The 60,948-nt window shown below is 40.6% G+C and overlaps 2 protein-coding genes across 2 annotated transcripts in view; one reads left to right on the top strand and one right to left on the bottom strand.

Moving 5' to 3' along the window:
- The first annotated feature begins 6,598 nt into the window (after positions 1-6,598).
- Positions 6,599-49,445, top strand: LOC143280824 (adenylosuccinate synthetase isozyme 1 B-like). Its single transcript, XM_076585524.1, has 13 exons — positions 6,599-7,004; positions 14,894-14,996; positions 16,065-16,175; positions 17,489-17,546; positions 20,145-20,190; positions 21,762-21,823; positions 21,953-22,034; positions 28,303-28,429; positions 31,608-31,762; positions 32,790-32,914; positions 37,542-37,639; positions 42,315-42,464; positions 45,616-49,445. The coding sequence occupies exons 1-13, from the start codon at positions 6,819-6,821 to the stop codon at positions 45,666-45,668; spliced, it is 1,356 nt and encodes a 451-aa protein (XP_076441639.1). The 5' UTR covers positions 6,599-6,818; the 3' UTR covers positions 45,669-49,445.
- An 8,434-nt stretch (positions 49,446-57,879) lies between these two features.
- LOC143281557 (N-alpha-acetyltransferase 40-like) overlaps positions 57,880-60,948 on the bottom strand; it is a 16,606-nt gene continuing 13,537 nt past the window's right edge. Inside the window, exons 8-9 of the mRNA XM_076586784.1 lie at positions 59,640-59,717; positions 57,880-58,389 (exon numbers count right to left, since the gene is read on the bottom strand). Coding sequence (XP_076442899.1) covers positions 58,215-58,389; positions 59,640-59,717 — 253 coding nt within the window. The 3' untranslated portion in view covers positions 57,880-58,214. The remainder of the gene's footprint in view (positions 58,390-59,639; positions 59,718-60,948) is intronic.

The following is a 60,948-nucleotide window of genomic DNA, read 5'->3' as shown; positions in this document are numbered from 1 at the left end:
CTTGAATGATTGTTCCAGAAAGAGATCCTCACAACTTTAAATGATACCATTTCCAAGTGGAAAGTATGATCTTGCATGTTTGTACATTGAAGAAATATTTTGCAAGAACTTTCTGAAATGGTCTGCTTGATGAACTGGACATGATACTGTCATAGAAATCATCATCATCATCATCATCATCATCATCTGTTAGGCATTGGACTTCTGATCCAGTGTTCACCAGCCATCCGAGTTGAGGCCTCTTTCAGCATGCTGTGTCCCTGGGAAAGGCACCGTCATCTGTTATTCATCACTCCACCCACTGTGAGAAACATGGACTGCTGTCCAGGTTGGAAAGCCTGTTGCCAGTGCATTTCTACCCACTTTTTTTCCCTTGGATTTGGTTTGTTATCAAAGTGGATTTTTCTGCAGAATTTTGCCAGGATCCAAGTTTTTGTTCCCATGTTTTGTTTTGTTTTTTACATGCACACATGGGACGTCAGTTTATCATCTCGTCCAAATGACTACCACACAGACACCACATAAAGTTCAGTGGAGAGGAGAAGACAGGAAAATTCCCTGTTCATTTACGGGATTCAAACCTGTGCACAGTCACTTCCTACTCAGTTGGGAGCGTTACCAATAGGCCACAGCTCAACCATTGCCAAAAGGAACTGCCATGTCAGCTGGGGTTCTCAAAACACAGCGGGAGGCTGAGGACAGGGAAGCTGATGTCGATGTTCTGATAATGTCCACAGTGAGAAGGAAAGCAGAGAAAAAGAAACACTGCGGGAAAGCTCTCATTTCTTCAGCTACACAAACCTGTTCCAATGGCCCCATGCACGTTTTTTTCACACTAAACCTTGTGTGACAGGCAACACACACACACACACACTGGTATATGTGCAATTATTGACGCCCCACCCCACAGAGACACAAACTGTGACACAGACACACACACACACACACACACACACACACACACACACACACACACACACACACTGCCCCGTATTGTCAACACCACCCTGTTCACTGTTCACAGAGAATCACTAAGTTAAATGAATACACACACATACACACACACACACACACACACACACACACACATATATATATATATATACATACATACACACACACACACACACACACACACACATGTATATATATATCATTCATCATCCAATATGCCCATCGCTCAGGGTGGAGCATAGGCCATCAATGACCCCTCGCCATCACACTCTGTTCTGGGCTGTTCTGGCCATTCCAGTCCAGTTGGTCCCTTGATGCTTCAGCTCTGCCTCGGTGTCTCGCCTCCAGCTGTTGCGAGGCCGGCCTCTCTTCCTCTTTCCCTGCGAGTTCCAGGTCAGGGCTTGGCGTGTGATGCTGGACGCTGGCTTCCTGAGGGTGTGTCCGATCCAGCCCCACTTCCTCCGCAGTATCTGCTTGGCCACTGGTTCCTGTCCCGCTCGCTCCCACAGATCTTCATTTCGGATCTTCTCCTGCCATCGGATTTTGTAGATGTGACTCAGACAGGTGTTGGAGAATGTCTGAATCTTCTGCTGCATCGTCTGTGTTGTCTGCCATGTCTCGCATCCGTAGAGCAGAATTGACTTCACATTGGAGTTGAAGATGTGGAGTTTGGTTTTCATACTGATTGCTCCAGATGCCCAGATGTTCTTGAGCATGATGAAAGCTGTTCTTGCTTTGCCGATTCTGGGTGTGACATCTCAGTCCGTGCCTCCCTGTCGGTCAGCCATGCTTCCCAAGTAGACGAAAGACTCCACCTCCCTGATGGGCTCTCCACCGACTGTGACTGGTGTGTTGGCAGTGGTGTTGATCTTCATCAGCTCGGTCTTCTTGTTGATCTTGAGCCCTGTCCTGGCTGACGTGGTCTCCAGGCGAGTGGTCTTGTCCTGCATCTGGCTGTGGTTGTGTGACAGGAGCGCCAGGTCGTCAGCAAAGTCGAGATCGTCCAGCTGTGTCCAGAGTGTCCACTGTATACCGTTGTTCCTGCCTGTTGTAGTGGTCTTCATGATCCAGTCGATGACCAGGAGGAAGAGGAACGGTGACAGCAGGCACCCCTGATAAACTCCAGTCTTCACCTCAAAACTTTTGGACAGCTGGCCTGCGTGGGCAATCCTGCAGCTCATGTCCTGGTAGGTGCACCGGATGAGGGAGATGATGATCTCTGGGACTCCGTAGTGCCTCAGCAGCTTCCACAGCGTCTCCCTGTCCACACTGTTGAAGGCCTCATAATCTATGAAGTTGATGTAGAGGGGGGGGAGTTCCACTCCAGCGACTGCTCCACAATGATGCACAGGCTGGTGATCTGGTCGGCACAGGATTTGTTCCACCGGAAGCCTGCCTGCTGGTCTTGGGGCTTGGGGTCGACGGCCTCTTTCATCCTTTCCAGTAGAACCCTGTTGAGAACCTTGCCTGGCGTTGACAGGAGCATGATCCCTCGGTAGTTGCTGCAGTCCCTGAGGTCTCCTTTCTTCGGCAGCTTGATGATGATTCCTTCTTTCCACTGGGCTGGTACCTCCTCCTTCTCCCAGATCTTGCTGAAGAGGCTGTATAGCATGTTGACAGCTGTTTACATGTCTGCTTTGATGGCTTCTGCTGGTATCTCGTCCAGCCCTGCAGCCTTCCCATTTCTCAGAGTCATGATGGCCTTCTTGATCTCTGCCTTTGAGGGTTTGTCACAGCTGATGGGCAGTTATGTCTCTGCAGGTGGGATGTCTGGTGGTGCGTCAGGGGCAGGGCGGTTCAGCAGCTCCCTGAAGTGTTCTGCCCATCGTTTCAGCTGTTCCTCGGTTGTTGTCAATGGGTTCCCGTTCTTATCCTTCACTGGCTTGTCTGTCTGCTGGAACTTGCCCATCAGCTTTTTGGTCACCAGGTACAGGTCCTTCAGGCTCCCCTGTCCGGCTGCTGCCTCTGCTTGACTGGCCAGGTCGTCGATGTAGTCCCTCTTGTCCTTCTTGATGCTCCTCTTTACATCTCTGTCCGCTGCTGTGTACTCTTCCTGTGCCTTTGCCTTAGTTGCGCTTGTTCGGTTCGTGTTCAGCGAAGTTTTCTTCTCTTTCCTTGTTTCCAGCCTGTGGATGGTGTCGGCAGAGATCCATTCATTGTGCTGAGTCTTCTTCTTGCCAGGACCTCTTCACATGTGTCGTGCCAGAGCTTCTTGCTGTGTTCCCACTGTGTCTCGATGTCCATCTCACTGTCTTCTATCAGCTCTTGTAATGGCTGGAACCTGTTGGAAAGGCTGATCTGGAATGCTGCTTGTGTGTCCTTGTTTCTGAGCAGTCCAACATTGTACCTTGTCCGTGTGTTGTTGGCGTTGGTGAATCTCTTGAGGCGAAGTCTCACTGTCGTCGTAAGAAGGTGGTGGTCTGATGACACATTGGCTCCTCTCATCACTCGTACATCATGCCATAATCTCCTGAACTTACGGCTAATGCAGATGTGGTCGATCTGGTTCTCCGTGATGTGGTTCGGGGATCTCCATGTGGCCTTGTGGATGCGCTTGTGTGGGAAGATACTTCTTCCTATCATCAGCTGGTTCAGGGCGCACAGGTCTGCAAAGCGCTCACCATTCTCATTCATCTGTCCCAGTCCGTGTGTCCCCATGGTGTCCTCGTAGCCAGTGTTGTCCCTTCCGATCTTGGCGTTGAAATCTCCCATCAGTATGGTTATGTCTTTGGCTCCTCTTCTGTTTATCACTGTCTGTAGTTGTTGGTAAAAGTCCTCTTTTTTCTCTTCTTCCGCATCATTGGTGGGAGCATAGCACTGGATGATGTTCAGCCTGATGTCATTCTTCTTGGTGGTAAACTTGGCTGTGATGATGCGGTAGTTGATAGGATCCCAGCCGATGAGTGCCCCCTGTGCCTCCGGTGCCAGCATCAGGGCCACACCCTCAGTGTGTGTGTGGGGGTGGGGGTGGGGGGGGGGCTCCATCCTCTGTGTGTCCTGAATACAGCAGTTGCTCTCCAGATGAAAGTTTCATCTGTCCTGACTGTAGCCACCTTGTCTCACTCAATCCTAGCACTCCGATCTTGTAGTTTTTCATATCTCTCGCTACTTGGATGGTTCTTCCTGCTTCATACATCGTCCTGATGTTCCATGTGGCTACTCGCGTTGTTGTCCTGGGTGTCAGAAGGGGAGTCAGCCTTGCAGCTTCCTCACAGTTTCGGCTTTCACTGCACCGCGTCATAAGTCTCCGGGACGGAGACCCTTCCTTGCCCAGGTGAATGTTTTGGTTCTTTGTCGTCGATGCTTCTGTAACTGGTCTTTTTTACAGGTAGGGTAGTTAACCCTACGTAAACCCCTTTATCCTCCGGGCGAGGTGGTCCTGCTTTAGTCGCCTCTTACGACATGCATGGCAGGGCAGTGGGTCTATTGGGTCTATTCTATCAGTGCCCAACCCACAGGGCGAGTATATATATATATATATATATATGTATGTATATATGTATGTGTGTGTGATACATTAATACATATAATAAATTAGAAAAAAGCGTCTTCAGTAGAAGTTATGTTCCACGGCTATGAAACAGATATCCAAAACACAGACGCCTGGTACGTACGAATGCCGCTATTGTTCAAAGTAAGAGCAGCTGGTTCGTGGAGAAGACCGTGCTCAGGACAAAGTTTCAGCACTGAAAAGTCGGTCCGGTATAGTAGTCCGGTAAATCGTATGTTGGACTGATATCTGAAAGAAAAACTAATTAAACAAAGCAAGACAAAAACGAACAAACAAACAACAACAACAACAACAAAAATTACACACACACAAACACACACACACTGACAAAGGCCCTATGCTCGAGCAGCTCTCTTTCTATCTAACACACACACACACACACACACACACACACACACACACACACACACACACACACACACACACTGTGACTGAAAACGTGTAGATACAGTACTCACTCGACCGGTCCTTAATGGGCTTCAACTGAATCTAACACTGAAAAATTATTCGTCTTCTGCCTGTTTCAGAGATCGAACGACGGACGGGGTTCGTCCTGAGAGCCTGAAACCATGTCAGTCACCAGCCGTAATTGATTAATTTATGTACACCTGTTGGACCATAAGTAGCCTACCTAGCTGATGTAACAGCTGGGGATAATTAATGTTATTCGCTGAGGTAATGCAATACGTATGAGGTTTAAAGCGATTGATAAATATGCTTTGTGGAAAGTCCCTTAACAGGTCACGTGAATCGCCCTTTTGTTTTTGCAGCAGTATTGCATTCATGACTACTGGTTTTGCTGGTTTGTTCATCATTGACTGACCAGCCAGTGCACTGAGGACATGATTATCGTCGCGCTCTCAACGATCCACACTGGGAATCCGGCTTGATAAATCATAATTGTTGTCCGCCAGATATCAGTTTATGCCGGGCTGATGTTTCCGCAAACTTTGAATGGAGAACTTAGTCTCTCAGCTTTTAGTGTTCAGTCGGTAGCAGCGGCGAGTTTTGAGTACACACTGCCTGATCAGTGAAATCAGTACAGAACGTACCCCTACCTCATGCTTGGATTGCTAAAGTGTGTGTGTGTGTGCACGGTGTATGTGTGTCAGTGTGCCAGTATGTCAGTGTGTGCCGCCGTAACAGTGTGTGTGTGTGTGTGTGTGTGTGTGTGTGTGTGTGTGTGTGTGTGTGTGTGTGTGTGTGTGTGTGTGTGTGTGTGTGTGTGTGTGTGTGTGCCAGTGTGCCAGTCAGTGTGTGTGTGTGTGTGTGTGTGTGTGCCACGGTGACGGAGTCAGTGTGTGTGTGTGTGTGTGTGTGTGTGTGTGTGTGACGGTGTGTGTATGTGTGTGTGTACTTACTGAGCGAGAGAGACTGAGAGAGAGAGAGAGAGAGAGAGAGAGAGAGAGAGACTCGGAATGACTTTAGTGAGTGCTCCCTCCATATATCAGTGTGTATGCCGGTGACTTAGTTTTCAGTGTTTTTGTTCATCAGCTCTCTCTCTCTCTCCGGCTCTCTCAGTCTCTCCAGTCTCTCTCAGTCTCTCACACACACGCAGTACACACACCTGGCGGCAGGGTCACACACACACTGACACACACACTGACACACACATACACACCGCACACACTCAGTCAGTGACACGACACTCAGTGGGCGACACACACCAATCAGTCCTCTTCTCAGTCCCTCCCCAGAGACTGACTAGTTTTAGTTTCAGTTTCACAAGGAAATGCAGTGACGCCTCCTTGAGAAACTCGAAACTAAAACTGACCGTTACAAGTGAATTAATAATGTAAATAGTGATTCTGCGGCCTTCCTCCCGGCTGACTGCAGCACCGCGTGTCATTGCGTTCAGTTCGGGCAAAATCAGTCCATACATGCGACTGACACTGACATCTGCCAGGTAGATTTCTGACCGGCAGCATGCCCAACGCGCTTGGTCGATCAGGTTTTGAGTGCATAATATATTTGTGTACCAATTAGACTGGATTTCTTCTAAGCCTACAGAATTTTGCCAGAGGATATGACGGCTGACATCATGTAATTTATTGTGTTCTTTTTTAGACGGTGCCAAGTCACTACACCTCGGTTTGTCGACTCATCGGAATGACGTGACGCTCTCTTTTTTCTTTGTGTGTGTGTGTGTGTGTGTGTGTGTGTGTGAATAGTGGGAGAAAAGGCGAGGCCGGGAATCGAACCCAGACCTTTGCAGACACTGATAAGGTAAGCGGTTTAACCAGTCTGCTACCTTCCATTCTTCCACACAGAGAGCACGAACGATAACTCGGTTTTTTAGGTCAACCTGCGCGCCAAATATACATGTGCGCATGTGTCATAGCCTGACGACAAAATGGCGAAGAATCTGAGGGCTCAGGACGGCACAGCCTTGAATGGAGGGAAAGATATAATTCCTCGTAAAATTGCGCGATCGGAAGGAGCGGTAACTGTTGTCCTTGGTACACAATGGGGGGACGAAGGAAAGGGAAAAGTGGTGGACCTGTTGGCGACAAAAGCCGACGTTTGTTGCCGGTGTCAGGTAAGACTGACCCGACAGAGGTCAGACACTCAGCATATTAGTAGTCGGCAAGTGGTTGGACTGGTTCATTTTCGCGATGTGTATCGTTTTTACAGATCAGTGATGACTACCCTGGGATAAATTTGATAGTTAGTTACACATTTGCTTGACGGAGTTAATGTTTTTCGTAATTCAGCCATAGTGATACCGCATACTGCCAACGGCACATGGCTGCAAAGTGCAAAGTATGATGAAACACCTTACCTTAACGTCATGGAAGAGTATTATATAGTGTTACCAACCTACGTTCAGTTGTATCGTTGAACGCTGTGTAGAATTTGCGCAGTCATCATTGGTAACCACCCAAAGGGAGGAAGTGGGACGGAGTGGTGGTGGTGGTTGGAAACAATTTAACATGCCTGCATCATTACTGCTGTGCAGTAATCCGTTCCCTTTTCCACCTCACCCATTCCCGCTCCTCTTTGGAGGGTTGAAAAGGAAAAGAAAAGTTCATTTTATAGATTTTTTATTTACCGGCTGAGGATTGGTAAACAATTATTGACAGTGGTTTAAAGATAATGAAATTAAATAAAATTGTTAAGGTGTAAATTGTCTCCATCATCCAAAATCAAAGACAGTAATACTACAGTATTTGTTTCACAGTCTCAAACTGAGTGACTGACAGTCCTGTCTCTCGCTTCATCTTACAAGGCATACTGTAACACTGTATTTAGTAGTTACACAATAGTTGAATTCAAACTCAAGCCAAAGTGCACAAAGCTTGCAGTGTCATGCACTCCCAATGCGATGCACACCTACACAGAATCAGTTGATGAAAGTGTACACAAAATAGGTTTTTATAACATATGTCTGTGTTTTTGGTGCATAATTGTTCTTAACTAGACCAGAACCGACAGAAGAGGGAGAAATATTACACTGCAAAGTACACGTAGTTTCATACATGAAAATATTATTATTCAGGTATTAGCAATTTAATAATAAATAAACTATAAAGTATTGAGTTTTTGTATACATACATGTAGATGAGTATGTGACATTGATGAATATTGAATTAATTTTCAAATGTGCAAAAGGTCATAAAATATATTGTGTTAGATTTAGGTGTGCATTGTGTGTATGCACATGGTTGACAGAGTTATGTGGACTCACAAGGGCAGTTATTTCTTGCTCATGCATGTACATACATTTTTGCACTGGCATACATGGACAGTTTTTCTTTCTGTTGGTCTCACCAGTAAAACAAATTTTAGGACAACGAAAACTGACATGTATACTGAATGTTGCTGAGATAAGAAAACAGGCCTCTTTTTTTTTTTTTTTTAACTCCCAGCTTTATAAAAGATAATGGGTGGAGGGGGAGGGCATAATGATAATGTAAGAAGGCCTACTATGCTATTGGGACTAAGTGTATGGCAGTGGAAATTGCTAGAGATTTCTATGGTACACAGGCAAACCAAGAGGCAGTCATGAATGCAGTGCACCTGAGTGCTGGCAGGTTTAGGGCAACAGTTGGCAGGCTGCCCACTGTGTTCAGATCAGCACTACAGCAGCTGGCTTTGGGTGTTTGTGTGTAAGGAGAGTTGGGGGGTGAGGGGGGACTGGGAGTGGGAGAACTCTGCATTGCCATGTTGGCAGTACGCTGGGGTGGCGAAGCTGACATGAATATTTTATTGTTTTCTAGTCTCCAAACTGAATATGCTGGCTTACAGACTGCAGGTCTGTGCTCAGAGCATTTCACAGGTGTTAGTTTTGGAATGAATTTTTATAATAATTTTTTTTTAAGGGACTTATACTGCAGATAGTCATCTCTAAAGGCTTTTCCGCCATTGACGTGCATGCGTAATTGATTCTGACGGATTAAGAAAAACTAGCAACACACACACACACTTGAAAATACATGTGAATAGAAAGCAAGAGAAACAACATGCTGGAGAAAGGGGAGCTATTTTGGAAATACTTGGCTTGTTTATTAATCAGTAAAAAGATTCAGTTGTTGTCTGTGTTCTGTGTATTGAATTAAAGGCATGGTAATTACACACTATGTGACGCAGTAATTTTCAGTTGTTTTGAATTAGAAGACATAATACATACTGACTGCCATGGTAAATTTGTACTTGAAAAATAAACAGAAACAATACAATCATGCGCACCATTAAAAGGAGATTAAATATTCCAGTTGAATAAAGATCCACAAAAATAGCTGTCAGTAGAAAACACACACACATGTCTACACGCACACAGTTTTAAAACAAAGTATTGCTCATCATCATAAGACAAAAGTATTTAACATCAGTATATACAGATAAAACACCCATCAAATAATCCATATGTGTGTGTGTGTATAAATATATATATATTGGCGTGATATTTCTTTTATGTGCATGCATGTATGCATGTGTGCACATTTTACCGACACATATATTGGGTGTCCCCCAAAAAGTGAACCGCTTTTTGACAAGTATTTTCTCAGTGATAGAGAAACCAAATTCATTGAAAATTTCCACACTGTAACCTTGGGGTATCATCAACAAGTCTGCAAAATATCCAAAAGTTCGGATGCAGATTATGCGAGTATTGTTAAATTCAAAATAGCATGTCAAAAAATCTAATATCAGAGTTGTGCAATGTGACCTTCATCATGTTCATGCCATCTGCCAGGTGTTGGCATCTGTCAATCAATGTCAGTCTAAAAATAGCCTGTCTGGGTGTGAAGTCTATTGATTTTATTTATTTATTATTTTTAAATTGTCTGTATCCAAAATCAGTTCTTTCCAAAGTTTCAGTTTGGAAGGATCAGCCATGCCTTTGAGTGAAAGTGATAAGGTTACCATTGAAAACTGTTTCAAGGAGAAAGGCTGGGCTGGAAGAAGGATTGTAAAGGAATTTCCAGGCAAGGGGTGGAGTCATGTCATTGTAAATAGACATCGCTAAAATATGCACTAAAGGGTCAGTAGCACGTAAAATTAACAGTGGGAGACCCAAGACTGCAATTATGTTCAGAGGAGAACAAGGACCGTGTTGAGGAACTGATGCAATCCCAGGAGAAGAACCACAAATCTCTTTGAGAAGTTGCAAGCGATTTACAAGTGAGCAAGTCTTCTGTGCAAAGAATGGCGAAAGAACAGGAGCTGAAGCCCTTCAAGAGGATACAGGTATCAAGGAGGGACCAAAATGTTAGAGGGAAAAGAAAAAACTTGCCGCCGTAACTTGAATGACCACTACTAGGCCACTGATGTGATAAGGATCATTTTCACAGATGAGAAAGACTTTACATTAGAGATAGCTAAAAATCGCCAAATGATTGCGTTTATGGGAAACAGAAACAAGTATAGACTTCTTGATTTTCAAAAAAGATAATGGTTTCAGCTGGAGTATCCTGGAAAGGAAAAACAGACATTCATTTTATTGACACTGATAGAGCCAAGGTTAATAGTGAAAGCTACATTCAGTTATTGGATGACAGTCATCTCCAGGATTGTAGGCGTCTTTGTCCTAGCAACAGTTATGTGTTTCAGCAAGATGGGGCTCCTTCACACACAAGTAGGGTAACCCAGGTCCATCTGGAGGAGGCTACACCAAAATTCATCAAGAAGGATGAATGGCCTCCACAAAGTCCTGACTGTAACCCAGTGGATTATGCCATATGGGACTCTCTGAAGAAGAAAGTTTGCCGGGGAGTGAGAGACAAATTGACCGAGCAGGCGTTAGACAGGATAATAATGTTATGGGAGGAGATATTGGTGGAAGAAATAAAAGCATTTCTGCTTGGAAGAAACAGCTTCCTTTAGTCGTGGAGGAAGATGGAGGCCACATTGAGCATAAACTGCAACAGGTGAGTTCTCCTCTGATATTGGATTTTTTTTACGTGCTGTTTTGAATTTGACAATACTCGCATAATTTGTGTCCAAACTTTTAGATATTTTGCAGACTTGTTGATGATACCCCAAGGTTACTGTGTGGAAATTTTCAATAAATTCGGTTTCTCTATCACTGAAAAAATACTTGTCAAAAAGCGGTTCACTTTTTTGGGGACACCCAATATATGTATCAGTAAAATGTGCACACATGCACACATGCATGCACATGAAAGAAATATCACGCCAATATTATTAAATCCCTCTCCATTACATCTTGAGTGATGGTCTGGATTCTAGAGATTGGGATGAGAATATATACGGAGATAATGTATAATACACTTAGCACACGTAAAAGAACCCATGGCAACAAAAGGGTTGTCCCTTGCAAAATTCTGCAGAAAAATCCAGTTGTGATAGTGGTTGGAGTGATGGACGGATGACTAATGCTGAAATGGTGACAGGAATGTGTCTTTTATATCTTTGAAATTTTTACTTATTTAACTTTTGTTTTGTTTTTGTTTCACCTCATTATCTAGCTGTAGGTTTATCTGTCTGTGTGTAGATTTCTGGTTTTGATGCTGGGCGTTTTACAGGTGTGGGTGTGTTCGTGTTTTCAAGTTTTAATTAGTTTCTGTTTGGAGTTGATAAAGTGTTCTGTTTCACTGGATGATGTGGACACGGGCTTGTTGATTTTTTAATTTTTTTTTATTGCATTTATTTATTTTTTTTACATTTTCGATATTGTGACAATTTTAAAATGTCAGTACTTATAGTTGGAGTTAGACACAGCTAGATCAAGACAGAGTGAGTTTGTGTGTATGAATAACATGAAACAAACGATTAACCAGTGTGATTGACCAGTAATTATTTCATGTTTTTATTGATATTATAACAATTTTTTTTACTCATGCCATTGCTGGTTTAAAAATGCACATGTAGTATACTATAAGTTTGTTTTTATAGTGGCTTGTGAAATGGTGTTACTCACATCGCAGTCACATTAAATTAATAATCAGTACTGTCAACAGAATGAAAATGGGTAAATAAGAGAATGTCATCCAACATGTCTTTCTTTCTCTCTCCACCACACACACACACACACACATATACACACATATGCACACACACACACGCTGGCTTGCATTTTCAGTGGATTATCTTGAAAGCTGAATAAACAACACTCTTCCAACAATGACCTTTTTAGTCCTGATCATTATCAAAGCACCTTGAACACCCTTGACAAGTGTGCTGGATGAATTGAGGGCAGTGAGGGGAGTTGGAATCACACACACACACACACACACACACACACACACACACATTTGCACTTGCACAAATAAAATGAAATATTTGCATGCACACATGTGAGCAAGCACACACACACTGACACATGCACATGCATACGTGTATAAATATTTTCTTGTTTCATCATATTATTACTTTAGAATGGAAGATGTGTATGAAACATTAAGGTGAATGTGGGTCATGGAAAGTGACCGATCTTCAGTTAATTAATATTAAATAGATATACTGCCCCCTACATTCATCAATTATGATCAGTGTCAGGCCTGGCTTCAACAGCCAAATATGATCAAATAAAGGAAAGGACAGGACCTGGAACTAAAATCTTAAAAAGCAAACAACATTGTAGTTATAGAGAAAATAAGAGAGAGAAAAAAATGACAAAGAAATAAATGAAATATATAGTTGATATAATAAGCAAATAAGTAGAAGAATAAAATTACTAGTGTGAGCTTTTGCTCATTCCCCACCCACGGCTCCTCTTTTACTCCTGAGTGTTTACCACTGTGCAGTTCTTAAGGCACCAGTTTCCAGAGTGAGACAGAATTGGATGGCAATGAATAATCCATGCTGTGTGTGTGTGTGTGTGTGTGTGTGTGTTGACAGTGACACAGTCAACAGTGTGTCAATAACAAAGGATCTGGGGGCTGGTTTGATTTTCCTTCCAGACGGGTCTATCCTTTATAATGTCAGCCGGTTATTTTGCCTCTTGAGTCCAAGGCTAAAGCATACTTTTCATTTTTTTAATTTATTTTTTTATTGTTTTTGTCATTTGTTATGAGGAAAGGGTATTGGCAGTTGGCATGCCTTATTATTCATTTTTTTGTGCTAAGGATAGGCTGGCTGTTTCTGTCTTTTACACTGAGCTTGAATGTATTGGTAGAAATTGATTTGATTTGATTAAAAAAAAAACAAAAAAACAACAACCCCCCGAAAAAGGCCATAACTAGTTATACTACTTATGTTTAACAGGTGCTGCCATTGTGTTGTTGGTTACATGCATGTTTTGTGAACAAGGTACACTTTAGGTTTAAATATGGTGGAAACAGTGTATGTACATGTTACATTAAATAGTGTGGAGATGATGTAGATAGTGGATTGCATAATTTGAAGACACACTTTGTTTATCCTGTTCAGTGCCTATAAGAAATAAGCTGATGTCCATCTCAAAGTGTTGCCATAGTGCCTGCAGGATGTCCACTGAAGTCCTGCATCTGTTTAGATTTTTCCTTCATTAGAGTTGGTACAGTGAACATAAACTGGCTCTGAGCAGTTAGTTTGATGTGTCTGGATTATATACACATACTGTTTAGATTGATGAATAAATGAACATTCATCAGGTGGACCCCTTTCTTCTCAATGATTTGCTAATTGGACCACTGTGTGTACGTGTGGAAAGAGAGTTTGCCTTGCATGCCAAAAAGGCAGCGTACACTTTGTCAAGTGAGGACAGTGGTCCCAATCAGCGGATTTACACAACTTTGCAAGTTGTGCAGATGATTATCATGTATGAGTGTAACGTTGAGAGATGGATTTATCTTGTCGTGTGATTTGTTTGAACATGAAGGAGATGACAACGACAGTGACAAAACTGACAACATTCAACACTTTCTTTTGTCCATCTATCCAGTCAGTCATTTTTTAGCGTGTGACCATGACTTACAGTGAAGGCTCAGTACTTTCACCTAAGGGGAGGCGATAGAGGAGGGGTGTAAGGTGACAGGTTGAAGGTCTGACAGAGGGCATGAAGGGGGCATGGCCCCGACTGTCAGTGAACTGTGAAACACTGTCTTTTCACAGTGTTCTGTTGCCTGGAACGACAGCAGCCAATAATTGGTGATTTTCATGAAGGCAAACCGTTGCACAGCAGACACTTTATCAGATCAGTTAAATGGAAGGAAAGGAATAACATCAAAGCTTTCTCATCTTAAAGGGGATGCTCTTAGGTGTAAGAAAAAAGCTCAACAGCTCAGTTTCTGAGAACGTGATTGACTTTCTATTTTGAATGAATCCGTTTGTTGTTGCTGGGACAGTTATTCATTTACATGACCAAATGAGGTGTGAATGTTATAAACTAATATGGGCTGTTTTGTTATTTTATTTTATTTTATTTTATTTTTGAGACATCTTGCTATTGTGCATGTCCATGAAGCTCTATGCGCTTACAGGTATAATCAGACTATAAGCTTGCTTTTTCCAGCTGTATTATTTTCTTTTTGGGTGCCATTCTGTGGATGTGGAATTAGAATTTTTTTAATGTATAAAAATTATCTTCACTTTGAAATACCTAGATGATAAATAGTACCTACCTTTGAAATAATTGGGGTAAAAGCCCTGATTTAGAATCCACATTCATCTTCCTTCACAAAAGCATTTACTTCAGTTTCATTCTATATCTCTATAGTTTTTGTGCTAGAATTTAAAAAATATTTTAATCCTTGAAATTCCCTGGCAGTGGAAGAGCACTTTTTAAAAATTTTATATACATTATTATGATTATTCTTGCAGAATTCTATGGCACTGAACAGGTTAAACAGTGTGGAAAGAATGCATTTTTTGTTGGTGTTGTGCATGTTTATGATATGCACTGTATTTTTTAATAGGGTGGGAAACAATCAAGGTGGTGGCATGCATATTTAGAAGATGCAGTTAATGTTAAAACAGGGTGGTAGCAATGTAATTTGTGTAATGATTGTTAATGTTTAGAAGATGCAGTTTATGTTTTAATAGGGTGGAAATAATGCTGGCCACTCAGTCCATGTGGATGGGAAACAGTATGCTTTCCATCTTCTGCCCAGTGGCATTGTGAACCCTGACTGCATTGCTGTTATTGGTGAGTCCCTCCCCCCTCTGGTTTGTGGTGTTGTAACTGGCGGTGTTAAATAATGTAACGTGTTGGGCTACAACTTGGAAGATTTAAGGTAGCAAATACCTTAATCAGGATTTTATCCTTTATGACTTTGCGTGATCAGAGTGAGTCTGAGGATAGGAGCACTTATGTGTGTGTAGTTAACTAAATTTAAATGTTTAATAATTCATTAATTTAATGTGCTTTAACTTTAAATAATATTATGCAGTAATGTATATGCATGTGGATAAAAAGGATGCTAAGGACGTTCCTGTCTACACTAATTCCATGGACTGAGAGAAAAATTCTTTGTAGATAAATGCTTAACTCCAAGACAGCTTTGTGCTGCTAAGATCTCTTGTGCAGTCCAGCCCAGAGCTTTTGTCCCAGGAAAAATAAGTCATTTTTTGTATTTTAATGATGTGAAGAAGTAGGTTTGAAAACAAAAATGATGGAATGTGAGAAAAATGGCTGTCCACATGAAGTTAATGAAAGGCTTACCTGCCAAATACTGGTTAGTCAAGTTTCTATGATTCAAGCGCCCATACTGTGGAACTACAGACAAGTGAAACTAGGAAGAAGAAAAAAGATATTGCTGACTGTGAAGCCTCTGATTTTCTTTCATGCTGTGTTCGTGCTCAGTTCATGATGTTCTTGCCCACTTGTGTGACTGGGTGGGGGGGGATAACAGTCATGTCATGCCTGTACCAGAAGGGTCTTCACTTGGGCAGGAATTGGCATCCGAGGCAGGACAAAACTGATTTTGAACCAGTAGTGGACAGAAATAAAAGGCAAAATGGAAAGCTCACTGGGAGTGACTGTAAAATTAAGAGAAAAGAGGACCTAAAGAGTTCATTTCTGGAAATGTCACCATGTTAATACTACTGGAAACATCCATTATATTTATCAATAATAAAACTGCAATTTGGGGTTTTGCTTGTACAGGGGGCTATTTTTAAGATCTTGGCAGATCAGGAAATGGATTGCAGAGTGGAAGGAGGAACTGCCCACTGTATTGCAGGTGGTGGTGGTACAGGTATTAATTATGTGCAGGCAATGGCGTGGTGGTGCACCTGCCCCAGATGTTTCAGGAGATTGAAGCCAATGAGCACGGCCTGGGCAGCTGGAAGGAACGTCTCATACTGTCTGACAGATGCCACCTGGGTGTGTGGGTGTGCTGTCATGTGTGTGTGAGTTGGGAGTGTGTGTGAGTGTGTGTGTATGTTCGTGTATGTGTTTCTGTTCATTTGACTGTGTATCAGTGTGTGAATCGGTGTGTATTTGTGCATGAACATTTGAGTGAGTGATGCATTATTTGCATGCATACAGAACTTAGAAGTACTGCTTCTTTTGACTTATATTCTAGTTAATATTTGTGGGGTTTTTTTTCTTAGCTTAATTTGCATTTTTAAAAAGATACTGGCTCAAAATATCATTGCCATTTTTTCTCCCAATTTTTGTTTTTGTTTTTGCTCAAGTTGTTTTTGATCTTGCCACTGTAATGTTATTGCCTTGTAAAAATCTGGAATGAGAAGTGAAATCTGGAAAAATGGCAACTTTAAACTGATGTGATATGCACCTCACATACATTTTCACATGCACAGAAATGCTCTGATGTGTACACACAGTCTCAAACATAAATGCACACATTGGTTTCCCAGCATTGATTTTTTTTCTCTCTCAGACAAACACATGCACTATGTAGAAAAGACAGTGTAAAAAGATCCAGGGTTGATCAGCCTGTGAAAGAAATCCTATTTCCAGTGCAGGAAGGGAGGGAACAAAGTGATCCTTCACACCTGCAGTACCGTCCCTCCTCCCCAGTTAGAAAAGAACCTGGCTGTTGATTGTGTGTGTTTGTGAACTGAGGAACAGATCAATACAATTGTTGTTTTTCAAATGGATTTTTAAAAAAAATCCTGCATCTTAACAAACTAAGCTGTTCAGAAATTGGTTATCATGGTTTCTGATTAGATTTCTCCACAGTTAGACATTCATAGTGAAAAAGTGTACATTTATTCAAGTATACATTTGTATACATATGTATAATGATTGTCATAATTTTGTTTAAAAAAAGAAAGTGGGGATAAAGGCTGAACAGGTGGCTTTCATTGGGAAAGTAATGAGATTGAGAGGAAATTGTGGTAAACATGTATTGGTAAGATGAGAGAAAAATTCTTTATTTTGTGTACTTTCTTCCTTGGCTAATAATGTTTAATGGTTGTGTGTATATGTGAGTATGCGTGAGTGAAGGGATGCATGATGTCATGATGTGGTCAATGCGCATTGGTGACATGCTGTATGAAACGGATCAAAAACCACAAAAAAGTATCCTTGAGATGCATATAGGCCAACTTGCGTTTATCTGCAGAGTTGCACATAAACACACACACATGTGGACCTTGCATCACAGGCTAAGCGCAACGTTGGCATGAAAATGAAAACTGAAGGGTGACGTCACTGTTCATTGTTTGCAGTGTTTGATTTGCATCAGCAAGTGGATGGCCTGCAGGAGAGTGGAAGAGGACAGAAATCGTGAGTGTCCTGCTTTGTGCAGGGTCCTTTGCTTCCTGTAATTGAATGGCATTCAATTTTGTCATTATTTTTAATATGTTTATCTTCTGCATTGGAAATGAGAAAATCTTAGCGTACGGGAGCAAATCACTCACTGGCCAGAATTTTCTCCCTCTCCACCAGACCTTGAATGCTTGCCTTTTGGATGAGACAATCATCCAAGGTCCTGTATGCAGAAAGCACTTGGCACACATAAAAGAAACTTTGGGAACAAAAGAATTGCTCCTGGCAAAATTTTATAATATAATCTGTTTTTAATATATATATAGATATACGCGTGTGTGTATGCGTGTGTAACTAAAGCCTGACAGAATCATTGAATGGAATTGGAATTGAATGATGAGGGTCTAAAGGCAGCTTTCAGTCAGCTCTGCCATGGTAGGAAGCCTGCTGTTGTTGTGTTTGTGAAGCGCTTAGAGCTTGGTCTCCAATCAAAGATAGGCTGTAGATCACACATTTCATTGTAAGGGCTGGTCTCAGTGAAGCGATGACCAAGTAGTAATGTGCCTGACCAGGAAGTGAGTGTTCACAGGATTGAGTGCGGCAATGGACGGGGATTTTTACACACCTCACCAGTGGTGGTTCACAGGATTGAGTGCGGCAATGGACAGGGATTTTTACACACCTCACCAGTGGTGGTCTGGGTGCTAGTCTTATGGATAACGTGATAAACTCAGGTTCTGTGTGCAGTATATACTAAGTGAGTAAAAGAATGCTTGGAAACAAAGGAGTTGCAAAATTCTTAGATTGAAAAATCCACATTCATAGTAAATCAATGCACTTGCTCACGGAATAAAAGACAAACAAAAGAACAAAATCAAAAAAGGCGCTGCTTTCCTGTGGAGAGCAGCCAGAGAAGTCTGTAGTAACAGAAGTGTTTTAGAATATAATGCATCTTAAGTTCAAGCATTGAACAAGAATTGCGTGAACAAGATCATAAATGGTAAGAGTGTACATTTAAAAGATATTAACTGATTGTCAAGGGTAGTCACTGCCATTTTTGAAAAAAAAAAAGAAAGAAAAAAGGGTAGGGCACAGTGTTCTGCTGAAAATGGCGACAGTGATTATGAAAGGTGTCTGATCAACCAGAAAAAAGTAAAAAGTGATGTCTGATCAACCAGAAAAAAGTAAAAAGTGAATAGTTAAGCTGCAAATATAAGTGTATTAATGGATTTGAATTTTGAGCAAAAGTACACATATATTCAATCTGTCTGAAGGATTAGACATTGTTAACCCTATCACTGCCAGGAAAATAATATTCAAGTGAAATCTATTTGCTAGGGTTTTTTCACAAAAAAACGGGTATAAATTTTCCAAAATTTATGTGCTCTTTGTTATTGGAGAAAGACCCATAAAAGTATATATTTTCTGAAAGGTAAATGAATAAAGAATACAAAACATGTGATGTTTTCCCATCTTATATATTTTCAGTGACATGCTGTTGTTTTGAAATCAGTGTTTTATTTTTTGTCACATTTTCAACTTGTTCATTGCAAACATTAGTCAGGTAATTTGCACTAAGTAAAATATATTTTCTGGACAAATGGATATCTGCACACACAAAATGATACTAGAACAACCACAATTTTAAAAAAATTTAAAAAGAGACAGATACACAATGCATTGTGACATCTCCCAGTGATAATATGGATGTGAGGCCACGCCCCCTCAGTCTCAACCCCTCTCCTCTTCACCCCTCTCACACGGTCACTTTATCCAGTTCCCATCAGACTGCGTTGGCTGAGTGCCAAGAAAATCGCTCACACTGTGTCCTGTTAATAATTCAGTCACTTTCTGTCGTGTGCTACATCTGCACAGCCGGCATCACTTAACTGACAGTTGTATATTGGCCACTCTCTTGATTGCTCCCTTTATTTTCTATCAAATCGTCATATAAATGTTCATCACTGTCTTCTCCTTCGAATTTAGGCTTAAATTCTTTCTGAGCATCAGCTAAAGAAAGCAGTCTTGAGCAAAGCATCAGTCCAACATTTTATTGAGCAAGCGAGGATAGTCAGGCAAACACTGCGGCCAGTAACCCAACCGAAACGTTCAAATAAAGCACTGCCTCATGATGTAGATGTTGTTTCTAGTTAGGAATAGAATCTAGAAAGATTCTCCAACCTAAAGCTACCAGTATTTTTGTCAACGAACTGAATGCAAACCAGGGAAAAGTCTGAATATTTCGATGACAAGTTATCTGGTCATTGTGGCAGCGAAGCGTACATGCTTGCGCTGATGAGTTATCTCGTCATATAGGCAGCCTAGGAGTTAACAGGAGTTATAAATGACATGTGATTCAGAAATATTGAATAACTGAGTAACTGGTTATTACATCATTCTTATTCCATAACTTTCTTATTACATTAGTATTATTCAGTCCTATTTTACTGATAGTTAACGGTCTAAATGGACACATCTAAATTGAGAAAAATTGTGCTTTCATGAATTGTTTGAAAAATGCTTACAGATGTTTTGTAGGCAGCTCTGAAATAGTACAGTTTACTTTGATCTGTTGATTTTTTATTATATTATTCTCTGCATTTGAATTTCTTACAGGATTGGTACAACCAAAAAAGGTATTGGGCCAGCCTACTCTTCCAAGGTAAGTACCCAGGGTACTACCCAGGAATACTATAAGGAATGCCATTATTCATCTTGCTATTATATTCAGTTATTTTGAGTTTATTGAAGGCTCAGAATATGTTCTCAGCATTGTAAAATCTTTCCCTTAAAAAAAAAAAAATTTTTATTTATTTTTTACTGGAAAAAAAATTGCTATCTGGAACTTGAGGTCAGCTGTAAGTGAGGCTGAACAGTTATGTTTTCAGAAGGCTACACTGGTGTTACAGTTTGGTCAAGGGCAGAGGTCGGTGCAGTCAATGCAGTCTTGCAAGCTATGTCTGGCATAATTTGACCAAATTGGAGAGAAAGGGGGTTGGAGGTGGAAACTAGGCTTTTAAATACTGAGATCAACTGTGAAACATTTTGAAAACAGTTGTGTCCACTTTTATCCCAGTGTCTCTTGTCTCTTGCTTTTCCTTTCACAGTTGGATGGTAATTTTCAATTGTGAGGTGAGAGTGCAAAGATTTGAGCACGTTATGTTTGTCATGCTTGATGGTGTTTCATATCATTGATACTTTCGATCTGCTGTTTTAAGGTCATTTTTTGCATTCTTTTGTGTGGTATCTTGTCATTATTTGGCATTCATACAGGAAATTTCAATGACATTCATACAAGGGGACTAAGTCGGCTTAATGGTTTTCATAAGATTTTAGAAAATGATAACTGATCCAGTACTTTTTAAAGTGAATTAATGTGTGTATAAAGAAAAATATTTATATATGAAGCATCCAGTAGTCCTGGAGGCTGCCATTTTGTATTAGGTTCTGATGTCACAAACATGGAGACTATTGCTTCTGGCTAAGTGAAGCAGACCAAAAACTAATTTGTTGAAACATACAGTGAAAGGACTTTAAAAAAAACAACCACCACCACCAATCAAATAGACAAAAACACAAAAATCGTAACAAAAGAAACTCTGCAAGGACTGTTGGAATGGATTTTGGTTTCATTCCAATGATTTGGAATCTGAGTTTTCAGAAGAATTAAAAGAAGCTGCTGAAACGTCAACTCAGAGTTGTGAATGCTTAAGTGGAAACTGCATGTTTGCCCACTCTGTTGTGCCAGAAGAAAGCACATGTTGCAGAGACAATGATCTGAGTCCATGGTCGTTTCCCATAGTTGTTTCTTTGGAGAACCAAGCCCAATCTGGTGGTGCCCTGTGTTGTGCCAGACTAATAGTTTGAATCAGTGTGACTGCTTTGATGCACAGATATGTTCATTTGGCCAGGTCTTTATAAAGAGCATGAAGCTATTCCACTTTGTGTCCCCTTGGATGATGTATTGTGTGAAGTGTTCAAAATTTGGCTGTGTGTTATATATGTCTGCATTTACATGCACTGTGTGTGTTTATGCATATGTGTGTGTTTGTGTGATGTGTGTGTGAAAGATTGAACATAGGATCTTTTCACTGAAATGTCTCTTAGCATTCTTGGATTTAAACATTTAGAACTGTGATCCACTAAGAAATATAGGGGTAAAAATGATGAAGTTGGTTGTTCACTTAATGTTATGCTCTTCCTGATCTTGTTCTCCGCTTTGTCCTTCCACAGGCCACGAGGAATGGATTGAGGATATGTGATCTGATGGGGGACTACGAGCATTTCTCTGAAAAGTAAGTGCTTGTTTCATAGAAAGGGGACATAATGGATAGATGGTGACTGAGCGGGAATCTTGAGAGGTTAAATGTGGGCGCTGCTCGCTATGCCATACGAGACAACGTGTTTGTGCTGAATTATTTCAGATACCGCTATCTTGTGGATCAGTACCGCAGAATCTTTCCCGATCTGGAGGTGGACATTGAGGCAGAACTGGCAAAGTATAAAGTGAGTTGTTGACCTTGACACCATGCCTTAGTGTATGATCTTACCCTTTGTTTGATGGGGTATGTTCACACTGTATTGTTGATTAGGTTTTTCTCCTCATGTTTTGTGTTTGGCTTGCTGTTTGTAAGCAAACAGTGTTGAAAGAGGTTTCTTGATCTTATTTCCAGAGCAACGTTTGTGTGTGAATGTTTGAGTGTGTGTGTGCGTGGACACAAATGTGTGCATAAATCATTTCATTGGTTTAAAGTGAAAAGATTCCAACAGGAACTTTTTTTTAACCAAGTCATAAAATCTATGTGTGTGTGTTCCCCACATCTCTGCTTCAGTGTTTGTTTTTATGTCAGTTCTTTTCTGTCCACAACCTTGATGCAATTCAGGATGGTGTTGGACTTGTTATTTGAGAGAATACATGTTTGGAATGAGACAAGATGCCAGGGTATGAGGACTTGGATATTGTACGGGTAGATTTCCTCAAATAAATAACAGGGTTTTATGGTCGACACATAGTTCGAAATAATGCTACTGAAACCAATGATGATAAGCAGTTTTCTCCTGAAATGTTGTCAGGTGAAGAGAAGGAATATGTTTATATTGGTTTTCAGTTGACTGAACAGCGTTAGAAAGTCACCGAAAATGTTTAGTTGTCCTGGGGACAGATTAAAAGAAAAACATCTCAGCCCTTTGTGAGTAAAGTGACGCTCGCCTGAAAGGAAAATCGGTTGTTCCCTTGTTTGAGCATTTTATGTACAGATCATGCCGTATCTCAGAGAAACTGCATCCTGCTGTGTATCCTGTTTGAGGAAAAACAGGGTGGGATATGGGATGTAGGAGTTATGGGGTGGGGGGAAGTGCAGTCAGTCTACACTGAAGCTGATTGCTCTGTCACCTATTTGCTGACTCAGTCAGGAATTGGTTGCCAAGTTGACAAGTGGAGGGGAAGAGAGCATTTCCACTGGTCAGCCAGAAGAATCCGGACAGTCAGACAGGTGGTATCTTTCAAGCCCTGCTGAACCCACTGTCAGTGGTGGAATGTGAACTGGTGACAACAACATGGTGTATGTTTGACAAGAGGGTTACTGATTACTAGATCAAGCATCATCGTGGAGCAAAGTCAGGGAAATATACCAGCAAAATGTCAAAAGTTTCAAGTGATTATCTAATTGATATTCATAAACTGGAAACTATCAACTGATCAATTATGTACAGTTGTTTAATCAGATTCAAGAGACACAGGCACGCACATACATATGTCAGGGTATTCATGCATGTATTCCTCAGCCAGCCTTCCCTCTTCACTTTCTGTCCCGCTCCCTTTTCCATCCCCTCTCCGTCCATCCCCCCCCCCCCTTTTTTTTTCCTCTATGTTTTATCATTTGAAAGTGGAAAGACATTAAATTGAGGAGTTTTACTGCACTTGACAGAATTAAGAAGTCTGGATATCATGCTCTGTGAGGAGTAGATGTGTTGAGTTAGAATACTTTTTTTTCTTTTTTCTCGTCCAACAACAAAGGCACCTTCATGGGTTTGCAAAATTTGAAGGAAACAATCCTGGCTAGGTTTAGCCATGAAACTGAGTTTGAAATTGCTTTAAAAAACAACAACAAAATTTAAAAAAAAAAGAAAGAAAAAAGAAGAGGAGGTTTAAATTGTGTGAGTTTGTATGTAGAATCTGGACTAATTCTTGCAATTCAGTATTTTTCAGCACAGTATGTATATTTTATTCCTGTGTCTGGTTTTGGTTCAGTAATGACCTGAACAGTTGCTGAGTTGTTAAAACATAGATCTCATCCTGAGGTGTTTTTATGCCTGCGGTTTGAATCTAAGGAGCAGCTGATGGATAAGCATGATTTCTTCAGTCTTCCAGACTGCATACCTGCTAGTGCTTTGATTTTGAGTGCATTTTGTGTGCTCAGGGACAGCATATTATGAGTATGAAAGATCCTACAATAGTAATATACATGCCAGCATTTGATGGATCATGGATAAAGAAACATGTCAGCCTTGTGACCCACGAAACAATATATTGTGAGGTAAAAACATTCATGTACACAAGTGTCCACTCAAAGAAATAAATGGACATGTTAATTGCAGCCCATGAAGGCACATGGCTGTGAATCTTTATTACCTGCAATGAGTGTAGAAACCTTACTGAATCCTCAAAAAAAAAAGAAAAAAAAAGGGAGTGGCGAAAGGGGTTTTGGAGGGGTATCTTGTTCTGTCTAGATCTGGACAAAGTTAAAGTTTACCTTTTTTTTTTTTTTTTTGTTCTGTGTTTGAGATCACACATTGTCTTTTCTTGCCATCTTCATACACTTTTAAAAAGCATGTTAATTTTATTGAAGGGTGAGCTGTGGCCGAGTTGGTAAGGCGTTGCACTTCCGATTCTGTGTACACCAGTAATTGGAAGTGTAAAGACTTGTTTCAGCATAGATATAAATTCACTGTCCTGATGGCTGTTAAAAGGTTATGGGGCCTTTAACCTTTATCTGTTTAATGTCAGAGAATATTGTAGGGGGGTGGGGGCGAGGGGGGGAGAAAAGAAAAAAGTCCTCTGCCCTTCCAAGGGAATTTTGACCAATCAGTTTAAAGAATAGGAGAAAGTGTCTATTTTCACTGCCATAGAATGACCTTCAGAACAGAAACAAACAAAATACAGGTAGGAATGGCATGGTTATTGTCAGTTTATAGTATTAATAATACCCACAAATGAAAGTTCAGTTCAGTTCAGTTACTCAAGGGGGTGTCACTGTGTTCGGACAAATTCATATAGACGTTACACCACTTCTGCTCAGCAGATGCCTGATCAGCAGCGTAACCCAATGCGCTTAGTCAGGCCTTGAGGGGGGAAAAAGATCCATAAACAAATAAACATATGATATGCATGTGAAAATAAAATAGGTTATATGTTTATGATAACAATTACAACTCTTGCAGGCATGTAAGTGAATAATTGTCCCAATGACAAATGTAGGTTCTATCAACATAAAGCGTCAATCATACCGTCAGAAACTGTGCAGTCAAGTTATGTAACACCAAAGAACTTTCCCCTACTAGGGGTGAAGCTCTTTGATGACACTCATTCAGTCCATGCTGAACATTGGCTGACAAAAATCATCTGCTGTGCATGCAAATTTGCTTTCTCTGCAAACAAGTCTGTCTTCAGATAACTGAAAAAAAAAGCATGAAAAAATAAAAACATGTTGTTCCTGTTTTTTGCACTTTCAACCCTGGGTTTTATGAAAATGATGGATTGTTGGTTTTTGTCCAAAGCATGGTAGTAATCAGTGATAACACTTCTCTGATGTCCATTACCATGCCCACTTCCACACTTCTGACTGTGCTAGGACCTTTCGTTGTACACAACTCCTTTCCCTCTCCTCCTCCCCCCCACCCTCCTCCAACACTCCCACCCCATCCCAAACTATACCACATGCCAGCCTCTGTCCGTGTGTCAGTCTTAGCTGCTCAAAACTGATGCCTGCTTCGATTCAACAGATTAGATTGACTAGTCTAATGTCAGTTTCATCTTATCCTTGTCATAACCTTAGTGTTCAAACAAATCAGTCAAAAATCCATCCCTATAGTTATACATGTCCATGATCATTTGCACAGACTGTCTATGTTGGACATAGTTTAGATGCTTTTTTTGCTTATTGGGCAAACCCTCTTTCTGCGCTAACTTCACACGGGCCAGTTAGCAAATCATAATTGAGAAGAAAGGGTCTTCCATCAGATGTATGCATATCTGAATTTTTATAGTGCAGACACATAAACTAACCTTTCAAACCAAACTAAGCTGAGTATGTTTATGTTCATTGAACAAAACTCCAATGAAGGAAAAATCAGTAAATGCTAGATATCGATCGGCATCATATAGACACTATGTCAGCACTTTGTGCAGGACGTCAGCTCATGTCTTATAGGCACTGAGTGGGCTAAACATTTAACATCTTTATTGTAGAGAATACGTTCTTGCAGACTTACAGTAACTTATCTTTTTGTTGTATTGAGCTGAAACTAGAAATACTTGCCACCAGTGCTGGGTCTCATAAAAATGTGTTTCTGGAAATGAATATTGTTGATGATGTGTAAAACGGCATGTAAGTTATTATGAAAAGTGTAAATATGAACCATTTCTCCTGGCAATTGTTTTTCTTTTTTTACTTTCTTTTTTTTTTTTTTGCATGGCACTGTTGTATTCTGAAATATATGTATGTATGTGTGTGTGTGTGTGTGAAAAAAGATAAACTTGTCTAACATGTACTGTAAGCAAAGGGAAGAAGTGAAAAATCACTAGGACAAAAATTAGATTTTTGTTCAATATTACAAAACCAACCACGAATGAATAAAAGGTGACATTAAAAAATGCAGAAGTGATTTTGCATGTAGCATTGATATGAACTCGCAGAATGAAGTAGAAGTGAACAAAGCGTAAGTGCGTCCCTCCACAAATTATGTATCTGCACAAAAGTGCCAGTTCTTCTTTCTTCCATATGATATTCAACATGCTTGCATCTACTGTCGACGCCATTATGTTTCAGATAATAATAATCTGCATGCTTTATTGAATGTTGGCTCAGAGGTGAAGGCAATGAGGTCAGAGTGAAGTTTTCAATACAGAGCTATCTTTCGTGAGTAGAAAATTGCTATCTGTATTGATGGTTGATCAGTATTTACTTATCATGTCTAAGCTGTGCCAAAGAAATATACATTGGATGGCACTGAGTGTATGTGGCTAAAAGTAACCAATCATCTTTTTGTCCTGTTATCCATTAGATTAAGTAATACATCCCCTACACCCACACCTTTCACTCTGTCTATTCATCACCACCCTAACCCCACCCCTACCACCCACAACCCCCCTGAAAAATGAGAAAACCTTAATGTGTTGTTAGCTGTTATTAGTATTAGCCCCCGTCCCCCTGACAAAGGCTAAGACAGATGCTAAAAATGGCATGATTTTAGTTTTCTCTGATGATTGAGCCACAGATAATGGATTACAGAAATGATGATACAAAAATGGCGAGATTTTAGTTTTTACATTTACACTGATGTTTAGGAGCACAGGCTAGGTCATTGGTGATTACCCGTTTGAACAGCAGAACATGGTGAAGTCTTAGAACCAGGGTGACTGCACAAGATAGGTAACGTTAGGTTTGTTGACGAGAAAATGGGGTACAGAATGGTGCTTTGTCAGTTTCTTGAGTGCTTGCCTTTAGTGCAGGGTTTGTACAGTTGTTGAAGTCTGGAAAAGTCTTGGAAAAATGAGAGAACCATTTCCAAGGGTGGAAAAGTCTTGGAAAAAATATGTTTTGCCCTTCAAGGTCTGGAAGAGATGTGAAATTATAATAAAAAGTATTTTGTAGCAAAGTGCTTTTATGCTGCTTTTTTATTATTATTATTATTTTTTTTTTTATAGAAAAATGAATGAATGAATAAACAAAAAGTGATGAAGATTGATGCAAGGATATTTGTCAGTATCTTTCTTCAGGAGCGTGCCTTTGTGTTTGGTATGAAAATGTTCTGTCTGGTCTGGAAAAGTATGAGCATTGTTTGGTCACATCTGTGGAACCCTGCTTAGCGCCTGGTAGTTGGAAGAGTGAAAAAATCACACTGACTGATCTGTCTGGGAGCAGAAGGTGGCTGGCTGTCCAATCATTTGATTTCTTTTTCTCTTCCCCAGTTTATTTATTTATTTTTTATGCTTTGATGTGCTGCTTTGGCTTTGTCATCTCTTGAAGTTTACCTCTGCTTCTGTATCATTCATTGGCATGAAAAATAAATAGTAAAAAAAAGTTTTTGGTATTTGTTAAATTCTGTTATTTATTGCTGTTACTGTTTATTTACCTGCAACTCTGTATGGGTTGCTTATCTTTAAAAACTAAAAGTTATTTGTTTAAAAACACCAAAAACTAACCCTGTCCTGCAGCTCAACATGAAAGACTGTTCCATTCCCAAAGAACATGTAGACTTGAATAGGTAGGATACACAGGTCAAGACATGAAAAAACCTCCATGCTTCAGGGGTGTGGGAGGAGGCAAGCTGCTGTTTCATGCAGAATGGTAACATTACTTTATGATTCTTGTACAAGTCAGTGCTTCTTGAGTAGTCATTATCGTGGGACCTCAGAAACTGTAGATAAAATCGCTACAAATGAGCGGATGTCTGAAAAGACATTGGCGTAAAAGAAAAAAACATTGACTTGAGCAACAACAAATTCAAAACTTTACATCAGAATGACATTGATGACCAGCTGTTTGTGTTGTAGGATCTGCGGGAGAAGATTCGGCCCATGGTGCGGGAGACGGTGAGCTACCTTCACGAGATGCTGCAGTCGGGCAACAAGAACATCCTTGTGGAGGGCGCTCAGTCCACCATCCTTGATATTGACTTTGGTGAGTGCTTGTTCTGCCTCCCCCTCCCCCATGAGGATGATGGGAAAGGAAAGGGAAATGGGAGGTGGGGTGGGGGGAGCCTTTTCATTGTAAATATTTGTATTTGTATTTCTTTTTATCACAACAGATTTCTCTGTCTGAAATTGAGGCTGCTCTCCCCAGGGAGAGCGCGTCGGTATACTACAGCGCCACCCATTTTTTAAAATATTTTTTTCCTGTGTACAGTTTTATTTGTTTTTCCTGTCAAAGTGGATTTTTCTACAGAATTTTGCCAGGAACAAGCCTTCTGTTGCCGTGGGTTCTTTTACGTGCACTAAGTGCATGCTGCACACGAGAGCTTGGTTTATTGTCTCATCTAAATGACTAGCGTCCAGACCACCACTCAAGGTTCTAGTGGAGGGGCAGAAAATATCGGCAGCTGAGCCGTGATCGAACCAGCATGCTCAGGTTCTCTCACATCCTAGGTGGACGCATTACCTCTAGGCCATCACTCCACATTGTATCTATCCCCATCTTTTGGAAATGTTGTGCTAGATGTTTCCTCATTTGTACCACTTGTTTTTTTTGTAGTATAAATAATATCTTTTCCCACTTGGAAAATATGTGGTAAACATTTCCTTTCTTTTGTCACTCTCTTTGTTTCTGGCCTTTTTTCTGTCGTCTCTTTGTTTCTCATTTTCTGTCATGCTGGTCTGTTTACTCCTTTTTTTTTCTTTTCAAGAAAACCAAGGACAGTTTTTGCTATTCTGGACTTGATGATCGGGCACAGTATTTATCTATTTGTGTGTGTGTGTGTGGGAGTTGTGAGGTGATTGTAAAATTTGGCTTTGGATGTATGATGTCATTTATAATTTTGTTTATTATGTATAATTATATTTATGTTAAGGCTTGTTTTCTAAAAGACAATGTGAGAGACATGGCATGTCCTAGGTTTATGTGCATGGATATGACTGCTTGTGCCTAATTTTGTTCTCCAGGATTTTTTTGGTTTTGTTTTGTGTTGCTTTTTGTTTTCTCAGATCTTAGTGGACAGCCCTGATATGGCCTGTGTGGTCAGCTATAAGGAACAGAAAAATGAAAAATTGTCGAAGTTTCCTCAGAAGAGATCAGAAGTTGACTCGTTGACAGCAGAAACTTTTGAGTCGGAGACAGGCTTCTGGTTTACTTGATCATGGTGATTATATATGCAGTTTCCATCAACCCGGAAAACAAAAGTATGGTGGAGTAAAAATGATCATTCCTGTAAAAGCTGACTGATAGATTCAAGTGAATGTAGCAGTTGCGTGTCAGTGTATAATATATGTAGAGTGCTAAGTAGGTGATGTCTTGTTTGTGCAAGGCTAGAAATTCCTTGATAATTTTTAGTTGATCTTGAGGACAAGTATCTATGAATAACAGCTCTACTTTTCCCCCAGAATTTCACAACTAGTGTAATGCGTGTGGATGTTTCTAGTCTCTATGTGACTGGTCACAGCCAGTGCAATGCAGTGCAGTGCAGTATGTTTGGATGTTTCTGGTCTTTGTATGACAGGTCACAGCCAGTGCAATGCGGTATGTGTGAATGTTTCTGGTCTGTGCTCCCAGTCACAGCCAGTGCAGTATGTGTGAATGTTTCTGGTCTGTGCTCCCAGTCACACCAGTGCAGTGCAGTATGTGTGGATGTTTCTGGTCTGTGCTCCCAGTCACACCAGTGCAGTGCAGTATGTGTGGATGTTTCTGTTCTCCATGTCCACGGTCACAGCCAGTGCAGTGCAGTATATATGGATGTTTCTGGTCTGTGTATGCCCGGTCACAGCCAGTGCAGTGCAATATGTGTGGATGTTTCTGTTCTCTATGTCCACGGTCACAGCCAGTGCAGTGCAGTATGTGTGGATGTTTCTGGTCTGTGCTCCCAGTCACAGCCAGTGCAGTGCAGTATGTGTGAATGTTTCTGGTCTGTGCTCCCAGTCACAGCCAGTGCAGTGCAGTATGTGTGAATGTTTCTGGTCTGTGCTCCCAGTCACAGCCAGTGCAGTGCAATATGTGTGGATGTTTCTGGTCTGTGCTCCCAGTCACAGCCAGTGCAGTGCAGTATGTGTGGATGTTTCTGGTCTGTGCTCCCAGTCACAGCCAGTGCAGTGCAGTATGTGTGGATGTTTCTGGTCTGTGCTGCCAGTCACAGCCAGTGCAGTGCAATATGTGTGGATGTTTCTGTTCTCTATCTTCACGGTCACAGCCAGTGCAGTGCAGTATGTGTGGATGTTTCTGTTCTCTATGTCCACGGTCACAGCCAGTGCAGTGCAGTATGTGTGGATGTTTCTGGTCTGTGCTCCCAGTCACAGCCAGTGCAGTGCAATATGTGTGGATGTTTCTGTTCTCTATCTTCACGGTCACAGCCAGTGCAGTGCAGTATGTGTGGATGTTTCTGTTCTCTATGTCCACGGTCACAGCCAGTGCAGTGCAGTATGTGTGGATGTTTCTGGTCTGTGCTCCCAGTCACAGCCAGTGCAATATGTGTGGATGTTTCTGGTTTGTGTATGACCGGTCACAGCCAGTGCAGTGCAGTATGTGTGGATGTTTCTGGTTTGTGTATGACCGGTCACAGCCAGTGCAGTGCAGTATGTGTGGATATTTCTGGTCTGTGTATGACTGGTCACAGCTAGTGCAGTATGTGTGGATGTTCCTGGTCTTTGTATGACCAGTCACAGCCAGTGTAGCACAGATATGCCTTCGATTCCAGAATAGCCATATTGGTCACAGAAAAATGGAAAAACCATTGACTGTTCCCAGTGTTAGGCTGTGGATCTCAATTGAATTCTCATGCCATGGAAAAACGACCAACCAACCTAGCAACTAAACTAACAAAAAAACGACAAACTAAACACACTAAAACATGAGGACACCTTTTCTGATGGGTGGACAAAAAAGACAGTGGATGGGTATTTGTAACAGAAAGGGTGTCTGCATAAATGAGTGAAATTGGCAACAGAAGAGCTGAAGTTATGAGAAAGCATGTTGAACTTGAAAAGATATGGCTGGCTGTCAAAAGCAAATGTGTGAGATGAAGATGAGAGCGAGCCTCAAAAACATAAATACCTGCACAGCATCACTTTTGTGAGAATATAGTGTATACCTGAAAGTTCTTCAGTTCGTTCCAGATTTTTACGTCAACTGATCTTGATGTGTGGCTGTGTTTTAGGTCTGTACCCCTATGTGACCTCATCCAACTGCAGCGTAGGAGGGGTGTGTACAGGACTGGGTATCCCGCCTCATGTCATTGGAGATGTGTTTGGCGTGGTGAAGGCTTACCTGACTCGTGTTGGAGCCGGGGGCTTTCCCACAGAGTTGAAAGATGTAAGTTGGAACATGTTGACTTTGTGTGATCATTTTGAATGTTGAAGTGCACCGTATTTTATGGACAATAAGGCAGTAGTTTTTTTTTTCCACAACTTTGACCTATGCACCTTTTAGTACAGTGTTCCTAATGTGTGGTTAAAACCTGTTGAAATGCTGCTATGAATCAGAATTGTATTGTGGTTGACCCCAGAAGTATGACGATCATGACATTGAAAAAATAGAAAAAGAAACTTTCCCTTGAATCAGAATGAAAATAGCTCACCAAAAACTCAGTAGGGGGAGCAGGACCAGGGTGGGTCCAGGAAGGTAGAGATCGACAGAGCAGAGAAAGCAACATGTGAAGATAGTTCCCATGATGATGTCATGGCTTCAATATCTTTAGCTGAAGGTTCAAACATGGCCGTCACATTGATCTACCATCAGTGCTTGACTTTTTTTGTTATCATTTTGATGAGCGCTGTATGATATGCTGCACCTTATGTATTGTTAAATTAGAATTTCTTTGAAATTTGGGGGATGCACATTATTATCCAAAGTGCCTTGCAGTCCCTAAAATATGGTACTTGTGTCAGTTGTTGCTACAAGTGTATTTGTTTTCTGTCGAGCAGACTGGAAAAAAGGGTTCAGGTCAGGTATACAACTGCTTGACTGGCTTCTTAAGTCAAAAGGCCAAAAAGCATTCATCCATGCAGCTGCCTTCTGTTGTGCAAAATGTTGCATGGGAATGTACAATGCCAGACTTTGTCAAACACCTTCAAAGTCAGGATGCATTAAGGTTTAAAAACAAAGGACTTTTCATGTTTTAAAGGTTTTTAAAAGTTTTTAAATTTTGTGATAAAAAACCTGTATATAAGACATGGCAGGAGATTGTGAGTGAGTCATCAGTGGTGCCTCCACAGCCTCATCCGGGGTTAGGAGACGGATAATGATGAACTGTGAATGGATGATAGAATACATGAGTAGCTCTCTAGAGATGAGGTGTAGTGGGGAACTGAGAGGTATGTGATTGGTTACTGTGTCCCAGGACCTTGGCAAGATATTGCTGGATCGAGGTCATGAGTACGGGGTGACCACGGGTCGACCTCGGCGCTGTGGCTGGCTGGACTTGGTGATGCTGTCGTACTCCAACATGATCAACGGATTCACTGCGTACGTAACCTGTTGCAAGTTGCATCTTCTGATCCGTTATACAGTAAAATGGAGACAATGATACTATGAGGTGTACTTGATGTTGAATTTCAGTGGATTTACTGCATGAGATTTACTGCAGTCAGGTCTTATGATCTGTGTTGTACAGTGACGTGGAAACAGTGGTACTGTGTGATGTAAACTTATTGTGAATTGTATTGTTCTGGTCCAGGTTATGATGGAAGATACAGATAATTGTTCATGGCTCATCCGGGTTTTGAAAAAATATTTTGTAGAAAATTAATTGCTGTGTTTGTCCTAAAATTATTTTGAAGAATGACCAGTGTTTGCAATTAAAAAAAAAATTTGGATCTTGCTCTCTTTACTGAAAATTAAGCACATCAGAGGAATGTTGGGTGCAATAGCCGAGTGGTTAAAGCCTTGGACTCTCCATCTGAGAGTCCCGGGTTTGCATCTCGGTAATGCGCCTGGTGGGTAAAGGGTGGAAATTTTTCTGTCTCAGGTCAGCTTATGTGCAGACCTGCTAGTGCCTGAACCCCATTTGTGTGTATACGCATCCAGAAGATCAAATACGCACATTAAAGATCCTGTAATGCATGTTAATGTTTGGTGGGCTATGGAGACAAGAAAATACCCAGCATGCCTCAGCCATGACAGTCATCAGCAAGTTGATGTTGGTCACGTAACAGAAAAAATGTCCCTCCTGAATTTAGATTTGAAGATCAAGTATAATTATGATTTTAGAAAAGAAGGTTCTGAAAGGATCTTTACACTGAAATAACTGTTTGCATCTGTCGATTCATTCAAGAAGCATATGCCAGCACTCAAAATAATGAGCCTTTCAGTCAGATTCCTGATGTAATAATTAACCCTTTCGCTGCCAGGAGAATAAGATTTAAGTCAAATCTATTTGCCAGGGTTTTTTCACAAAAAACGGGTATAAATTTTCCAAAAATTCTGTGCTCTTTGTTATTGGAGAAAGACCCATAAAAGTATATATTTTCTGAAAGGTAAATGAATAAAGAATACAAAACACATGCTATTTTCCCATTTTATATATTTTTAGTGACATGTTGTTGTTTTGAAATCAGTGTTTTGTTTTTTGTCACATTTTCAACTTGTTCATTACAAACATTAGTCAGGTAATTTGCACAAAAACATCATATTTTCTGGACAAATGGATATCTGCAAACACAAAATCATACTAGAACAACCACAATATATATATATTTTTTTTTTAAGAAATAGATACACAATACATTGTGACTTCTCCAAGTGATAAGATGGATGTGAGGCCACGCCCCCTCAGTCTCCACCCCCCCCCCCTCCCTCCTCCTCACCCCTCTCACACGGTCACTTGATTCAGTTCTCATCAGACCGCGTTGGCTGCGTGCCAAGAATATCGCTCTGCTGCTAATTCGGTCATCTGTCGTCTGCTAACAGCTGTACAGCTGACATCACTCACTGACAGTTGCATCTTGGCCACTCTCTTGATTGCTCCCTTTATTTTCTATCAGATCGTCCTATAAATGTTCATCTCTATCTTCTCCTTCGAATTTACACTTCAGTTCTTTCTGAGCATCAGCTAAAGAAAGAAATCATTTTTGATTTAGTTCGTCACGATCGCATGTCTTGAGCACGGCGTCAGTCCGACATTTTGTTGAGCGAGCGAGGAGAGAAGTCAGGCAAACACTTGGACAGTGACCCAACCAAAACGTTCAAATAAAGGACTGCTTCATGACGTAGATGGGGTTTCTAGCTATGAATAGAATCTAGAGAGATTCCCCAGGCTAAAGCTACCACTATTTTTGCCAAGGAAGTGAATGCAAACCAGGGAAAAGTCAGAATATTTCGATGACGAGTTATCTCGTCATGCAGGCAGCGAAGCATACATGCTTGCCATGACGAGTTATCTCGTCATGCAGGCAGCCTAGGGGTTAAAAAAAATGTTTGGTCTTGAGGGTTAGATTTCTAAAAGGTTTGTGATTAAAAATCTAGAGTTTGAATAGTATTTTCCTGGTTCTGGTTAACCCCTAGGCTGCCTATATGACAAAATCGAGATGACTCATCAGCACAAACATGTATGCTTCACTGCCACAGTGATGAGATAACTCATCATCGAAATATTCTGACTTTTTTCCATGGTTTGCATTGAGTTTGTTGACAAAAATACTGGTAGCTTTAGCTTGGAGAATCTGGATTTTATTTATAGCTAGAAACCCCATCTACGTCATGAGGCAGCCCTTTATTTAAACGTTTTGGTTGGATTACTGCCGCAGTGTTTGCCTGGCTCCTCTCCTCGCTTGCTCAAGACACCTCAAGACATGCTATTGTGGTGCACAAAATCAACCAAGATTGCTTTGTTCAGCTGATGCTCAGAAAGAATTGAAGTGTAAATTCGAAGGAGAAGACAGTGATGAACATTCATAGGACAATTTGATAGAAAATACAGGGAGCAATCATGAGACTGGCCAAGATACAACTATCAGTAAGTGATGCTGGCTGTACAGCTGTAGCAGGAGACAGAAAGTGACCAAATTATTAGCAGGACACAGTGTGAGCGATTTTCTTGGCACACAGCCAACGCAGTCTGATGAGAACTGGATGAAGTGATCGTGTGAGAGGGGTGAAGAGGAGAGGGGTGGAGACCGAGGGGGCATGGCCCCACATCCATATTATCACTTGGAGAAGGCACAATACATTGTGTATGTCTCTTTGTTTATTTTTTTTTTTTTTATTGTGATTGTTCTTGTATAATTTGTATGTGCAGATGTTATCCATTTGTCCAGAAAATATTTTAGTGCAAATTACCTGACTAATGTTTGTAATGAACAAGTTAAAAATGTGACAAAAAACAAAACACTGATTTCAAAACAACAGCATGTCACAGAAAATATATAAAATGAGAAAACATGTGTTTTGTATTCTTTATTCATTTACCTTTCAGAAAATGTATACTTTTATGGGTCTTTCTCCAATAACAAAGAGCACAGAATTTTTTGAAAATTTATACCCGTTTTTTGTGGAAAAAACCCTGGCAAATAGATTTCACTTAAATCTTATTTTCCTGGCAGTGAAAAGGTTGATATAAGGTTGCCTTGAATCGGTTTAAGTGCTTTTATTGAATTTTAAGAGTAATTGACTGGGAGTGTGACCTTTATTATTTTATTAGCACTGTATGTCTATTGCATAAGTTCTGTGAGTTTAGGAAGATGAGAAAACGTCAGGTTAGTAGAATTTTATCAGTTGGCAATTGGTATAATGGTGATAGTAATTGACTGTTGTATGGCTGGCTTTTTGTATAAATTTCTGCCAAGAGTATGGAAAGGTGTCTGTGTCCAGACAAGATCAGGTGTCCTAATTTATTAGTGTTAATGAGACCATTGTGAGGTAACAGATTATTAGCAATGTATGTAAAAACTATAACCTGAAAGGATTTTTATGAGGTGTGTTACAGGCAATGTATAAAAGCTGTGCCTTATTGCTTTTTTCCCTCTTTCATTTAAGATAATAATCCAGGTATTGATTGTGGTGCCAGATTTTTCCAGTGTGGCTCACTGTCAGAACTTACGCATGCATCTGCTAAAAGGCTGCAGTGCCTTGACTGGAACTGACAAAAATAGATTTACAAAAGCACTTGGGGACCAGGGTGTGAGAATTTGCTTCATGGAAGAACATTTATATACATGTTAGGTTGCCTGGCTAATAGTAGACAAATGCAAATGAATATTCATATACATGTCAGGCTAGCTTAGCTAATGATGCTTTTCTGTATATAAGCACATTTCTTTTCTTCAAATTCTTGATATTTTGCATACTTTATTTTCAGAAAACAGGGATATAATTATGATACTGATTATTGATTTTTTGTTGTTGTTTTTTTTGAGGGGGAGGGGTTCTTTTTTTGTTTATGTAAATGAATTAAGTTTTACAGGATTTGCACAGTCATGGAAAAAGTGAAAGAATCATTTTAAAGGTTGGAAAAATCATGGAAAAAGATATTTGCCATTCAGAGTCTTGAAAACTCTTGGAATTTTGATAAACCATTGACCAGTCCTTTCAACAAAGAGCTTAATGTGTTTAAGAAACCCAAAGAGCTTTAAAAATAAAAAAAGAAAGAAAAAAAGGAAGAAAAAAGAAAGCTAAACAAACAATTGATCAAATAATAAAGGATGAAAATCGAATGGCAGAGAATTGGCCAGTCTGTTTTGGCTTTATTGGCAGAAAAGATTTCAGTTGGGTTTGGAAAAAGTGTGGCGTTTTGTGTGGTCACATTTGTTGGGACCCTGGGCTTTTAATCACTGTGGTATAGATGGTGTATGGCTGTTCAGCACCCACATGGTGAAGGGGCAGGATAGTGATGTACCTTGTTCAGGCCATGCTCTGTCCAGCAGTGTATGTCACATGTGTGAGTGTGTGTATGTCACTGTGTGTGTGTGTGTGTGAGTGTGTGTGCATGCATGTGTGCAGCCTGGCAGTCAGTTTATGTATATATTTAACTCAGGTCCTGCTCTTACCAGCAGAGGGTGTCTGTGTGTGTGTGCGCGCTCGTGTGCACGCAGTCTGACAATCAGGTAGTGATGTATACAATACAGGCTCTGCTCTGACCAGCAGCGTGTGTGTGCAGTCTGGCAGTGACCAAGCTGGATATCCTGGACGTATTTGATGAGGTGAAGATTGGCATTGCCTACTACCTGGATGGCAAAAAGTTGGAAACTTTCCCAGGTAAAAAATAAATAAAATCTATGCCTTGTTTTATAATATATAAGTGAATGTGTGTGTGTGTATGTGTGTAAACATTTTTTGAAATAAAAATGATAAATAAAAATGATTTATGATTACCTGGATGGTAAAAATTAAGCCCACCCTCACCCACCCCCAAAAAAGGGAAGGGGGGGGGGTTAAAAAAAATCTGTAACTTCGTTTATTATATATGATTTTTTTAATTGATTATTTAAAAAAAAAACCTAACTTTTTTAATTTTATTATATATAATTTTTTAATTGATTATTTTCCCCAGTATTCTTTTCCCCCCTTTTCTCTTCCATTCTCAGTACACTTTACAGTTTCTGGCTTGGAGGTAGACAGAGATAATGTTTTGTGTGTTTACATGGGATGCCTGTATGCCATTGTGTTAAAATGAGGAAATCATATATGTGACCCTCCACCATGAAATGAGTCGCTTTGCACCAGAGGTCGATTTTTAGTTATTGGTATATCATAAATCTGCAGTAAAAGAGCTTTACAGCTAAGAAAAAGTTTGTAAATCGGATGATTCTGTGAAACATTATTGTGATTTGAAGTTCTAAAGTCACGAAAGTAACGAACCAAGAAATCTAGGCCAAAAAGTTTTGGAACATGTTCATAGCAACTACATATTTCTAAGCAAGATATGTTCATGAAATTTGGCACACATATACGTAAGGGCAATATCCACTATTACACAAAGTTTGAAAGAAAAATATTGAGTGCACTTGATTTTATTCCATTAAGAATTTTATCTTTTTGGAAAGAATTGAGACTGAGGGGTAAGTATACTTACTTTTTAATCAGCTCAACACACTAAGAACCTACTAGTTTTAAGATTAGTTTTGTTGTGGTGTTGTTTGTGGTCCAATTGCTATGAAACTTTTGCATTGTATAGTATGTGTACTAAAATTTATGCCAGATTAAAGGGGGGAAATGCTAAAACATGCCGAATCATGTAATTGTTGTAATTCAATGTGCTCACTGGCTTACTGTGCTTGTGATATTAACATAATACATGCAAAAAGCACAACAAAATAACAAAAAGATCCATACAACAAAACTGCTCACACACAAGGTACAAGCTCATGTGCCTTTTTTCCCAGCATAGCATCAAATGAAATATACTTCAAAATCCAAATGAACACTTCAAACACTTCATCTGCAAAGAAAACCTACTTGCCAAACCCATACTTCACACATTCTTCTAAAAGAATGTGCAGATATGTGGCACAGGTAATCAGTTCTTGTGGTTCAAAGTGTTAGTCATCAGGGTGGATGGCGTTAATGTTGAACCTTCTTCCTCCACTCTTTTTTCTCCACTGGTGGCATCAGTATGTTCCAAAAATGCATGGTTTATTCTGAAACAGTTTGTTATGTAATACCTCTTAATCTCTTTTCATCTTCTTTGTTTTGAATTATTTTCTGTATGTTCTGAAGTTTATTCATTAATGCTAATAATGTTAGATTAAATATCAAACATTAATTCCAGTTTTGTACACCTATATCACAGATTTCATTCTTTACACACGACTTTACAAAATGCTTTACTTCTAGTTCTATGTATGTTATCAGAAGGTAAAAAGAATACACTTACCTAATATATACATATACATACATACATATATATATATAGAGAGAGAGAGAGTGAGATAATTATTTCTTTCATAATATAATCAGATAAAGCAGTTTACTGATAATAAAGGTATGAAATCGTGATTATCAATGCTGTATCACTATGAGTATCAGTGTGCATACGAGTGTGCCTATGCATGACATGCTGAAATGCATTGTTACTTTATGCATGGTGGCATGTCAAGCACATGCACACTGATATCATTTATGTAAATGTCTATACAAAACTTTACAGTTCCATACATGTACATCTATACAATGTTTGTAAAAAGAAAATAAGTTTGCACACTTCATGGTAAATTTATACAATAAATCATAGTACATTTTATTTAACAGTTGACCACAAAATGACTCACTCATAGATAGTTCACCAGCAGACAATTCTTTAGTTGACAGTGTAGTTATTGTGGTGGTGTTGCCTCTCCTTCTGATGATATGACTTGCCAGCAGTGATCTCAGAATTATTCATTGGTGTACAGGCAGGCATATAAAGTACCATCAGGCTGGGGGAAAAAAGTTGAACTATTAGTAATACTATTAGTATCTACTGTTGACACAACTCTATATTTATTTACCTCAAAACAACACACACACACACACACACACACACACACCAACCTGACACACATACACAGAAAATCTCCATTGAAGCAAATTCTGTGAAACTGAAAACTGTTCATGATGTCATGCCCATGTACTTTCCCATGCTCAGTTACATGTAATGGTTAAACTGTGAAGGGACCGCGCGCGTGTGTGTGTGTGTTATATTGTGTGAGTATGTGGCACATTGTGTGAGTATGTGGCACATTGTGTGTGTGACACACATTGTTAGTGTGTGTGTGTGAGAGTGTGAGTGTGTGTGACATGTATACACATTGTGTGTGTGTGTGTGTGTGTGATTTTCTTTTAATTTACGCTCTGTTAATTTCCTCGGATTCACTTTATTTTAATTATTTTGGTTCCATATGTCAAACAGTGAATTTCTGCACCAATGTACAGACAATAAGTCAGTCTTGAGTCAATCATTGTTAAATAGATTATTATCAATTGATTATACCATCATTACATTTTAATATTTGTAAATGTGGGTAAAATCTGAATCCTTACCTTCAGACACTGCAGCTATATCCAGTCCCCCAGTCACTTTGTATTTTCCTTGTGTGAATTGTGAGAAAGTTCTCTCACTTGAGTGCGGCAAGTCAGTTTCACTCGTTTCCATGCCAGTCACACCACTGATGGCACCTGGCGCATGTTGATTTCGGCAATTACAGGGGAAGGCTTCCAACATTCCTGTATCTAGTGCAAATGTTGATTCGTCATCTGCATCAAAATTAATATTGTTCTTGTTGAAAGCTGAATGACAATCCTGCATCGTCTGCTTTTGAAATCAGCGTTGCCTTTGTATTCACTGAGATCGATTTCATGACCATCAGCCTAGTTGGAATGGTCAGTTCCATTAATGAAGTACTGGGTTAGATACACACAAATGTCATCGTCTTCACTTAATGGCAAAATGTTTGCAGCGCAAGTGTATTTTGTCAGTAAATTGCTAAGTCTGCGTTGAAATGTGTGTTTTCGTTCACTGCGACCATGTTCCATTAAGGCTAGTGTACTGAATCAGAATGGCTGGTTTCGTCACGTGGCCTCTCTCGGCCAATGACAGAGGGTGTTTTCCTTCACAGTGACGCATTGTTTAAATAGTGTGTCCTTATTTTGAAAGCGACGATTGGCTTGTAGCTTAAAACTTAACCAATGAGTAGGACATATATTGAAAGAGACGGACTTGACCTTTAAAACGATGTATGATTCGACCAGTTGATTCCAAGAGATTAGGGAGGGCAAGCTTGTCAAAGTTGGTCGATTTTGCGAAGTCACAGGCGGTCACAATGATGGGTTAGGTATTTTAAGCACACTTTTAAGGCAAAAGAAGACACAGTTATGCCTAGATACTTTGATATGAGATAAAAGAAAGCCTAAAGTTTACTATGAAGTCAAAATCTGAAAATCGACAACCTGACCCCCACCCACCTAAAATCGGCGCTAGCGGCAAAGTTGGTCAGGTGCAAAGCAACTCATTCCGTGATGGAGGGTGACATATTCCCTTGTTGGCACATAATTATTGTGTCAGACTGTTGCAAGCTATCTCCAACTGAGTTGCCCGGTTGGCCTGTTTTTATGACCAACACAGTAAGAAGGTCTAGTTCTGGCTCTGCCAGTCAGCGTGATTTGCTTCCTTCAGTGCTGAGCACTTCTGTTATTCATTCTATGGCCAGCAGCGACTCGGAAGTCTATGCTATTGTCTCACCAACAGCAGCCTAGATGACTGTCAAGTCTGGTTTTGTCATGCGAACAACTCTTTTCTCTCGTTTTGTTTGCTTGACAGTTTGTCTTTATCCACGGGGTTTACAAAATGTGAAGGACCACTTGAAAACATAAACAGTTTTCTTCTTGGGAGCAAGGTGAAACGATGCTGAAACTCCAGCAAACAGTGAGGTATGCAGCCAGCGTAATGAGCACCACTCATAACCTGAGGTGCTTTCTTGCACATGTGCTTCCATTCTTTACAATGAAAAACAACAGCTATGTTAGAAAACCACTGAATAACTGTAATTATTGGGCTGAAACATTGATTTTTCACATGCTTTTTTCAAGCTGTTTGTGGTGCTTATGTACCTGAAACAGCTGTTTGTCGTACTGACTGCGTCTGATGTGTTCGATGAGAAGCTTCTGTTGGACCAAATCCAGACTGCATAATTTAGATCATTTTTCTTCTTTAAAAAAAAATTTTTTATTACAAAAACATAGCTGCTTTTATGAAGTTGTCTTGAACTTTTTTGTGATGTCTGTATTTGTATCACTTTCCTTTCTCAGCTGTTGTATTACTTTGATCCATACATTTTGTTTTTAGTCTGGTAAATTTCTATTGCATTTTTTTGTCTAGAGTTCTGTTGACTTATGCTTTTCTTGGTATGCCGTTTGTTGCAATTAATGCACAGTACTGATTTGTGTGTGTGGACAGCCTCCGACGATGACCTGCAAAGGATAAAAGTGGAATACCTGACCCTGCCTGGCTGGAAGACCAACACGGAGAACGTGCGCAAGTGGGAAGACTTGCCCCCCAATGCACAGAAGTACATCAACGTCATTCAGGGACACCTGCACGTCCCAGGTGAGTGAATGTGTGTCAGCTTGTGGTTGGTGTATTGGATAGGTGTCCCCTCTATCACTGATGGGGTCATCTTGTGCAGTGATGATAGTAATAGTACGTTCATACTGGGCTTTCAGACATACCAAACACTTTACAATATTAGTCAGACACAAAGCACACAAGAATACACTCACATACACACACACATAGAAAATAGATCTGTGGATCCATAAAATACAGATGTGGAATGGATTGCCTTGATTATATAGTGACTGTTTGATCAGGAATGTTTTTAGATTAGTTTTAAAACAATGTTCAAGCAGTGTAAACGAAGGACTGTCACCATGAAAAAGGCAGTGAATTTCAGGTTGTAAAGCTGAAAACCAAAAGCTCTCCTGCCATGCTTGTTGAAATTGGGAATGCATGAGAGTCGATCATCAGAAGAGCTGTTCTTTGATCCTTTATATCTGTTTTCAGATTTGTCATCTTTTTGTGCTGGAAAAGGGCAGTAACAAAGGCAAAAAAAGAAAATTTCTTGTTTGGTTCATTTTTCTTCATGTGAAGTGTTCTTGGTTACTTTTATTTGAATGAATAAAGGGGCATTATGACAGAGTCAGTAAGGCATCAGAGTTCTGATCCAGTGATCACAGTTTGAGGCCCATTTTCAGCATGGTGTGTTCTTGGGAAAGGCTATTCCTCCAGTTTTCCTCACTCCACCCAGATGTGAATGGAAACCTGACTGGTTGCCGCGTTAAACACTTGAAGTGGGCCCCACCATTCTGTGCTGAGCCCTAGACAGTGAATGTGGAATCACTGCCCCCGTGGCCAGAAAGGAGACACAGTGAACATAAATTCACTGCCCCCATGGCCAGAAAGGAGACACAGTGAACATAAATTCACTGCCCCCATGGCCAGAAAGGAGACACAGTGAACATAAATTCACTGCCCCCATGGCCAGAAAGGAGACACAGTGAACATAAATTCACTGCCCCCATGGCCAGAAAGGAGACAGTGAACATAAATTCACTGCCCCCATGGCCAGAAAGGAGACAGTGAACATAAATTCACTGCCCCCATGGCCAGAAAGGAGACAGTGAACATAAATTCACTGCCCCCATGGCCAGAAAGGAGAGACAGTGAACATAAATTCACTGCCCCCATGGCCGGAAAGGAGACATAGTGAACATAAATTCACTGCCCCCATGGCCAGAAAGGAGACACAGTGAACATAAATTCACTGCCCCCATGGCCAGAAAGGAGACATAGTGAACATAAATTCACTGCCCCCATGGCCAGAAAGACTGAACATGAATACACTGTCCCCATGGCCAGAAAGACTGAACATGAATACACTGTCCCCATGGCCAGAAAGACTGAACATGAATACACTGTCCCCATGGCCAGAAAGACTGAACATGAATACACTGTCCCCATGGCCAGAAAGACTGAACATGAATTCACTGTCCCCATGGCCAGAAACATGAATACACTGTCCCCATGGCCAGAAAGGCAACAGGACCTTTAACTCTTTCCATACGAACGGCGAAAGAGACGACGTTAACAGCATTTCATCCCAGTTACCATCATCAAAATATTGCAAGCGGAAGGCTTTTATACAGAAGACGTGAATACTGACAAAGAATACCATACTTCTGACGACGGAAGCTAAAGGTTGGGTCATTCAGACACCGACTGGACATCCGAGGAGTCTGTATAGAGGAGAAGAGAGGACTGGCCGTACTGAGTGAGTTAACCTAAACAGACAGCAGTGGATGTGCTGTGAAATCAACAAGTGGGGCAGTGAAGAAAACAAAACTGATCTTACAGCTCAGTGGAGAACACTGCTTGTCGTTGGGAAGTGATCCAGTCTCGGTAAATCGCAATTGGCAGCATGCAGACAAGTGACAAGGTTAATATATATTTACTATGTCTAAGACTTGGCATTAGAAGGCAGAACCCAATCCTTTCCTTTCGCTGTTTTATTCCTTTCTCAACCAAAGTCTGGTTCCCTGTTCACACCTGGGTGGAGTGTGGAAAAATTAGGAGCGAAGTCCAACCCCTAATTCTGCCATGGCATCATCACATCTGTCCATGTTGATAATAATAATGTTTTATTTTTATGTAACACTATCATTCAAGCATGAGCAAGCTCTAAGCGCTTTACAATCCAGTACCTAAAGTGAAACAAGAAAGCACATAAAAAGTAGTAGAAACGTAAAACAGAATCATTAATATGATAAAAACACAATGCACAAAACCCACTAAGTAACATACTCTTAATACTACAACTGTTACACTCCAACACACAAACATAATCACACACACACACACACACACACACACACACACGATTAAATGGCTGAGAAAACAGCAATTTTCACTTAAAATACATACATGTAGAAAGTAGCATAATTGTAATTTGCATGCCATAGATTTTGTAAAAATTGTAAAATAAAGGTTTGGATAGAAAAGGTAAAAGGGGTAAAAATCGGCAGTCATTCTCCCTTTCAAACCACTCCACCACCATCCATCTACCCACTCTCATTCTCTCTACTCACACATCACACACACACACATTGCCATGAGCCTGGGACAACAGCACTGTTTGAGTTATGACAAGTATTTTTTTAAAGAGGTAAGTTTTAAGATTTGCTTAAGGGTAGATAGATGTGTTGTTTGTCTGAGAGCAATAGGCATAGAATTCCAAGTGGACTGAAGACGGAAAATGACCTCTTTCCACAGGAGTTAAGGAAGTATCAGGGGAACAGTTAGCTGGGAGGAGTCAAGAGATCTCGGTGTTCTGTTTGACAAGTACGGGTTAACAAGCTCAGGAAAATATGAGGGCGTGATATTACAATTCTGGCACTGAAAGCATAGACAGGCAACTTTATATTCAGTTCTGGCTTGAACGGGCAACCAATGAAGTGTCCGCAGGAGAGCAGTAGCACTCTCCTCGACTGTTTAAGGACGAGTCAAGCTGCACTATTCTGAGTTTATCATTGGGAGGGCCAGCTAAGAGAGAATTGCAATAGTCTAGGCGGGATAAAATGAAGGCAACAACATGGGGTTAAATAAAGTGGAATACTGGTGGGCAAAAGTAGAACAAGTGATGTATGGTTTTTATTCCCTGCTCTATGGATGAATTGACTAAATATTGTCATGTCATTTGCAGTGCGGTGGATTGGCATTGGCAAAGACCGAGACTCCATGATAGAGCGGTTCTGAGTGGCGTCCTGAACGTTGTCACCTGCATTCAGCTGACGTGAAAGCATCACAGATTTTTGGCTGTGCTGTTATCTCCTGACCTGTTGTGTGTGTGCAGGGCTGATTTTGTGTGTGTTTTTTTGGAGGGGAGGGTGGTTTTTTGTGTGGGGGGGATGTGAAAGTAATAAATGAATTGAGTTACAAGAAAACAGTAATTCAGCTGTGAAAATAGGGAGAGGCCTGGTGTGTGACACAAAGCCTTTTTACACTGTGAAGGCTGTCACTGGAAAAGGTTGATTTGAGAGAGAGAGGGGAAGAAAAGCACACAAAGATTGTCTTTCATCATGAAAAATGTGTACGGTAGTTAACATTGTGAAAAATGTAGTAGTACATTACTTTAGAAACATAGGAAGAGGGGTTGTCTAGATTATGGATTTTTTTTAGATTTAAGTTTTGCTGTTTACACGATATGTAAGTTTTATCATGAGTGTGAGGTGGGTGGAGATATGTTATCCAGGTTTGCTAAGTTTTGTCCTTGGCTGTATAATTTTCCATTGGTTGGAAAGGGCAGTTAGGTTGTTCCTGTTGGCTTTTTGTGTATAGTGGGTTTTAACACAGGGAAGTGTTACTTTCCAGGCCTGTGATTTTTGCGTGTTGCACTTTTGTTTTGTTTTTTTGTTTTTTTTTTGTTTTTGTTTTTTTTTGTGAAGGAGCTTCCGTTTTTTGCAGTGTAATTTGACCACCATTCTGACAAACTATCTTATCTGAGACTGTTAGTGTTATGATACCCAGCATCATTGAAAGTGTTCCAGATTGGGAAAGAGGAGCACAGAAAAGAGAAAAAGAAATTAATCCACAGCAGAAACCTTGTGAGCACTTTTTGTTATGTGGTTCTTCACAAATATTCATGGTTTTTTCATCAGGGCAGCTCTATCTTTTGTCAGAGAATACAAAACCCAACAGTATTTCGATAATGTCAACATGAACAGTTCTGAATAATTTGAACATGCACACAAGGATCTCATGTTTGTGTGCTTCAGCATACCATTTTAATTAAAAAAATTTTTTTTTTAATAGTGTTTAGTTCAGAAGCAAACAAGTGATATATGATGATAACTGAACTTGCCAGTCTTTGGGTAAATTGTCTGCGTATGCAGTGTGCCCACATGTGCTATTTTAAGTGTATCAAAAATTATTTAAACTGAAGTCCTTAGATATGGTGTCAAGAAAACAAAAGCCATGCTAATTAGAAAAGGTGAATTGGTTGGTGGTTGATCTGGGAAAAGGACTTGCTTTGGATGACACCAGTTTAGTGATCAGGGGTGTTGATCACCCTGACTCCAGCCATTTTGCTGTGGAAAAGCAGTGGGGTGGGAGTAGGAGGCTGCTAGCTCGGCCTCAACTGGCTGAGCTGTCACATTGTCTAGCATTGTCTAGCATCAACTGGGACACTGGCCTCTTGCAGCAGTCGGGCATCTGTGGCCATGCAACTTCAATGCAGCTGTGAACTTTGTTCACTCATAGCCTATATCACACTCCTGCATCAGTTTTGTTGATGAAGGTTGTGTGAAACCATTGAGATTATTCAAGTAAGTTCAAACTTTCGATTCTGACTCAGTCTGAGTAAAGAAAACTTTCTACTGCAGCACAAGGTCTGATCCCCCTCCCCTCCAAACCAGTATTGCAGGGAATCTCTTGTTGATTTCTAAGTTGTCTGTATGCGTGTAGAGGTTTGAATACTAATTTTCAAGGAATTACAAAGACAGCCCTGCTGATGCAGAACTGTTTGCTTATGTGTGCATTTTGTTTTACTTTTTGATCCAGCATTGAGATTTTTTTGACTGTCCAGTAGTATCTGGAGAGTATTTGTATTTGTGGTGTTGCTCATTTCAGTCCACAGAAATCTGAATGTTAATGGAGATTTTTCTGTTGTTGTTGTGTGTTAAATCTTTTTGTGTGTTTTTTAATCTTCAAAGAGAATTACATCAAAAGAAGTATGAATCTTGCGCCATTCAAAGTTTACAGTCAACAGTTAGAAATCAGACCAGAGGAAAGTTAAGTGTTTTTTTTTTTTTTTTTTTTTTTTTTTTAAATAACACATACTGTGGTTGGGTTTTTAGCCTGAAGGAAGGTGGGGGGGGGGGGGGGGTTGTCACAGATCCCAGTCTTCTGACCCAAAACTTTCAAAATCACTTGATTTTTCTTCTTTAAATCAATGTTGACCTTCAGTTTCACTTTTTTTCTTCAGAACTATCAAAACCATGTATGCTTTTTTCCAGCCCATTCAGATACAAAATGCATGTTTTGCTTGGTTTTCATTTTCCCAGGTTTTATGTAGACATGGTGCATTATTGATATACCTGACATTTAATTTGTACCCAACATTTATGCAGTGAAACGGCACATCAGTGGGTAGGCAATTGGCCACACAAATCGTTCAGTGTTGAAGTTGTTTTAATGTAAATACTGATTGGCATTGGTTCATGAATTAATACAGATTTGCAGTAATATTTTTAACAAAACTCCTAATGTGTGGAAATGAAAAACTCTTGACTATTAAGGGGTGAACTGTAATCAAATAAAATATTTAGGGGTGAACTGTAATGAAATATAATTGGTGAATATTGGGTGAACTGGGGCATTGTCCATCACCAGTTGGACAATAAAGATGTGTGAAGAAAAAATGAATGAATCGTTTTTATCATGTAAGTTTTATGTTAACTTGAGCAAGGCTGGTATCAGCACTCCTCTTGAGTGATTCAGTAATTATGTTGCCTTTTTGAAGTAGAATGTTGTCTAAATTGATGTCATTTGTTCTTGAAATCTACAAGCTCAAGTGCTTACTGCTGATTGGAAGTTGAAAAGTGTTGGGAGCACTTTTTTTTCTTGATCATATTTTATCAGTAAAAAAAAAAAAAAGAAAAAAAAGTGTATATACTGTACATGATGATTTTTACTTTGGTGTATACATGAGCCTGTGGGTTCTGAATGGTGGTAGCGCTTGACTGCTGTTCAATTGAAGTACACTGTTGTACAATAGATTTCTGAACTGAAATGAATATTGTTTAAAACCTATTTTGGGACTGAAATGAATTGATTGATCAATCACCAAGAAAATACCTTGGAATTGGATGTCTTTTTGGTGTTTTTTCTAAGTGATCAGATGCCCTCTTTGCACAGAATAGAGCTGTGCCAAGTAAGTGCGTAAATACAGTATGAATTTAGCTGCCATCAAGAATCCGTACCCGTCATCTGTTGTGCTTGGCTGTACACTGTTTTTAAAAACCTGGCAGCTATACTCAGTGCTAGTTTTGTTTGTATTTCCGTGACCCAGTTCCTGATATAAATTTGTAAAGGTGCACAATGTATGGATATAAAGGCACAATTAGGTCAACTTACATGTTGATCTTTGGAGATTGAATATCTCCACCCAACCAGTTGCCAGGATGGGATGTGAACAGTAGCTCAGTTATAACTTCTGAGCTATGACCCAGTTTTTGTTTGATGTCTTTGGAAAGATCACAATGGAAATCATGTTGTCCAGAGGTGTACATCAGTTGGAAGTGGGCCTTATATATTGCGGTTTCTATCACAAAGGGAAATTGATTTAACTTTGGAAAGAAAAAAAAGCATAGTTCATTATGATTGGTTAACGCTTGGGTGTCAAGCATTTAATTGCATGTTCCCCTCCTTTCCTAATTTTATAGACAATTAACCTTTTTATCCAGTTTTTACCTGGAAGGACTAATCTGCCAATTCTCATGCAAACCATAAAATAAAAATTCATATATATTGAAATAGAGTTCATGTGTGGATTCAGAGAGTTGGAAGTGTGTACAGTTATTGAGGTTTGTCCGTTTTTGTTTTTTTAACTCTGCTGAACAGGGATTTGAAATGAACCAAGTCCAAAATACACCCACACTTGTAGTTTGTTACAACAGATTACGAGAAATTCGGGCTAATCTCCTTCGAGAGAGTGTGTTGCACTAGTTCAGTGCCACCCATGTTTTCTTCTTGTCTGTCTGCCAGTGTTATTGTTAGTTGATTATGTACAGCTTTTTGCCAGGACAGCCCTTTTGTTGCTGTGGGATTTTTTGTTGTTTTTACATGCAGTTAGTGCATGTTGCACACAGGATCTCAGTTTATAGTCTCCATTGCATGAAACTTGCATTCCAGTAGTGGTATCCATATCACCCCCAACCTCAGCACATGGTGTCCTTCCATGGAGGGTGTGTGGCACATCTGCTCGCCTGAGGGATGCTGACACTGAGCCATGTGATAATCAGGCTGAAAATAGATGACAGATAAAAGGAGGTAAAGGCTACAAGAAGTCTTGAAGCCTTACCTGCACAACTTGTATAACTACGCAAGTCTTTAACTGCACATATGTTTATGGGAATATTGATGTTTTTGTCTTTTTACATTCATTATCAGTTGTTCCATTAAGTAATTTTATACAACTGTACTTCTGTTTATTTCAAATATTCATCTTTGATTTCACCCTCTACACTGTTTCCCAAACTTGCCATACAACTCCTTCCCCCACTTGCTCTGATACCCTTGTGTATTCTTAAATAACATTCAGATGTGAAAATCAATACTTTAAGAAAATGCCTATTATCACCAGTATGTGCGACAGGACATTAAACAGAATTCCTCCTCGTCATCATGTGAAGTTACCTCTCTCCAAACCTCTCAGTCCGATTTCAGATATCTGGATGACTTAGTTTGTGGGCTGGGACTCCGTTCGTTTAGTGCATGAGTGGGCTTACCCCCCTTGCGCATGTAAGCAGTCAATGTTTTTGGGTGATACCTTGATGATAAACCATTGAAAAATTGCACACTGCCTTTAATGTTTAACTTTGAAATGAGACCTGTGCAGCATGTATTGAACAGACCAGTTTATGCTACAATTTAGGTTTAGCATTCTCTGCTTTTGAAGCTATTGCAACGCTACTGCACATCAATTCATAAAACTCTGCATTCATAAAACTCTTCAAATGCCTCATTGCTGGCTACGCAGTTCACTCCCGATGCGATCCAAACACAGATCCACATGTTTTTCTTCTCTTCAACAGGTGGCACATTTTTTCAGCTCATGGGATTTTGTTTCTTTATATTATTCTCCATCGCCACCCACAAGTGTTCTCATAAGTGCTTGAAGCAATTGCATGCCCAAGCACAAGCGCACATAACTGAAAGCCAGTGTGGCTCTTTCATTATCCAAAATGGTGGACAAGAAACGGCAGGGAGAAACACAAGAAGAATCAGATAATGAGATTGTGCAGCCTTCAACATTTAAGTTGGATTGCAAGAAAAACAAGAGAGGCAAGGCCTTCAAGACTCACTTGTGATACACCTAAAAAAAAAAAACCAAGCTTTTTATGTATTGAGTATAATTTCAAAATGTAATGTTTAAGATGAGAAAAATCAGTTTGAAGCAAATTAAGTCCCCTAGCATTACAGAGTAATTTCCCTTTTTTACTATCTGCACCAAAACGTTTGCAAAATAAATAAAACTTCCATGCTAAGCAAAAGAAGTTCCTGTTTGAACAAAAAATGATAATAATGACTGCTCTAGCTGTTGGGTCAGAATATCAGATCAAAGTGCCAAGTTTAGAGAATACAAAAAATATAAATATAACAGTAAATGCAGTTTGCATATAATTAGGCTTCATTCTTTATTTTTTTGTGCCCATCCCAGAGGTGCAATATTGTTTTAAACAAGATGACTGGAAAGAACTGAATTTTTCCTATTTTTATGCCAAATTTGGTGTCAACTGACAAAGTAGTTGCAGAGAAAATGTCGATGTTAAAGTTTACCACGGACACACACACAGACAACCGAACACCGGGTTAAAACATACTCACTTTGTTTACACAAGTGAGTCAAAAAAAGGTAGGGCAAAAGTATCAGTTCGTTTCACCAGAAATACCCTTGTTTGGTGTTGTCAAAGAAGGGGCCACACTTTGTTTTCTGCAAAACGGACTTCTCATGTAAGCATGGTGGATTGTTTGTACTTGGCACTGCAGTACCAAGACATCATGCGGACAGGGATAAAGCATTTGGAAAGTGTTATAGTGTGCCAGCAGTGTCACCCCCCCAGCACCTGCACTCTGTCCCCCTCCCTCCCCACCCCTTCACCCCCCCCCCCCTCCCTCTTATCTCCCTTCCTGCTCCATCCCAAGTCCAGTCTTTGAGGCCGTGCCGACACCACGCCATCCTCCCCCCTTCCACCCCTCCACCTCCTCACCCCACTCCATGGTCGGTGCCTTTGGTCCGCGTCACCCGCCTCGGTCGTTGAGACACGTGCGGCTGTGTGATGTCTGCCGCGGTCCCCGTGCTGAGCGTAACATCCTGTGTGGCGGCTTGTCTTTCAAGTCGTTCATCATCTCTCCGTTCACAAACATGGCTGAGGTAGATGGCGGGACTTCGGAACGTAAGCTAGGGAGAATTTATGCTAATGCGAACTTTGATCAAGCCGGCTAACAGGCCAAGAGTTGTATTGTCCCGTCTCCCAATCTCTTTGTGACGTAAACGGGTGAACTTGTCATCATAGAATGTGTATAGACAAATGGGTTGAATTGTAGCGAATCAGATCAGTCTGTTGGATTGGACGAATTGGGATCAAGCAGTGAATCTGTCAGTCATTCACATAGCGTCATTAGGACAAGCAAAGATTGGTTATTTCAGTTCAACTAGTTGGGGAGTGAGTGTTATAGCTTGCATTAGTATACACAGTATGTTGTGGGAAGGGATAAAACTAGTCAGCACAGCCAGTTCTTAGCTGTCTCCCAGAAGAACTGACTGACACAGGGTGACTGACTGATCAGTGATGTGAGGAACAAGGAAATCTCTGTTGGGCTGTGTGCTGCTTTAGGTTTAGGGTGAATTTTACCGTGCTGCTTATAGGTGCTGCTTTAGGTGTAGGGTGAACTTTTTACTGTGTGCTGTATTGTAAAGTAAACACTCTATAAAAACCACTCCATGTGGCCCTGCTATTGATGTGAGGAGAGTGAGTGAGTGCATGATTAGTTGATCCTATATCCACCCTGCATAACTCCCCTCTCTCTTCTATCAGAATCGAACCACACTCTCGAGCACCTTTTTACAAAAGTTCAAATCCATGGCTTATTCTTTCAGCCCCAAACGGTAGAAAAAAAGACAATGGGGCAGGATGTTACGAGGGCCCAAGAGATGATCATCTGATCGTGGATTCGAATCTGCCACTTGCTGCTGTAGGCAAGTTTTCGAAGGCACTAAATTCTTCAGTTGAAAACATTGAAGTGACCCTGCTTACTACTTACTATACTAGTGTTTGTATGTGGACATTTGACTTGTATGCAAAAAAATGCCCGTTTTGAGGTGAACATCAGCACCAACAATTGCCTATTCCCTTCATCTACCAATCTGAGAGATTCATCAATACTGATTCAATATAATCTTATCAAGCTGTTTATGTAAGTTAAGAAAACCATTCACATGTCTTTATCATATTAATAGGAAATTTTCTATCTAAAATTACATTTAAATAACATACTGTGACCCAACTAGTGCAGACTCAGGCAGGGGTCTGACATTCCTGTCCTGTGCAAACTACTATCCACCTATGCGGAGAAAACTAAAGTACTACGGCCAATAACCTCCCGGAAGTAGGTAACCTCCCCTTTGTCCCCCTGGCTAGCGCCCTCTTTTGATATCTATGTAACTTCTATCTATCTGGGGGTAAACGGGTTTGACTGAATGACTTGCCTGACCCTTTTCAATTTTGACACAACCACTGCTGTGATTACAGAGGGCCAATCTCCGCATGCACTTCTCCAACGGATCTTGCTGCAACAAAGGCCATTAGCCAGGCAGCAGCACGCAATACCAGCCTACTTTCTTTAAGCCAGCATCATCGCTATTGCGATGCTTGTTCCCTCTCTCTCTCCAGTTTTCACTCTCCTCACTACGGGCGGCCCCTCATTAACTCCTCATGCAGTCCCCTCATTCACAGGGTCACCTGTTTCCCCTATCGCCCAACACAGTGACCACCCCCCACAGGGGCTTCTCACAGAAAGGTTTGTTATTTTGGCATGTCCCCTGCCTACAAGCACTGTCTTGCCAGTGGTACAGCCCCTGAGGTGTTTACGGAGCCTCATTCTTCAGCCAAGGGCCTGTCTGAGGATGACTTTGTCACTGTAGCAGCCAGCACCATGTCTTTCAGGCACACGGTTGCCCCACAAGACGTCACATCCGTCTGGCTTCCTTACATTTCAGCAGAACCTCCTTGGTGGCTACCTTCATACCGTAAGCACACAACAGCCGTTTTGTGTTTTACCCATGCTGACTCATGCCCTCCAATGAGTAGTACAGCAGATCAACAGCCATTCTCTCCCAACTGCCCCTCACGGCTCCATCATATACGTACTTCAAGTGTACCAGACAGGGCCAGAGGCCAGTCATGGATCTAGTCCCATTTCTCAGTGCCTTCAGTACAAACTTTCCTCATGGAGACCACCTATTCCATTAGGAACCCCACCACAGAAAGAGACTCCATGGCCTAGAAGCACCTGAAGCACGTTGATCCAACATGCCACACCCATGCAGAGAAGCCACCAAGTAACGCGTCTTGTACTGTTGCAGCCTAATGCCTGCCATTCTATGCTCAGGCAACAGGCCAGTGTCGCTTTCTGTAGCCACAAAAAAAGGAGGGGGTGGGGCGTGCCCATCACCTGTCAGCTCACATGGAGGAGCTCTACAGATAGGACAGTCACGCCTAAGGCAAGCCCAACATCCTTGTGGGCTACCATTGTCTGGGGCCACAGATCCCTTCAAACAATTATTTCTTTCCCAATTGGCCCACAGCCAATGTCGACTCATTGGATCAGGCCACATGCACCTTGCATTGAGGTTCAGCCTCCACCTGCCCTCTTACATTTCTTGAGGCTTTCATGATAAACTGTCCGCCCTCTAGCTCAATTTAGAAAACCCCACATGGTACACATTGCCACCTCTCACTTTGATTGGAAAGGTTTGACACTAGTTCATCAGTTGACTCCTTGACCACTCTCTTGAGATTAGCAAGACATCTCTGTCTCAAAGGACAATGTGATTAAAGGCATGTATGCAGATGTAGGGTTGGGATTTACTGCCTCCTCAACCCGAGTTCACAAAGTCAGGGCATGGTCCTCATCTCTCACCTTGCCCACTCAGGAAAAACCCTGCTGCCTTATTGATTTCTACCGGAGAGACGTCACACTTCAGCAAGGATGGCTCAAGAGGCGTGTCATTCTGCACTTGTGGGTCACGGTAAAGTATGTGTAGTGAAAAGGAAAGTTTCTTTCTAAAATTACGTTTATCTAACATACTTACCGTGACCCACATTTAAGACCCTCCCATCCTCCCCGCTTCCTGTTCTCTCTGCACACTTCACTGGTTACGGTTAGGTGCCGCAAAAAGAGGAAACTAGTCAGGGATACAGTGGGGAGGTAACATACTTCCAGGAGGTTATCGGCCGCAGCTACTTTTGTTTTCTTCACATAGGCGGATAGTAGTTTGCACAGGACAGGAATCAGACTGGAGTCTGCACTAGTGGGTCACAGTATGTTAGATAAACATAATTTTAGGAAGAAAATTTCCTTTTTCCACTATTTAGTGGGGTAATTCATTTTGTTGAACAAATACAATACAATCTCAAGAGGAAGTCTACATACAGAATGACTGGCACCTTGACCTGTAAGCTCAGTTTTCCAAGTGAGAATGACAATCTTCACTTGACGAGTGAACTTGTCAGCAGCAGTCAAGGGGTTAAAGACATCTGCATGACATGGAGAATAATTGTTTCAACTGACAATGGATTACCATCAGTGACCTTTGCTGACGGGGAGTGATCTTTGTCCAACAGCTGGTTTTGTTAAATTATTCTGCTAAAGAACATAGAAACATTTAAAAGATTATTAAAATAAAAACATTTTAAAATGATCACACAGACCAAACACTACTGTAAAGATAAGTATCCAGCAACATGTGCCATTGATATCAATTCACTCAAAATACAGAAGTGTGACAGGGCAAAGGATAACATTACTTATTGTCAGGTATGAACATTTCCTGTTCGGTGGAAATTCTGCCCTTTTTTCCTTCCAATCCCTTTGAAAAAACGTCTCTTGAACTTGAGTGCCAAACATAGTACATAAACTTAGATCTAAGCATGGACTCTGTTCTGACAAATTCAGACACATTTTACCATTGCCTTCAGCAAGGTATTTGTGTCTGCATAGACAGACAGCCCCTTAAAAAAACAAAAACAAAAGTTGTATGACAAGAGTTCCTTCTCATTCAAACAGATCCTTTTCCATTTGTCCCATCATGTCAGCGTAGGATACTTCATGTAATGTTTGGCACATATCTCAATTCCTCTCTGACGACATGTCCCTCAACAGTCATCTCACTCACCTGCAGATCTGCCTTTTCACCTCTTTGCCAGATAAGCTCCATCTGTCGCTGCCTTATGACTGCAGAAACAACTAAAATCCTAATTTATGTCTGGTCTAGACTAGACAGTGCACAGGAATGCTTTTGGCGTGGTGTGCGATATGTGTGTATAAACCCTTTAGTGCCACCTGCACCACATTCTAGAAAGTCGGACGCGTTTCACTGTACCTCATTCCAGCCATGTTTTCAGTTTCCTACCATGCAACTGCACTTTGAGAAGTTAGATCTGGTGAAGTTTTGCCAATGTTTTTTATTCTCAAAGTTGCAAGACAAGTTTGATGACCAACTAGACCTTTAGCATATGCTGAACAGGCAATTCTGATGATGATTTTGAACTGTTTGAATGATTTCTGTACAAGAATATTGTTAACAAGTAGCTGATAGTGGGAGAAGATGGTTAAGTGTGAACTGATTGCCTGACCTCCAAAATCAAAACTGGCAGTGTGTCAGTCATTGATTTCACTGAAAATATTGGTGCTGTGCATGATTTTTGTTTGTGCTGCTAGTTCCATGGATTATATTTCTTTTCTTTATGGAGAAATTAGGCTTGTTCCCCCACACACCCCACCATGAAGGGAAAAATAACAGCATCCCTCAAATGAAAATAACAAAACAATCGGCATGGTGATTGTGGCATAGTAAGTCTTGGCAGACCAGACAAACTTATTTTGAAACGCCATACTGTATTATTTATTTATAAGCTGACCAACAAAGACGTGGAACAAGCTCCCTGATAACCTCCGTCATTCTGATTCCCTCGCATTTTTTAAATCTCGTCTCAAAACTCACCTTTTCCCTCAGCAATAAGTTCAATTGTGGCAGGTCCACTTCCTTTGCGTTAGCTGTGCTTGACTGTGTGTATACATATGTATGTGTACATAACTACATGCATGTATATGAATGTGTATTGTGCGTGCGTGCGTTTATGTAAGTTTGTGCCTGCCTATGTGTGCGTATATGTTAGGGTAGCTGTTAGATACACATGTATGTTAAAATGTATGTATGCAGTGTGTGTGTGTGTGTGTGTGTGTGTGTGTGTGTAGTCACACTTTGGTGTGTGTATGTTACATTGATGTAATGTGTTATGTTAACAAAGCGTTTCTGTAAAGCACCTACAGCAGATTTCTGGATAGTGTGCTATATAAGTATCCATTATTATTATTAAAGTTGAATGGGTTTTTTTGTGTGGGTACACAGCAACATGAGCCTGTAAAAATCCTTTAAACTTTAATGTAGAATGCTGGAAAACTAACTTGGTGCAACAAAAGAAAATTACTTTTTTTTAATCATTTTTTAAAATTACTATTAAAATTGTTCGGCCATTTTTGGGAATTTCACAGGTGATCAGTGTGAACAGTAAGTGGAATAAATTAAAAAAACAAACAACCCCTCTCCCACTTCACCCCCAACCAGAGATCAGAACAGTTGTATACAGTCAGGTCACTTGCACAAATGGAGACACACAGAGGACCTGGAGCCATGATAAATTGAGAAATTAAAGAAACCAAGCTGGGCATGTTCTTATGTGCTGTTGCTATTCTAGATGTGCAGAATGCACACACACACACCCACACACGCGTGCGCACGCACATACATTCAAGCAGATAGACACGACCCTAAAATCTATCTGGATACCAAAACAGTGAAATAATGGATGTGGACAGCACTATCTAGCCTCGGTGGAACATTAAAATTCAAGTGTAAAAGTTTCAGTTTAAACACACATGAGTTTCTGATGGTGAACAAAAAATACTTGTTTAATTGACACAGTTTTTTTATTATTGTTCTAATTGCTTTGCTGTAATTGTATTGATATTTTAAAGAAACTGATATCATTTGCATGCTTATAAAAAGTATCCATTCATACCAAACCTCAATTTAGGCTAATAAAATTAAGAGGTATCATCCTTAATCCCTCATTGTTAGCATGGAACATGGGCACAAATCACATTTCCAGATTTCAATCACTTGCACCCCTGTCTATGTTCACTGTAGACATGTAACATTTTATCTCTATACATTTATCTTCCAGCTGTTTTAAGTCCTCTAAACATTCACCGAGTGGCCCCCACAATGCTAGACACCCATCATTCAGAGACAGCTTTTGTGCTTGTGGTGTTGCTGTCTTTCAGAGGCGATGTCTTTGATTTTGTTGAAGTGGAGGTGGATGCCGATTTCTGGGGAATACTTTTGCTGAGGATGAGGTACGTGTAGTCTTCTTCATACATAGATGCCTCTGGAGAGATTTCATCCACTTCATATCTGTGGACAATTCATACACACTTTTTTCAAATAGGCAACATATGGAAGTAGAGATTTTGTCCAATTTACATACTTTGTTCAAACAGGCAACAAATACTGAGATTCTGACCATTTTGAATCTGTTGACAATGTATGCACTTTGTTGTAACTGACAACAAACAGAAGTACAGATTTTGTCCATTTTACATCTGTAAACACTTTGTTGAAATGGAAGCAGAGATTTTGTAAACTTACTGAACAATTCACATTCTCTTGTGTTCAAACAGGTAAAGCATGGACTTAGAGATTTGTCCACACTGTATCTGGGGACTATTCACAAACTTTGTTCAGACAGGCAACAAATGGATGCGGTCTTAATGTTCAATCAAAATTATGGTCACATGACTTTTGCTTGTGCCTGTGAATACTGTAACAAAGCCATCTGTGACTCCTCAGTTCTCTGAACTGGTAACAGCTTACTATTTGTGTAAATTTCAGAAAAGTACAATTCTTTATTAAATAAGTTAAGAAAGTGATCCGCCAATCCGTGTTGAATCAAAAGTAAGGAAACAATGCAATGGTTGAGAGTCCCCAATTTGAACTGGATCTGTTTTGACACATGGCGCTGTGGTTTAGTACACACCAGCAGACAAGAGCAAGAAATGGCACCAAGTAGCACACCTCAGCTTGTTTCTGTGCACCTATCCTCCAGAGACCAAGCTCTAAGTACTTACACAGTCTTTTGCACAACAGGCTGCCTACCAAAGCTGAGCTGACTGATAGCTGCCTCTGAGCACACATCATTCATTTCCTGAGTCATTTACTGATTCAGTCAGGTTTATATGCATACTGAAAAATGATTTCACAAAGCAATTTTGCCATGGACGCCTCTCTTGTTGCTATAGGTTATTTTAAGCTTGTTAATATTTCCTCTCCATTCCTTGACTGGGATGAGTTGTCAATCTTGGGCTGTAACTATGTTCACTCATCTACAAATGGGTGCTTGTATGTATGACCGTTTTAATACTGTAGCCATACTCGTTTTCAGAGATATCAAAAATGATCATTCTCTTACTCTCATGGAAAAGCAGCAGAGCAGTTAATCTTGTCAATATACAAACATGCATACTGAATTTGTCAGTGAAAATTAGAGAAACTATTCTTTTTGTGTGTTTTAAGTTGATAAGCACAGGATGCAACATGAACACACATGCAGAAGCACACGCTGGGAAAACACCAAAAAGAAAGTGACCAGCCAAACCAAAACTCACTTTAACTTTGTTCTGAAGAAATTATGTGCTTCCAGATTGTGTTTGAATGTGGTCAGCATCACCTTCAACATCTCATATCTGCACACAGAATATTAGACTGAATTACAATATCTGAAAAAAAGAGAGGTGGGAATAAAAAGAGCAAAGTGCGAAAAAAAGAAAATCTCAGGTAAACAACTTATCAGTTCTTCAACTGTATATTCGTTTCAGTTTGTGTAGGTTGACACCCCTCTGACAGCACAGGGGCTGGTAACACGCATACAAGAAAGAAAGAAACAAAAACAAAAAGGGCCCAATCAAATGGCAAGACTTGGGCCGCACAGTTGAGTGCCATCCACTTCTGGATGTGTCTTTCATCAGATAGCTGCTGGAACTTCCTACCAACACTGCAGATGTCTTTTGTTTCTTTGGCTTGGCCGATGCTGGAATATATCATGAAAGGAAGCATTTCTTTCCTTCTTTGTTGCATAAAGCCCAAGTGACCACACAGGGCCATAACAAGGCTGAAAAACTGAATATTGATCCCAAAGAATCTGGGGGGAAAAATCAAAACAAATGGAAAAGAACTCATGCACCAGAACAATCAGAAGTACAGTCCTATTCATGCCTACATGAAGGCACCAGAACAGTCAGAAGTACAGTCCTATTCATGCCCACATGAAGGCACCAGAACAGTCAGAAGTACAGTCCTATTCATGCCCACATGAAGGCACCAGAACAGTCAGAAGTACAGTCCTATTCATGCCTACATGAAGGCACCAGAACAGTCAGAAGTACAGTCCTATTCATGCCCACATGAAGGCACCAGAACAGTCAGAAGTACTGTCCTATTCATGCCCACATGAAGGCACCAGAACAGTCAGAAGTACAGTCCTATTCATGCCCACATGAAGGCACCAGAACAGTCAGAAGTACAGTCCTATTCATGCCCACATGAAGGCACCAGAACAGTCAGAAGTACAGTCCTATTCATGCCCACATGAAGGCACCAGAACAGTCAGAAGTACAGTCCTATTCATGCCCACATGAAGGCACCAGAACAGTCAGAAGTACAGTCCTATTCATGCCCACATGAAGGCACCAGAACAGTCAGAAGTACAGTCCTATTCATGCCCACATGAAGGCACCAGAACAGTCAGAAGTACAGTCCTATTCATGCCCACATGAAGGCACCAGAACAGTCAGAAGTACAGTCCTATTCATGCCCACATGAAGGCACCAGAACAGTCAGAAGTACAGTCCTACTCATGCCCACATGAAAGCAAGTGTATAGGACAACCTCTTCACAAAGTCCCAAACCAAAAATGGA

Source organism: Babylonia areolata, chromosome 4, assembly GCF_041734735.1.
Source record: "Babylonia areolata isolate BAREFJ2019XMU chromosome 4, ASM4173473v1, whole genome shotgun sequence".
Taxonomy (NCBI): Eukaryota; Metazoa; Mollusca; class Gastropoda; order Neogastropoda; family Buccinidae; genus Babylonia; species Babylonia areolata.
The sequence above is the reverse complement of the archived record's forward strand: the minus strand, read 5'-3'. Positions and strand labels throughout refer to the sequence as shown.

Coding starts and splice junctions, on each gene's coding strand:
- LOC143280824 (XM_076585524.1), top strand. CDS start 6,819: ATGGCGAAGAATCTGAGGGCTCAGGACGGCACAGCCTTGAATGGAGGG. Junction 16,176..17,488: donor GTCTGACAGATGCCACCTGG/GTGTGTGGGTGT, acceptor CATTGTTTGCAG/TGTTTGATTTGCATCAGCAA. Junction 42,465..45,615: donor GGGACACCTGCACGTCCCAG/GTGAGTGAATGT, acceptor TGTCATTTGCAG/TGCGGTGGATTGGCATTGGC.